This window comes from Tenrec ecaudatus, chromosome 12 (assembly GCF_050624435.1).
Source record: "Tenrec ecaudatus isolate mTenEca1 chromosome 12, mTenEca1.hap1, whole genome shotgun sequence".
NCBI lineage: Eukaryota > Metazoa > Chordata > Mammalia > Afrosoricida > Tenrecidae > Tenrec > Tenrec ecaudatus.
This window is the reverse complement of record NC_134541.1, coordinates 30,737,279-30,807,561: the sequence shown is the minus strand read 5'-3', so window position 1 is coordinate 30,807,561 and position 70,283 is coordinate 30,737,279. Positions and strand designations below refer to the sequence as shown.

Genomic DNA, 70,283 nt, shown 5'->3' with positions numbered 1-70,283 from the left:
AACCCAAGACATTTTCACATTTTGTCTAAGGCCACATGGCTAGAAAGGTACTTGAGATTCACACCCAGCTCAGTTGCTCTCGGACAGGCAAAGGCTGCTCTCTTAACTATCCAGTTGGGGAAACGGAGGCCCCCGAGACAGGACGTGAATTTCTGTGGGTCCCGTAACAAACTTTAATAATGGCAAACAGTTCCATCATCAGCGCTATTGTCAGTCCATCTCCAACATCCATTCATGAAGTCCTCAAAAGCAGTGGGCACAAGTCATGCCATGCCAGTTTCCAGCTGAAGAAACTGCCTGCCCACACAGGGCGGTCCAGTCCCGTGGTGTGAAGCAATCTTACATATGGCACCACCAGCAAGCCAGGAGCAGGCTGGCATAAAAGGGGAAGTGCCTTGGCTGCCAGGGCTGGGAAGAAGGCAGAAAACAAAACCAGCCCCATTGAGCGTGCCCACAGCCACCAGCAGGGACTTTCCACCTTGAAGGGAGGCGGCTGTTATGGAAAAAATGATAGAGCTCTGGAAAGAAGCATGTCTCTCCGGGGGCCCTCGTGGCTTCCCAGAGCGCCCCACCCCCTGACCTGTGTGAGGGAGGGGGACAAGCTGCCTGGACCAGATGAGGTCAGGGTCACCTGAAACGGACTGTCCAGATGCCCAGGGTCACTGGACGTGGGGAAAGTTCCAGCTTCTCAGCTAGGAGCAGGGTGCTTCCACGCAGAGACACCGCTTGATTCCCCAAGGAATCAAGCCCCGTCCCCTGCGCTTGGGTGGTGGGAATTCCACATCTCACAGGGGTCCAAGCTCACTCGTTTCTTCGCTCAGCAAACAGACACAGCTGTGCGCCTGGAAGAAGGTAAGGAGATACGGAGGGTCACAGCTGGTGCAAGTCCCTGTCCTGGGAGGAGAAGAGAAGGGACGATTGGGAATCGTCATGGAAAATTCGTCCACGGTGGCTTGATAAACATTGAGAATCCCTCCAGTCCGTCACGACCTTGGGCAAATTAAAATATTCCAGAGTGAAGGGGAGAGGGAAGAATTATCTAAGTCATTAGCTCTGTCACAAGAATATGTGAACATTTTAGTTCAACAGCTTGAAAAAAATATACAAGTTCAGTTTCGATGTGAGCAGTGTTCCCTTCCGTTCGGCTCAGGGTTCAACTAAAAATACTATCAGGGATGGGATGGAAGCTCTGGGGATCTGAAGCATTTTCAGATCTCTGTTTCCTATGATGGGTGTGTGCTGGGACACGTTTTCCAAGCTGCATGGATGGGACAGTGTTGGTGGCAAGTTTGGAATGCAAAAAGACCTGGGTTCAAATCCCACCATGGGCACTTGGTCTCTACGCGCCCTGGGTCCTCGCTCAACCTGCGCTTCATCGTTTTGGAACTGGGGTGACCACTCATCCTGTAGGAGTCGATGAGACCTTTCCTGGAAATGCTACTATCATGTGCCATTGGGTGAGTGACTTCACTTCTCTAGGCCTCTGTTTTGTCATCTGGACAATGGGGATGCTAGGTGTATGGTTGTGTCCAGATAGGTGTGAGGATTCAGTCAGATCAGTGCGAGTTAGTCAGATATTTTGCACACAAGAAGCTACTCAGCAAGTTGTAGCTGTTAGTGAATTCAAGTTCAATTCTTGATCCTATTTCCTGCAGACACACGTTCTCTGAGACACAATTGTGCCTGGCTTTAGACTTTCATATCATTCTCTTGCCACTTGATGCTCACGTTCGATGTTCATGGGATTCACTCGTGTTGGTATGGAGGATTTCAAAGTTTGTGGACATTTCCCTTGTCTTGTAATCCCATTTTCCAGACATTTTTGGAAGTCTTCTAGCATTCATCCTTTTCTCAAGGATGAGCTTTTGTAATCTTTCTTGTCATTACCAGCATGCTGCTATGAATATTGTACATATCTCTTTGAGCAGATGCAGTGTCAGATAACCCGTGAAGCAAAGCAAACACAGGCTGACTGGTGAAGTTCTGCGCCAACTCCTCCCAGCCCCACAGCCCCTTTCCACAGAATCCAAAGTGCTCTTCAGATTTACACAATGGAGTACCCAGTGAGCAAGGTAAGCTCTGGCTTCCTTGTGCTTATTGACTAATCTGTAGGGAACAGTTTTACGTATTCCACTACACGTGGTGAAGCCCATATGAAATTGTTCACTACAGAATTACTAAGCACAAGTAAACTCATGCTTACCTTGTGTAGTAGTTACATAATCTGTTGTCAGTTTGAGACTTAAGAGTGAAGGAGGGTGGGGGAGACACATAACCATACACCTCTCTCCAGGGGAAAACAACAGAAAACATGGGGAAAGGGAGACATTGGTCGGTGTGAGATATGAAAATAATAATAATGTACAACCAAGAGGTTATGATGGGAGGGGGGGAGAGGACCTTATACCAAGGGTTCAATAGAAAGTAAATGTCTAGAAATGAATGACGGCAACATATGTACAAATTCATCTGATGCAAGCGATATATGGATTGTGACAAGAGTTGTAAGAGCCCCCAATAAAATGAAAACTAAAATAAGATGATAAGATAGGGGAAAAGAAAAGGGTGAAGGGCGAGAGTTTAGCCTGTCAATCAGGTTGCAGCTTGATGACCTCATTTGGAGCAGCTGTGGAGGGAAATAGCTCACTGGAGGCAGGACACACACATTCATGCTGAGAAGACACATGGAGCTACACTAGCGCCCTGGAGCTGAAGGAGCCACATGGAGATCCCTTCCAGCGCTGAGATGCTTCCACTGCTACTGGATCCACAAGACTCTCCACCCACTGGCCTGTGACCTTCCTGCATTCGATGTCATTGCATGTGTTGTGTGCGTCTGAAGAGGAATTTACAGATTGGTATTGGACATATGGGCTAAAATTGGACTTTTAAACTTTGTACTGGACTGGGATGTTTTCTTAGTACACAATTACTCTTTGATATAAAACTTTCTCTTACACGTGTATTAGTGTCTCTGGATTTGTTTCTCTACTCTACCTGGGCTAACACACCTTGCTTATTGGGTGTCCCTGAGCACAGGTGTAAGAGTCTATGATTGCCTTTCTACTCTACCAGCCTCTGGGCCTCAGTTTACTCTTGGGATCCTAAGACGGGCAGTCCAGCACAAAGATCCAACTGTAAACATGGCAAGATCCCATGGAAGCAAGCAGGCTGTTTCTTTCTGAGCATCTCTCTGTCATCAGCCCGGAAACTCCTTCCCAAGAGGCCTTCGAGCAAACTTCTCTTCATTTCTCATTGGCCAGCCTCAGGTCACACCACCCCTTTTAAATCAGTCATGGGCTTAGGCTAATGAGGGTTTGCCGCAAGCTGAGAACAAAGTCCTATTTGACCCCACTAGGAAGCAAAACTACCTGGGAGAAAAATGGGTGTCAACTAAGAAGAAAGAAGCTGATTTCAAATAAGGTCCCTGTATCAGTTTCCATTGCTGCGTAACAAGCAACCCCGGAGCTCGGGGAACATAAAAACCATGCGTTATGTGATGCTTGGGGATTTTGCCAGTGTGGGCGCAGCCTGTCCCAGGGGCTTAGCTGGGAAGACCCAAGGCTGACATGGCTTGGCAACTAGTATCTTAGAGACGTGTCCTTGCTTGTGTGGCTGGAGGTTAGAGGCTGGCAGTGAGCTGGGTCCTCTGCTAAGAAAGTGGCCTTTAAAGGGCCCTCCCGGAGGCCTAGAAGATTGTCTCTCACTGCTGCCTTTACAAACTGCTTGAACTTAGTGCCTTAAAGCAACACAGACACAGTACCTTACAGACCTGCGGGATACACATTCAACCTTGGTTTCCCTGCACTAAAATCAAGGTGTTTCCAGGGCTGCTTTCCCTTCCACAGGCTCCAGGAAAAGAACCTGTTTCCTTGCCTTTTCCAGCTTTGAGGCACCACGCTGTCCTGAGCTCGTGATGCCCTTCCTCCATCTTCAAAGCCAGGAACACCTCGGCCCCCGGTTCCAAACGTATCTGGCCTAGGTTCCACCTTTTAGGCACAAGAAATTACTCAGGACCCTCCTGGCCATGTAAAACGTTTGTACTGTAGCCAACTGCAGGACTCGGTGTAGGGATCTGCTTTTATAGCACCACCCCCACCCCCACCCCCATCTCTCCAGCACACCCCAGGGACGATATCCTCCACTTGGGGAATCGCTGCTCTTGGCCCTCCACCCGGATGGTCATGGACCAGCTCCCTGCCATGGGACATAGCACATTCCCCAGCTGCAGGGACTAGGATGTGAACACTTTGTGGGGGGAGGGGGCTGAACATCATTCTGCTCCCCACATGGGGTAGATGGAAACACGGGAAGGCAGCAGCTGGCTCCTCACTCTCCCAGTCTTATTCTAATGAATATGCAGATCCAAAAAGCCAATTCTGGAGCACAAGGATCGATCATCAGGGATGCTGACTGCCACGTCGTTCTCCCACAGAGAGGTCAGGGGGTTCCACTCACCAACCTTTGGTTGGCAGCTAAGAGCTGTGAGCCCAGTGCCACCAGGTCTTCATAGGAGATCCTTAACGCAAGAGGTTCCTCCCTAGTGGCATGTTGGGGCCTTGGGGAGCTGGGACCTTGCCCCCTGAACTCAACCCCTTGTTGCTTCTCCAGGAATATAAAGTCAAAGTTAACCAACTGCCGATGAGTCCACTCTGATCGAGCAGCCCTCCCTCCGCGCGCTCCAGATCTCTGAGCACGCCTCCACCCGCCTTTCCGAAAGCCCTGCTCCTGCTCCTACATCTGAGTCTTGCCTCCAAGCTCTCCCCATCCCCCAGCAAGCTGCGTCCCCAGATCTGAGGGGTGGGAGCTGGGCAGGCACAGCACAGCCCTCCAGAACAGTCCAGAACGAAAGTGACTGTGGGTAGCTACTCCCAGTCCAGTGCTCGGCACGGTTTGCTTACCTTTGTGAATGGGAGTAGATACCACTTCACATGACCAGCTCGGGGAGTGGGGGGCGGGGGGCAACTGGTGACCATCACACAAACACACACACACTCACACACACACACAAGTACACATACAGGCATATACATGCACAAGGAGACTAATTCAGAAACTTAAACCAAGGGTCATAAACATCAATACAGTAGGGCAGAGAGTGGTACTCGGTGAAGCAGGGGTCAGGGAGCATCCAGGCCTGCGGCAAATGGAATCCCCTGCCCTGCTGGAAGACGCCTGTGCAGTGAGCTGCCAATCATTGCTGCTAGGTTACACATCCAGTGTTGACAGACATCTCCATTTCCCAAAGGAGGCGGGATACTCCGTAAAGTGCTCCAATTCTTCTCTTTTTGTAATCATTTTATTAGGGGCTCTTATGGTTATTATAACAATCCATATATCATTGGTATCTATCACATTTGTGCATACATTGCCATCATCATTTTCTTTTCTGTTCTTTTTTTATAAATCATTTTATTGGGGACTCGTACAGCTCTTATCACAATCCATCCATCCATCCATTGTGTCAAACACATTTGTACATTTGTTGTCATCATCCAGAAAACATTCGCTTTCTACTTGAGAACTTGGTATCTGTGGCAGTTACATAATCTGTCAACTTGAGCAAAGGGGTGGAGTCTAGCCTGTCAATCAGGTCACAGCTTGATGACTTCATTTAGAGGCACGAAGGAGATAGCTCGTTGGAAGCCAGACCCCATCTTTGCTGCCCTTTCGTGCTGTTGAGACAGTCAGAGAGCTGGAGGAGGCATGGGGAGGCCCTGGGTGCACCAGCCTGGAGATGCTTCCACTGCCACTGGATCCACAGGACCTTCTACCCACTGGCCTGTGATCTTCCTGCATTTGGCATCATTGCATGTGCTGCATGAGTACAAAGAAGAATTTATGGACTAGTATCAGACATATGGGCTAACATCGGACTTGTGTACTTGATCTGGACGGGTCTGAGGTGTTTTTTCAATATACAATTGCTCTTTTATATAAAGCTCTGGCTTATAGACATGAGTATCTATGAACTTGTTTCTCTAGTCAACCCAGATTAACACAGTTATCAGTTCCTCCTTTTTTCCCTCCTTCCCCCACCCTTCCACCCTTGTGAACCTTTGATAAATTATAAATTATTGTTATTTTCATATCTTACACCATCCCCTGTCTCCCTTCACCCACGTTTCTGTTGTTTGTCCCCCTGGGGGTTGGTGTTATACACTGATCATCTCTATTGGGTCCCCTTCTCCCCCACCCTCATGGTATTGCTCCCATTACTGTTCCCAGGGGATTTATCTGTCCTGGATTCTGTGTGTTGAGCGCTCTTATCTGTACCAGTGTACATGCTCTGGTCTAGCTGGGTTTGTAAGATAGAACTGGGTCATGATAGCGGGGGGGAGTAAGCATTTAAGAAATAGAGAAATGTTGTGTGTTTCCTCGGTACTACACTGCACCCTGGGTGACTAGTTCCTTCCTTGTGAACCTTCTGTGAGGGAATGTCCAGCTGTCTACAGATGGACTTTGGGTCTCCACTCCAACCCTCCTCGTTCCCATTGATATGATTGTTTTGGAACCTTTAATGCCTGATACCCGATCCCATTGACAATATAAATATATGTACATTGGCCTCTATCCCTTTCATTATAAATGAATATATTTACATATATACATGCCTATAACTTTATAAATAACTTTTGCTTCCAACTTCTTTCCTCTATTTCCTTTCACCTTCTTCCTATCCCACTATCATGCTCAACCTCCATTCAGCCCTCAGTAATTCCTCTCAGGTACATTGCACTTGATCAAACCCCCACCAGGCATTATATGCCCTCCTCACCATTAATTTTAGATGTCTTGTTGTTCACTTATCCCTACATTTGTTGGCTCCCCACTCCCCCTCCCTGCCCCCTCGTCTTCCATTGCCCCACCCACCCCACATTGTTGTCTCCTTGGGATTGTTCATCCTGCCTATCTTATAGAGATAGACATAGGGCAAAACAAACAAACAACAACAATAAAAACAAATAGATAGTTCCAGGTCTGTCTGCTGACCCTTATGTGTTTTCCAATCAAGTCTGAGGAGGTGTCAAGCCCTGCCCCTGAGTCAGAGTCCATTTTCAGGATTCCTCAGGACTTGGTGACTTTGCTCCCCTTGCTGCCCTGTGGTACTACTTTCGTGTTTCACCCCACTGTGCATGAGTCCGCAGGGCATACTTTCCGCCGTGTCTCCAGTGCTGCCCCCATAGTGCTGTGGGTCAGTGAGGGAACGCTGTGTCTCGTGGTGGGGCCAGGACGGTCCTCTCTGTGTACTGACTGCTCTGCACAGGGATGTCGTCCAGGGGGTGTGTGTCCCTCCCTCCCTCTTAGTTAGCACTCATGTGATCTGTACAAACTCGACTCTCTCCCCAGGCTGTATCTTCAGTGCTGGTCTCTGTATCACCTTCTGGGGAGGGGTCAACAGAGTTCAGCCTGGGCCCAACCCCATCATCTTCTCTGTTAGTTCGCCGCTCCATGCCAGTGTATTGCCCTCAAAGCTTGGTGCTCTGGATGGAGTCTGGTCCCTCTCTCCCTTTCCCGTGGAGACATAAACAATACCCTCCTCCCCATGGGTGTATTAGTACCCTGTACCCCCATCACCCTCATTTTTTGTCCCCCCTCTCTTTCCCCCTCCTTTTCAGTTTGATGCAATATGCTCCGCTGAGTTAGGCCAGACCCCTGCCAAAGTGGCTGGACCTCGACCCGGGATTGATGCATTAAGTAGCTTATCCTCTGTGCCCACTGTACTTTTAGAGCTTTACCTCAGTAGACCCATGTTGTACTACTAGGACAAATTTAAATGGCTCATAAGGGAGATCAAATGACAGGGGACAAAAAATTTTAATCACTTTATTGGGTCTCGTACAATTCTTATCACAATCCATACATACATCCATTGTGTCGAGCACATTTGTACATTTGTTGCCCTCATCATTCTCAAAACATTTACTTTCTACTTGAGCCCTTGGTATCAGATCCTCATTTTTCCCCTCCCTCCCCCCTCCCCCTACCTCATGAGCCCTTGATAAGTTATAAATTGTTATTATTTTGTCATGTCTTACACTGACGTCTCTCTTCACCCACTTTTCTGTTGTCCATCCCCCAGGGAGCGGGTTATACATAGATCCTTGTAATCTGTTCCCCCTTTCTACGCCACCTTCCCTCCACCCTCCCAGTATCGCCACTCTCACCACTGGTCCTGAGGGGATCATCTGCCCTAGATTCCCTGTTTCCAGTTCCTATCTGTACCAGTGTACATCCTATGGTCTAGCCGGATTTGTAAGGTAGAATTGGGATCATGATAGTGGGGGGAGGAAGCGTTTAAGAACTAGAGGAAAGTGGTGTGTTTCATTGTTGCTACACTGTACCTGACTGGCTCGTCTCCTCCCCGAGACCCTTCCGTAAGGGGATGTCCAGTTGCCTACAGATGGACTTTGGGTCCCCACTCCACACTCCCCCTCATTCATAATGATATGATTTTTTGTTTTTTGATGTCTGATACCTGATCCCTTCAACATCTTGTGATCACAGGCCACTTGTTTGACTTCAAACCTTTAAGACCCCAGATGCTATGTCTTTTGAAAGCCGGGCACCATCAGCTTTTCTTCACCACATTTGCTTATGCACCCATTTCTCTTCAGCTATCATGTCAGGAAGATGAACATCATGGAATGCCAGTTTAACAAAACAAACTGTTCTTGCATTGAGGGAGTACTTGAGTGGAAACCCACTGTCCATCTTCTACCTTAATACTAAACTTTTAAATATATGCACATAGATCTATTTCTCCATCATCCTATATATATTCACACATGTAGATGTCGGAATTAAACCTCTATAAATGCCCTTTGCCTCCTAGTTCTTTCCTCTATTTCTTTTTACTTTCCTCTTGCCCCACTGTCACGCTCTGCCTTCATTTGGGTTTCAGTAATTCCTCTCGGTTACATTGCCCTTAATCAAGCCCTACCTGGCCTCTTATACCCTCCTCGATACTGATTTTGGGTCACCTGTTGTTCCCGTGTCCCTGAGTTTGTTCACATCACTTCCTTTCCCCCACATCCCCCTCCTCCCATGTCCCCCGGAACCATTGGTCCAGTCTGTTGTTTTCTCCTCCAGATTGCTTATCTCACCTATCTTATCTAGATACACCTGCAGAGATAATAACATGCACAAAAACAAGACAGAGCAAAACAAAGCGATAAAACAACAAAAACCCAATGACAAAAAAAAACCCGCCTATAAATAGTTCAAGGTCTGTTTGTTGACCTTTAGGAGTGTTTTTCGGTTGAGTCTCATGGGTGCCACACACTGGCCCCCAAAGTCCCCCTAGGGACTTCCCTGCTCTGCTTCCCTTGCTGTTCTGTTGCATGCCCTTAGTATTTTGCCTCGGTGTGGTGGGGTCAGATCAGGCACAATTCCCACACTGTGTCTCCAGTGTTGTCCCCTGTAGGCCTATGGGTCAGTGAGGGACGGTGTGTCTCATAGTGGGGCCGGTCCTATGGTCCTCTCTGTGCACTGGCTGCTCTAAGCAGGAATAGCGTCCTCAAGGTTTGGTGGGCCGAGCTGTGCTCCACTCTCTTCTTCCCCCTTCATTTGCTCCCGTGTGCTCTGATGAGACCTCTCCCTGAGCTGTAGCTTCAGTGCTGTTCTCTGAAGTGAATTCTTCTGGAGGAGGGGTGGCTGTCTGCCTAGTTGGAATTGGGGCCAGCCCCTCAGACCTCTCTACTGGTTCCCTGAGGATAAGAAAGTTTAACCTAACTGTATTTGTATTTGAACCTAACAATCCACTTTGCAATGCATTCTGCATGTTACCAAGGTGGTTCAAATCCATGGTCCGTGGTCAGAAGAGGCTTAATTGATCTGCACTTCCCTCTTTGCTTTAAAAAAAAAAAAAGTTGATAGCCTTCAAATGGATCTAAAAGGTGATCAAGTGATCGGATATTTTGACCTAACGACAGCTGCCCTCCTTGACCTTGTAATCCTCTTGCCTGGTAGCTGGGCTGTTCACACCCACTCTGATCAGAGGGGAGTCACTAGAGGCTGAATTCACGTGTAGACCTTGCCAATGGATTTGGAACTTCCACTGTCACTCATAGCCTTTTTTTTCCCACCCCACCCACTTATAGCATTTAAGCTTTAAACCATTCCCTCCTTTAGATTTGGATTATATTATTTATCATCTCTGGATCACACAGGCTGGCGTGCTTCTTCCATGTGGACTTCAGTGATGCTTCACTTAAATGGCTGGCTGTTTGTAAACCAGCCTTTCAGACCCTGGGTACTATTCGTTCTGACGGCCAGGCACCGTCCAGTTTCTTCAGCACACTTTGTTATAACACCCATGTCTTCAGTGATCTCTTCAGGAGGTCCAGTATCAAGCAGAGCCATGTCATGAAAACTGATTGTTCTTAGATTGGAGCTAGAACTAAGTGCAAACCCAAAATCCATTCATACATCTATGGTATATAATCAGATATACAAATATCTGATTCACCTTAGAGACATCATTGTCATTTAAAGCTAGAGAACACGATCAATCACCCCCATTTGGCATCACCTCCTCTGCTATCAAATCAATGCTGACCTGTAGTGACCCCATAGGGCAGGGTAAAACTGCCTTGTGAGGCTCCGAGCCTGAAAATCTCCACAGGGGTAGAAAGCCTCATCCTTCCCCTATGGAGCTGGCTGGTGGTTTTGAACTGCTGGCTTTGCAGTTAGCAGCCCAATGCATAACCACTACACATTGATAGTGGACACAGAAACTATTCTAGCAGCTTTAGCCTGGCCAGTGGAATCCATTTCCCTGTGGGTAGGGTCCAGACTCAAGCTCTGATGGACCGAATAAACTGTTTTGTTAAAAAATGAGGAGGAGGATTGTTAATTCTTTAAAATCCTAGACAGGGCGAACAAAACATGCTCACCAGCCAATTTCTGCCCAGAGACTGACAGTTTGTAACTTCTGGGCTCAACCCAAACAAGGAGACAGATGTGTGGTCTCAGCCATTCCCCCAGCGTGCAGGTCGCCCTTCAGACCAGGTCGGCTAGTATGGGCTTCTAAAGAACAGCTTGTTCCCTTTGCTCAGCCCAGCCTCTCAACCTGCCTTCCCAAGAGAGCATCTTCAGCCTCAGTGCCAAGCGGTACACGAGAGGAAGTCAACAAGCATGGCTACAAATCATACAAGCTTTTATTACACAAAAATGCCAATGGTGAAGAGACGCCACCTTCTGCAAGTGTGTGTGGGCCCAGCGTGCTCTGGAGCGCGATTGCCTCCGGCCCTCTCCAGCCAGCCCAAGCAGGGGCAGTCCCGAGGGCTTGCCTAGATTTGTCCTTGAGGGAGGCCACCCTCCTGGGAAGCACAGGGGCTCCCATGGTCACGGCCATGCCCTATCAGTCGTGCCCTGACTGCCTCGGAGGAAGCCCTGCGTCAATCTTGAAAGCTCTTCTAGCTAACATAATGGAGGTGTCCTGATCACGGTACTGCATCTGCGAGTGTGATGTGTGGATCGGCCAAGAATCATGAATGGTGACAGTGTCCATTGTCCCTGGGCGCCGTGATGGCCTCGTGCCAGTGGCCTCCCACATCCCAATTCTGTGTGTGGCTGTGACTTAATAAACGCTCTTCTTAAATTATGAAAACAAAGGATGGCTGGGTCCAGGAGCCTGCGCTGGCGTGTGTCCTTTACCACTGAGGGCTCCCCTAGACCCCCGTTAAGTCCCTACACCACGTATGTCAGCATGATCAACAAGGCCACCCTGCAGCTTATCAACAGCCCCCCTCCCAGATGACAGGAACATGCCCGACGTACCCAGCCACCCAAAGGACCCTCAGGCCCCAACTGGGAGTGTCTGAAGACACCGTGAGCCTCTCCAAAAATGGGTCCCTTGCAACTCCCCCACTCCCCAAAAAGCCTGGAGATCAAATGTGTGTGTGCATGTATGTATTAAAACATGAAGCTGTCGTTTCTCAATACATCTTCCACCTAGACCTATGCACTTCTAGAGGCGGTGTTTCCAGGTCACCCTTCCCCAAAGAACTCTGCGCTCTTCCATTGTCACCACATCAAAGTGGCACTTCCGACATGCTCGAGGGACTCAAATCACGTTCCTTTGGAATGTCCTAGAGAGTTGCTATGAGGGCATTGACTTGATGGCAATGAGTTGGTGTTTTGGTTTGGAATCTACCCACCAATTGGTGTAAAGATGGACCACCTGACACCAAGCTCTGGCCAATAAGGTGTGAAGGAAGATTGGCTGGAGGATTCTGGCAAATGATTCTCTGGTCTTAATTTTGTTTTATTTTATTTGTTTTGTTTTTTGGTAACTGGTGTTTTATTGGTTGTTTTAAGGAATAATAAAGAGAAATTATTTTTAAATGTACATAATTCCTTTTTGAGGGGGGTCACAGGGGTTGTAGTTCTGTGTTTGGGGTTGGAAGAGGATGTGAGGGCGGGAAGTTTGTCCATCTTGCTGCCATTGGCTGAGGGTGCCCTCAGAACTTCCACAGCCGAGGGAAGACAAGAGCTCTGCTCCGGATCTCCAGCTAGGGGGTCACATTTTTATCAGGTTGGCAGGGCAACGTGGTTGAGGGAAACAGCACAGATGCAGGTAGTAATGCAAGGTCTTACAGGAGAGTGTGCGTTTCTTGACAATTGGACTGGCAAAGCTTGGAGACATCTCAGAATAGTCAATGTCTTGCTTAGAGAGCTGGGAAAGAGAAGGGGGCTAACTCGGTACCATCTTCCCGGAAGTCCCCTTGCGTTCAAGTTTTAACATAAGCTTGAGATGTGCCCCATCAGCAAATGGATATCCCAAAGGCGCCGTCCCACAGGCTTGACCCCATTCACAAGAAGGAATCATCTCTTCTTCCATTGGCCACTGGAACTCTTGTGACCCAATGAGATCTTGTGGAGGGATCTAGTCAGAAGATGGCATTCACAAACCATTGAATCCACCAGCCATGAAGCTGCTCCGTCTTTGGACTTAACTTTTCTGTAGAATAGTACGTTCTCACTGCTGAAGCCGATGGCCTCTGAGGGGTCTCTATAAGGAAGGCAAATTGGCCTGATCCATGGAGATGGGCTCGGTGATTTTCTTCTCTTCTTCATCTAAAGGGAATCACGAGTTGCATGATTTAGGGCAGAGAACACTTGCAAGAAATGAAAACCAAGAGATGGAGATGAGATAGAAGTCAGTGTCTCTCTCTCTCTCTCTCTCTCTCTCTCTCTCTCTCTCTCTCTCTCTCTCTCTCACACACACACACACACACACACACACACACACACACACACACACATCAAAGCAACCCAGGAGCAGGAGGACAGATGGCAATGGCATTCCACACTTGGATGGACGTGTCTCCTGCTGTCTGGTGTGCCCTCCACGTGGCCACCAGGCAGCAGGATGGAGGAAGAAGTCCCAAACAGGCACCGATTCTCAGAAGATGCGCCCATTACCTGTTACCCCTTTTTGGCCAGACCTGGTGACATACCCACACGTAGACCTGGGTGCCACAGAGCAGAGGAAACACACCTCTTCTCAACAGCCACGGGCAGACTCCAAAGCCTTAGTTGTCCATCCACAAAAGGAAGGGAAGAGATCACATGACCATCCAAGTTAGGTACACGTCATTCCTTGTTGGTTTCTTCCACTCAATTTCTGCTCACCTCTTAGCCACACCAGTACATAAAATTTATCTTCTTACCTTGGGTGGTGGTGGTGTATTTTAGGCTTCTTTCTCTAACTTTTTAAGGTAGAAACCTACCACATCGTTAGATTGGAGACCCTTTTCCTTTCTTAATACATGTAGTCCCTGACTTATGATCAGGTTCGGATATAAGTCCAATACCATTCCCCACCTTCCCACTCCCCATCATTATATTACTATAGTGCTTTTTAACACGTTGTAAATATGATTTTATGTGCCCTGGGGGATGGAAATAGTGTATATAGACCTGCAGCTATACTTTGTTACATGTGTTAAAAAATGGGTACATCATAAAAATTTACTGGACGAGTTGGACGACAGCTGGCATCTTGTCAGCATGGCCAGTAAACTCGCTTGTGGAAAGTTCTGGGGCCTCTGGGCTGTCCGTGGGGGTGTTTCTAGTCATAAGTGCTGTGCACACGGTCCAAACAGCCCTTCCCTTTCCCACCCAGCTGGGTGGGTGTCGCGGCAGCGTCTCCCTGCTCCCCAGCTCTGCCTGTCGACTTGAGCAGAGTGCTCAATGGGTGCATGGGCCTGTGTCTCCCAGCAACTGAAGTCCTCGATCTAGCCTAGAGAAACGAGCTCGAGAAGACAGTATTCTGAACAGCGAGTCATACAAAATGGACTCTCTATGATCGCCTTCCCAAAGTCACACCGGGAGAAGCCAGCAGAGACTCAAAATGCCAAGCTCACTGTCACTGAGTCCCTGCCGACTGGGTTAGTCTGGGTACTTTTAAAGAAACAAATCCACAGAAACTAGTATATCCATAAGAGAGAGTTTTATATAAAGGGTAAATGCAAATCAAGAAAACATCCCAACCCAGTGCTGCCCAAGCCCACAGTCCAACATTAGCCCATCTGTCCAACACCAATCCACAAAGTCCTCCTCCAACTCATAAGACACACACAATGACACCGACTGCAGGAGGAAAGCCGAGTCAGTGAGCGTGTAAACATCTCAGTGCTGGCAGGGGTCTCCACACGGATGCTCCAGCACCCAGGGCTGCATCCCCGTAGGTCCATGTGGCTTCTCCTCAGGGATGTCTTACAGGAAGTGATCCTTGCTAGCTGAATCAGGGAACTAGCTAAGGCACCTGTACCCTGGTCCGACCATCACAAAGCAAGAGACCTGAGAACTAGAAAGGTGAGGCTCACCAATCTATTTATCCGTCTACCCTTCAATTAACCCCACATGTGTTTATTAGCCAGGTTGGAACAATAAACTACCTATCTCAGCAACTCATCACAACCCCACAGGGCCTGGAAAACTGCCCCTGTGGGTTCCCAAGACTGTCCCTCTTTATGGGAGTAGAAAGCCCCCGTCTTTCTCCAGTGAGTTGGCTGGTGGTTCCGAAAAGCCAGCGGGATCAAGCAGTAACCATCTGACCCCCCGAGCCTGCATCCCAGGGGAACTCGGAACGTGAAGACCCTAACCCAGTCGGTTCTGACTCGCCGCACCCTACAGGACGGAGCAGAACTGACCCCTGGCTTTTCCAAGGCTGTCTAGCTTTACAGGGGTGACCGCCTCATCCTCCCCTCCTCAGAGCAGCCTGCGGGTCTGAAGCAGCAGGCTTTGGAGTTGGCAGCCCAAGGGTTAATCCACGATGCCACCAGGGCATCCTCACAGAGGCCCAAGGAGATGAACTAACGCGTATAAAATTAAAGCCGACCAGACATTTCCCCTCCTTCTGGGTCCGGGGTGACCAGCTGGAGAAGAGGCTCCGGAGCGTGCAGGCGGGGACAGTCACCCGGCGGAAGAATCCAGAGCATGGAAAATGTCTCTTTCAGCCAACTTTCCTGAGCACCGGCTGAGGCTGAGGCGCAGGCCTGGGAATGGAAAGTGGGCAGAGAGCAGGCTGCTCGCTGAGGCTGTTTGCAGGGGGAGGGGCGCTGCTGGGCCTGGATGGAGGAGCGGGGCTGGCCTGGGTCCAGGGCCTGTTCTCCTGGGAGGGGAGGAGCCGCTGGCTTCCCCCAGATTCCTGGCTTCTTCCTCAGGGGCCTGCCAGCTCCCACTGGGCCTGCCCACTTCCCCGGGCATCAGCCGCTCCTGGCATGGAACCTGACCTGTAGCTCTCTGGGGACAGCCCAGCTGTGGCAGGGAGCTGTGGTGACCAGGAAGAAGGTTTGATCTGTGCTCAGAGGTCCTGACCAGAGCTGCGCTGGGCTGCCAGCTTCACCGGCGGCCCTTCTGCCCAGAAAGATCCCTCCTTGCTCCTGACAGAGCCTGTAATCTCCCCGTGTGGCAGACAACCAGAGCTGTCCAGTCACTGTGCAAAGGAGTGGCCCATAGCAGTTGTTGACCTACTTTAGATACGTTCATTCATAACCCTTGTCCCAAGTACCCCCCAAGGAAGACCCTGAAGTCTAACGGCCACTCTGGACCCATTATCAACTCTCCCCATTGACAGCCACGGGAGGAGTAACACAGCAGGGCAGTGCCCACTGGCCAGTGATGGTCCCAACAGTTGCTAGTACTTTTCCAGTATCCCTTGAGACAACCCTTTGGCTTAAAGTGTGTCTCCTGTTTGAAGGCAAACTGGTTGAAGTTTAAAGGTGAAAGGGCCTCCTGCAACCTCTTTGTTCCCCATGTGAGGAAATTAAGGCCCAGAGAGGCACAGAGGTTCGTCCGAGGTCACACAGCCTGCCAGAATAAGGGATAGCACAACACACCTAGAACGATAGCCGGTCTCTAGCGCTGGACACCTCTCTGGGTGTCAATTTATCTGACCCACAAACGCCAAACTTCAGGAGGTGATGGAAGGTGGGGGGGGGGGGAAGGGAGGAGCCTGCCTCGAGGCTGGCTGATGAGAACCAATCACTGCGCTCTTGGACCTGATAAAATGGAAGTCATGGCAGCAGTCCCCTGGTCACTACTATCTCTGCAGAGATCATTACCATGGCAACCACCCCACCCCGTGCAGGGCACCAACTTCCTGACACTCAAGCCTACAAAGATGCAAGTCAGTTCCACAGCACTGGCCCAGATTCGGGTTCAGACTGGGATAGAAACTTGCCCCACATCACACAGCCAGTTGGCAGTGACGCCCAGCTGCCTGAGCACCCCCAGTCCATCAATCTACCCGTCCAAGGCTCTCGCTGCAGCCGTGCCCTTCCAGGGCTATCTCCCCCTCCCGTCAGCTTTCTGCCTGCCTCGGTGCTTCCCACATTCCCTCAGGCCGCAGCCAGGATCTCCTTCCCACGGCTTCTCACCCCTGGCTCCTGTCCACCAGCTCATCCTCCTGGGAACCGGCTGACAAGAGTTCCGCCGATGACTCATTGCAGGGGGTGTCACGAGCTGAAGCTCCCCCAAGACCAAAGAACGCCCTTTCAGCACTACTTACGCCCAAAGCAAGGGATCTCCAATGCTGGCATCTCAGACACGAGCCTTCTTCTGGGGTGGCTAAGCTCGGGTCTGGAGAAGGGGCGGCTTTCTACTCCCTTAGAGTCACTGTCTGGGAAAACCCCCTGCAGAGGTTCTACCCTGCCCTGCAGGGTCGCTAGGAGTCAGAATTGGCCCCTGGTCTTGAGTTTTGAGGCTCTGTTCACAGCAGGGCTGAAGAGCGGTCCATTCCCGTTCCACCGCAGATACACTGAATCAGAATCTACATTGTAACTAGGTCCCCCAGTGATTCTTAATTGGACATGGTATTAAAATGTAGCTGCTGATGCCTATATCTGAGTGGCAAGCCAAATTCTCAGCAGCCCAGAACCAACTAGTCTGGAGCCCTGGTTCAGAGAGCCTGGGTCGTACCAACAGTTAAAGCATTCAGCTGCCAACCTAAGGGTTAAGGGTTCCAGTCCAGCCAGAAGCAGCACACCCAAATCAGCCTGGTCCCCCCAGAAAACCCTGTGTAGCATGTCCTGCTCTGACACACACAGATTCTCTATAAATCAGAATCCATTCCCAGCATATCTGACCCTGTCCACCTTGAAAGGAGCCCTCGTGGTGTAATGGTTACAAAGTGGGCTGCTAACTGCAAGGCCAGCGGTTCGAAACCACCAGCCACTCCATAGGCAAAAGATGAGGCAAACAATGAGGCTTTCTACTCCCATGAAGAAACTCACAGGGGCAGTCCTACTCTGCCCTCTGGGGTCATTATGAGTCAGAATTGGCTTGACGGCAGTGAGTTTGGACCTTGAAATGCCAAACTGAGCTATCGAGCTGTAGAAAGAGGCCTAAGCTGGAAGCCTGGAGACCTGGATTCTAGCCCAACTCAGAATCAGATACCCTGTTTGGTCTTTATCAAGCCCCTCCTCTTGTTGGGGACTTGATCTCCCCCACAGCAAGATGAGGACAGTGGTCTACAGCCCTCCTGCACCACCGCCACGAAGCTGCTAGAGGCCAAGGATGATCCAGCGTCTAGTATTTCTAAACAAAGTAGGCTGCGATCTGAAGAACTGGGGGTCTCCAGATTGGGAGGATGCTCTGGGCAGGGGGCAGATGGAGAGCAGCAGCAGCGGGGGCTCTGAAGGGATCCGGGGACCTGTGAACAAGTAGCTCAGAAGGTGTGAGTGTAAGGCTGGGCAGGGAGGAGGCTAGAAGAAGAGGCCAGAGGTGGTTGGGAAGGGTCTGTCACAAGTCCCGGGGGGCGGTGGGAGGGGGGGTGTCGCTGCTCTGAGGAGATTCCTGCCTGAGTCTGACCCAGGCAGTTCCAATACTGTGGTTGATGCCTTCCCAGGGTGTCGTGTAAGGGTAGCGTGAGCTGGTTCATGTCAGTGGTATTGCTGTCATAGTAGGTGCACACAAGCCAGCTCCAGGTCACAGCAACTCTGTGCACAACCGACGGACACACTGCCTGTCCTTCACCAGCCTCACATCGTCACGTTTGGGCTCAGTGTCAGTTCAACCCATGAAGAGCCTTCCTCTTTGTCCTTGACCTTCCACTTTACTGAGCACAATGTCACTTTCTGGGGCTTGTTCCTCCCAACAGCAAGCCCAAAGTACATGTTTCAAAGTTGTGTCACCCTTGCCTCTCATACTCAATCAATATTACCTCCCAGCTCACTGCCAATGAGTCAATGCCCATTCATAGCGACCCTGTAAGACAGGGTAGAAACTGCCCCTGTGAGTTTCTGAGACTAACTCTTTACAGGAGTAGAAAAGAAAGAAAGAGAGAGAGAGAGAACTTGTCTTTCTCCTCTGGAGTGGATAGGATTTCAACTCATTGACCTTAGGGCTAGCAGCCCAATATTTAAGCTCTATGCCACCAGGGATCCACCCATAAATATTAGCTCCCCACAGATGAAAATCCAAGGCCAACGTGGTCAGAAAGCACACACACACACAGAGTGATGCATCAAATAGCCTGGAATATGCATGGAAGTGCTTTGTGTTCTGGGCAGACAAAGATACATAATGACCGAGATAAAGAGCAGGAAGGGCCTTGGTCCCCCAGGTGACATTTAAGCTGAGGCCCATGAGGAGGAATGCATTCAACAAAAAGCAACAAAAGAGAAGGCCAGGTTGGAGGAATAGATGAGGCAAAGGGCCTGGGGCAGAGAAAATACCTGCTGCAAAGGGGGAGGAGGTAATGGATAAGCCAGATAACCAAGCAGGCAGAGCCCCCAAGGTCTTGGGGTGGTGGGAACCATGAAATGACCTCGAGGGCACTAGGCAGCCACTGACTGAGGGGCTGCAGAGGGTGTGTGATGTGGCGGGGGACCCAGAGACAAGTTCGGAAGCTGTGGAGATGGCCTGGGAGAGATGGCGTGACCTGGGTGGGCAGCAGCCTTGGACAGAGACAGTCCCAGATTTCTGTGGCTTGGAAGCTTTCCTCAAAGTCAAAGGTGTCTCCGTGCAGGTCAGCTGCTTTTCCATACACCAAGAAGTGACATTATATCCTGCCCCCGCTCCACCCCCCCATCACCACCATTCCCCCCACTCCAACCCCACCCCCCACACACACCTCACTAACTGGGTCTTCAGTTAGCTGGTGTAGGCTGCCCTCTACTGGTAAACACAGAGCACTACCAAAGGGGAGCTGCTGCCTCCCAAAGTTCAACCAGGAGTACCGCTCTCTCCTCCGCCGGCTCAAACGTGGCCCTGTTTGTCTTTCCGCTAAGTTCAACTATGAACCTGCTAGTGGCTTCTACACTGCCCCCCCCTCCGCCCCCCAACCTCTCCTTGGGAACTGCAGATCCGCTTGAGTTATTTTACAAACTAGAATTCATTCTCTCTCTCCCCCCCCCATCAAGGCAATTCTGATTCAGAGGGACCCTATAGGACAGACTAGAACTGCCTCTGTGGGTTTCTGAGACAGTCATTCTTTACAGCGGTAGTGTCAGGCAGAAGTGGGAGTTGGCAGGGCAGGCGGATGGAGAGGTACCTGAAGCTTGTGAAAAACACTTCAAGGACACTGGGAGAGGCCAAGCCTCCCGCTCCCCTTCACTGGCCTTCCAGCCCAGGTGCAGGAGGCTAACCGTCATAGGTAACTTTGAGCACTGTTGCTTAGCCCCAGACAACAAAGTTGCGGTGGAAAATTTCCCAGCTACTCCTTTCCCCCAGACCTGGGCTATAGAACTCTCCACCTCTTGCCAGGGAGCTCTGAAATAAACCTTTGAAACTGTTTTCTCCTTTGCTTTCTTTCTTTCCTTCGCCAAATCTACCTGACATTTGGTGCACAAAACCTGGGAGGAGTAGAGGCATCCTGCCAGGCCTCCAACGGCTTAGGCGAGTGCAGTGCCCGTCTCTCCTCCATCCTTTCTTCCCTCGGACCGGGGCCCCTCAGCTGCCATCCACCCTGTCTATGAATGAGTACCTGACTGAATTTTATCTCTGCTGTTTCAGCCACTGTCGCTTGCTGCTGGGTTCTTCCACCAGAGGCTCTGTACATTGATTTCTGCTGAACCATGGGCCCACGTCAGACACTCGGGGACACCTGAGTCTCTCTGTTGCTTTTCCAAGGAGCTGGGGGGCTGCTGAGCCCCGCCTTCCTTCATCCATAGGTCAGAGGCATTCAGGAACTCCTGGGTCTCTCTGTTCCTTTTCCAAGAATCCTGCAGCATGGGAAACAAAAATTCCAAGCCAGACTCTTCCACACCTTTAGGGTGTCTCCTAGCTAACCTCTCAACCCTTGACTTAATGCCAGACCTTCGGCCCAAATGCCTTGTTTTTTACTGCAATTTGGTGTGGCCCCAATATGAACAAGACGACTGATCTCAGTAACTTTTCCCAGCGAACTGGCAAATGACCTCTGGTCCCCTATGTCCAAGCTTTCTTCCTTCTTCTACGCTCCCGTCCCTCTCTCTCTCCTACCTGTCACCCCGCTCAAGTTCTTTTAGCCGAATACTCTCCTAACCAGAAACACTCACCAGCTCAGACAGACCCACGCTCCCCAATCAGGTTTCCAACAGTACTCCCCCTTCATCTTTCTGTGCCCCCAATAAGGCCTCCTCCATATTCTGGGTGCCCCTCACCATCACCTCCCTCCACCACCCCCTCAGTTCCCAACCACCACCTCCACACTCCACTCCAGACTCCAAGCTCTCCCCTTTGTCTTCCCCTGTAAGTGATCATACCGGTTCCCACCAACCCCTCCTCTTCCCCGACGGGAAGTTGTGGGCACCAAAGGTCTCATCTGCGTTCCCTTCTCTCTCGCTGACTTTTCCCAAACTGAAAAGCTCTTAGGTTCCTTTTCCAACGATCCCACCACCTACATCAAAGAGTTTCGCTATTTGTCTCAAGCCTATGATTTATCATGGCCTGATATTTTTGTAATCCTTTTATCCACTCTCACCTCAGATAAAAGCGCGCATGTTTTTACTGCTGTCCAGAAACATGCAGACCAGGTTCATCGAACTGACCTGGCCATGCCTGTGGGTACTGAGGCAGTCCTGAGACAGAAGCCAGCCTGGTGTTACCAGACCGAGACCCAGCCAGGTAGAGATGTCCAGGCCCACCGAGAGAGAATGCTCCAGTGTGTCTTGGCTGGCCTCCTGGCAATCTCTCACAAAGCAGTCAACTTTAATAAGCTCAGGGAGATTACTCAAAGGCCAGATGAAAATCTGGCAGCATTTTTAAATTGCCTGACTGAAGCTCTTACCCAATACACCCGCCTAGACCCAATCTCACCAGCAGTGGCCGCTGTCCTTGCCACACATTTCATTACTCAGTCAGCTTCAGACATTAGAACAAAGTTTAAAAGAACTGAGGACGGCCCTCAGACTCCTGTCTGGGACCTGGTAAATATAGATTTTAAGTCTTTAATACCAGAGAAGAGCAGCAGAGGCAGACAGGGACTCCCAAAATCTCCAGAAGGCAAACTTACAAGTTCAAGCTTTGATTGCAGCCCTGAGGCCCTCAGCAGCCAAGAAGACATCGGCATCCTTCCCAAGCCCTGGAAACAGCAGTTTCAGACCACCCATAGGAGCCTGCTTCAAGTGTGGTCAGCAAGGTCACTGGGTCAAGTGCTGCCCACAACCTCATCCCCCAGAAGTGGCTATCCTTCGGTGCCCAGCCGTGGAAGGCCAGTCCCTCCAAGCCCTAACCTGCCATTGACACTACTAGACCTAGCTACTGAGGACTGATGGAGCCCGGACTTGGCCCAGATCACCCTCGCTGAGCCTGGGGTAACAATCAAGGTAGTGGGTAAGATTTTGTCCTTTCTGGTTGACACGGGGCCTACCTTCTCTGTTTTGCCTTCCTTCTCTGGTCCTCTACACACTTCCCAGGTCTCTGCCATAGGAATTGATGGCTGTCCCTCTCACCTGTTGTCCACTGGGCCCCTTACATGTCTGGTGGATAACAAGCCAGTCACCCATTCCTTTTTAGTCATGCCCTCCTGCCACACCCCACTGCTTGGTCATGATTTTTTAACCAAGCTGGGAGCCACTTTACAGATAGGTGACAAGCCACTAGTGACCTCCAAACTCCCGACTTGGCAGAATGATCCTTTCCTTTTTAGGTTTCGTGGGCTTTTTCAGGCATTGGATTCCTAATTTCCCCTAATAGCTAAACCATTACATGCAGTGGCAAAGACCACCCCTACCAGACCTCTCGATTGTCCTCAGACTTAAAAATGCTTTCCTTACCCTAAAAACCTTGTTGTTACAATCTCCACCCCTAACTCTACCTAATCCCAATAAGCCATTTTTGCCTTTCACTGACGAACGCCGGGGCATTGGGTTGGGTGTCCTCACTCAGCCTTTAGGTCCTATACACTCTCCTATAGCCTATCTTTCCAAGCAAACTAAATACCACTATACAGGATTGGTAGCCCTGTCTTTGAGCCCTGGCAACTGCAGCTGTCTTAACAAAAGAGGCCCTAAATATTTCCTTAGGACAGCCCTCTACAAGTCTTCTCTCCCCATCACCTGCAAGATCTCCTATCCAACCATTCCCTTCACTCCCCTTCATGAGTTCAAGAGCTTCATTTGCTTTTCATAGAAAATCTGTCCATTACTCTTTCTCAGTCCCCATCTCTCAACCCAGCAACCCTATTACCCCAATTGAACACAGCCCCTAGCTTTCATTCATGCACAGATGTCATTTAGACCCTAGCTTCCCCCAGACAGGATTTGAGGGACCAATCTCTCCTGGAAACTGATTTCACCCTGTTCGTAGATGAAAGCCAAGTGTAGACACTCAGGGCCACTGGCAAGCTTCATGTGCAGTAGTTTCACTCACTGACACAGTCAAGGCTGCTCGATTGCCAGAAGGAACAAGTTCCCCAAAAAGCTGAGCTCATCGCCCTGACCCGAGCCCCACTCATAGCAAAGGGAAGTCAGTCAATATATTTACTGACTCCAAGTATGCCTTTTTGATAGCTCACTCTCACGCAACAATATGGAAAGAACAGGGGTTCCTAGCTACTAAAGGCTCCCCCATAATTAATGCTAAACTAATTGCCAGTCTTCTAAAGGCCCTGAAACTCCCTGTGCAGGTGGCTATCATTCACTGCAAAGGGCATCAAACTTACGATTCCCTGGTAACACAGGGGAACAACAGAGCAGACGCGCTGCCTGCAGCCTAACTAATTCAGACCAGCCTCCCCCCTCTCCCATCCTCCTCTTACCGCTGCCCAACATCCAGCCACAGTATACAGACACGGAACTGCGCGCCTTGATGTCCAAGAGAGGAACCCTCGCCTCAGAAGGGTGGGTGATGCCGCAAGGAAAGCGAGCCTTCCCCCAGGCCCAGGCAGCCACCATGGTACAACAGGTTCCTCAGTCTACACATCGGAAATAAAAAACCTTAGCCGCACCCTTCCCCCCAGAAAAATTCACTTCAGAGGACAGCACTGAAGCTACAGCTCAGGAAGAGGGACTTGTCTGATCAGAGCACACAGGAGCCAACGAGGGGGGAAAGGGGAAAAACAGAGTGAAGCACAGCATGGGACACAGCGTTCCTCATTGACCCATAGCACCATTGTGGACAACACTAGAGACACGCGGTGGGGAACTGTGCCCACTCTGAGATCATTACGCTGAGGCCAGCCTCTGGGAGCATGCAGCAGAGCAGTGGGGGAAGCAGAGCAATGTAGTCCCCAGGGCATGGCACCCCATCAGACTCGACTGGAAAGCACTTGTGAAGGACAACAAATAGACCCTGAACTATTTATAGTTTTTTTTTAGTGTTGTTGTTGTTGTAGCTATTGCTTTACTTTCTATTGTTGCTTCATTGTACTCAGTCTTGTGATGGTACATAGCATGTCTACCTGGAAGGGATAGGCGGGATAAACAAGCCAGAAGAGAGAACAATGGGATGACAGTTCCAGGGGGACATGGGAGAAAGGGAGGTAGGGGAAAGGAAGTGGGTGTTAACAAACCCAGGGACAAGGGAACAACAAGTGATCCAAAATCGGTGGCAAGGAGGGTGTAAGAGGTCTGTCAGGACTGGATCAAGGGCAATGTAACCTAGACAAGTTCCTAAACGCAAATGAAGGCTGAACATGATAGTGGGACAAGAGGAAAGTACAAAGAAATAGCGGAAAGAACTAGGAGGCAAAGGGTAGTCATAGAGATTTAAATACAGACATATACAGATGTAAATATATTTATATACAATGAGGGGGAAATAGGTCTGTGTACATATATTTATAGGTTTAGGATTAAGCAAACAGATGTACAGTGGGCCCCTGCTCAAGTACTCCCTCAACACAAGAACACTTTGTTCTAACAATTTGGCAGTCTGAGATGCTCACCTTCCTAGCACAATAGCTGAAGACAATGGGTGCACAGGCACATGTAGTGAAGAAAGCTGATGGTGCCCGGCTATCAAAAGATACAGCATCTGGAGTTTTAAAGGCTTGAAGATAAACAAATGGCCATCTAAGAAACAACAAACCCCACATGGAAGAAGCACACCAGCCTGTGAGATCATAAGGCATTGAAGGGATCAGGTATCAGGCATCAAAGACAAAAAAAAAATCATAGCATTGTGAATGAGGGGGAGTGCAGAGGGGGGACCCAGGGCTCATCTGTGGGAAATTGATTGGACATCCCCTTGCAGAAGGGCTGCGGGGAGGAGATGAGCCAGTTAGGGTGCAGTGTAGCAATGATGAAATATACCATTTTTCTCTAGTTCTTGAATGCTTCCTCCCACTCACTATCATGATCCCAATTCTACCTTACAAATCCAGCTGGACCAGAGGATGTACACTGGCACATATAGGAACTGGAAACACAGGGAATCCAGAATAGATGAACCCCTCAGGACCAGTGGTGAGAGAGGTGATACAGAGAGGGTGGAGGGATGGTAAGGGAGAAAGGGGGAAACAGATTACAAGGATCTACATATAACCTCCTCCCTGGGGGATGGACAGCGGAGAAGTGGGAAAAGGGAGACGTTGGATAGGGTAAGATATGACAAAATAATAATAATTTATAAATTATCAAGGGTTCATGGGGGAAGGGGAAGTGGGGAAGGAAGGGGAAAATGAGGAGCTGATACCAAGGGCTCAAGTAGAAAGCAAATGTTTTGAGAATGATGATGGCAACTTATGTACAAATGTGCTTGACACAATGCGTGTATGTGTGGATTGTGATAAGAGTTGTACGAGCCCCCAATAAAGTGATTTTTACAAAACCTTGGCCATTTCCTTGGGCCTCTGTTTCATCATTGTCATTGTAAACTCTTGTGAACACTGTTTGCTCTGCCTGCTGCACTCACGCCTCTGTCAGCCCACAGGGAGGACTTAAACCAAATCCCCCGCCCATCAGATGAGAGGACATCTCTCAGGACAGGATTGGCTAGTAGACTTTACCCACCATGGCATCAAACTAAAAGCTAAAATTCCTCCTGACCATGGTTGACACCCTTACAGGGGGGGTGGAAGCCTTTCCTCCCAAACATGGAACTGCGGGGTAGTGACAGACACCCTGCTGACCCACATCTTTCCCAGATTGGGTCTCCCCACCTCCATGCAATCTGATCATGGGCCTGCTTTCATTTCCAAGATTACTCATCAGGCATGTTCAGCCCTAGACATAGAGTAAAAGCTCCACATTCCCTGCGGACCTAAGTCATCAGGAAAAACAGAAAGGGCTAATGGACTCCTCAAAGATCACTCACAAAGCTTTCTGTAAAACCCCGCCAGTCCCGGGTCACACTTTTACCAATAGCCCTTGCTCGGATTAGAGCCTCCCCTCGTAGTCCCACCTTCCTTAGCTCTTTCCAAGTCATGTATAGAAGACCATTCCTACTTAATCACCACTTACCAAAGAACCCCCGTTTAGCATCCTACCTCCCTTATCTCTCTCTTTTAAGATAGCTGCTCCTGCTCCGAAAACACACAGATAGGTATCTGCCCCTCCCCAAAGACTCAGACCAAACCTCTCAGGTGGCCACACTGCAACCAGGAGCTGGTTGCTTCTCAAGACTCTCCAACTGAAACCTCTCCAACCACAGTGGTCGGGCCCACACATCGTAATCCTTACCACTCCTGTGGCAGTAAAACTCTTAAGGGACCCCAGGTGGCACCATATTCCTGAGTCAAACACCCTTCTCTTAACCCTCATGAGACCTCCTATGTTTGCCAGGTTTTGGAACCCACTCCAATACACCTTACCCATAGCCATAATCCTGCTAATGATGGCTGACGCCCATAACTCTTATGTGTGGCACTTTGAAAAGCTAAGAAACCTACACCTCACAGTCAACTGAGATAACTCATCAGCCAAAAGACTGCTCTCTCTAAGGGTGTCAAAGTCGGCTTGTCATTCCCCTCAGTCTCAAGGCAGTCACAACTCATTTTAGATGGTTGGCCTGCTTCCTATACGACTAAAAACAGGCCCATGTCAGTTGAGGCCTGAGCAGTATGGTGGGTGTCCACACTGGACATGCACAATACATGACACATACAAGGGGCGAGTACTTGCTGATTCAACCTTTTTTATTCAGGGCGGGACATTCACCTTCATATTACTGACCCATGGAACCAGAGATGGGTCTGGAGAGTCACAGGCAAACTGTACAGCTCTCAATACAGCTCACTGCCCTCAGGCAGTCTTAGCATTTACGGGGAATACATTCTAGTTTCTCAAGCCCAGGTGCAAGTCTCCACCACCATTCTCAGGCAGAACAAACACTTCAAAATCAGATACCTGAGCAATCTACTGTCATGTCCTCGTAGGTCCAAATAATCCAACACAATCTACTCTTCTTTAATCAGACCCATGCACTCAAAAATGCCATTCATTGCTTCCTGTGAGTCTCCCTTCAAAGACCCCTGCTGGCCGCAGTCCCTGTCGACTTTGGTAAGCTCGTTCCCCCAAAAATGTACCTCCAACAGGATGTACCCCTCCACTGAGTCAGGTCCCACTGTGGGAGCCAGAGGAAGCAAATCAGACTCAGCCACAGTGAGTCTGTTCCTTCACAGATCAGAATGTAGATGGCTTTTCTCGGCACAGTGTGCAGACATAACATAACTGTGTATACTAACATTTTCTCCAGCCCTGGACAATTCTTTTGGTGCAATGGAACTTTAACTAAATGTATAAATTCCTCCACACCAGGACCTTGTTTTCCAGGTCAGTCTGAGTGAGCATGGTTACTCTCCATCCAAAGTCAAGGAGAGCGACATTCCTTCCTATAATGGTGGATATAAGCCTGGACTCTTCAGTCGCAGCATCTGGAGTGGCTGGAGGTGCACTTGGCCATTCCATCATCTCAGCTCAAGATTTTGAAGACCAATTGCAGACCATAGCCTCCTTAGCTTGGTTACAGCATCCGCTTACCTCTCTGGCCCAAGTTGCCCTACAAAACAGACAAGCCTTAGATATTCTCACCGCTGCAAGTGCTGCTATTATATCACTGAATCAGGGCTGGTAAAGCAAGACATAGAAACACTTAACCACCTAAGCGAAGACCTCCGAGGTCATGGAAGGACAAATTACTCCCCGTTTGGCTGCACGCAATCCCCCTTAGCCGCCTGGTTTCTGTCCCTACCAGAACCACTAATCCGTATCTCTTTTTTTTTTTCCTCTTAGCTCTGTACTTTCTCAGATTTATCCAGCAGCACATACAAGAACTGTCCAGCGTCACAGTAAATCACTTACTCTTCCACTGGTACACACGCTTGTCCATAGCCCCCCTTTCTGCCTGCTCCAGTGTCTAAACCCACAGCACCCCTTATGAGCAGGAAGCAGCCAGAACAAATATGACAGCCCTTATCACCAAAATTCTGGAATGTCAGGCAGAAGTGGGAATTGGCAGGGCAGGCAGATGGAGAGGTACCTGCAGTTGGTGAAAAACACTTCAAGGAGGCTGGGAGAGGCTAGGCCTCCCGCTCCCCTTCACTGGCCTTCCAGCCTAGGTGCAGTAGGTTAACAGTTAGTTACTTTGAACACTGTTGCTTAACCCCGGACAACAAAGTTGCAGTCGAAAATTCCCCAGCTACTCCCTTCCTCCAGACCCAGGCTATAAAACTCTCCACCTCTCACAGGGATGGCACAACTTCTCTGGCCCCCAATTAGGGACCCATGAACCTCACCGAGGAGCTCTGAGATAAACCTTTGAAACTGTTTTCTGCCTTTGCTTTCTTTCTTTCCGTCACCAAATCTACTTTACAGGTAGAAAGCCTCATCTTTCTCCTGTGCGACGGCTGGTGGTTTTGAACTGCTGACCTTATGGTTTGCAGCACAACTTTTTAACTAAAAAGAGAATATTTTCTTACACAGTGAAAATCAAACACAACAAAGAATGCTCATGTTACTATTACTGAAACACCAGATCCATTGTCCTGGAGTTGGTTCCCACTCACAGTGAACCTATACATGTGAGGACAGCTGCCCCACAGGGTTTCCAATGCTGGACAATCTTTATGGAAGCAGGCTCCGTTTTCCTCCTAGCTAGTCTTTCGTATAGCAGCCAAGCGTTTCACAGCTGCACCACAGGGAATTCTTAGGAATTGAGGCAGGTTAGAAAAGGTCTAACCCATGATGGTGCTGTCCAAGGCAGGGGGCAGTGTTCGCCTGAGCAGATGTCTGGGTTACAACCTCCAGTAGCTGCCTGCAATCCAGGGTGTACGCCCAGCACACTCTACCCATCCGTTCCCCAGAGACACCTACTAGTTTTGGTCTAATGCCAAGCTATGGGGGCGGAAGAGGGGGCAGAGTGGAGAGGAGACCACCACAGGAAAATCTCCTAGTGGGCCTGTGAGAGAATGTCCCTAGGATTGTGGAGATGGAAACAATGTGTCCAGCCAGACTCAAAGCAAAAGCAGCTGTGGCCTTGGAAGACATTTACCCAAATGAGAATTCCAGTTCTTGGCACAAGGAGTTAGGGGCACCAAAAGTCTTCCTCCGTGTGTCTGTGATCTTACTGTCGGGTCCACCTTGCTGAAAGTTCCCTGAGGTTCTCTGGGCTCATTCATTCATTCCCTGAAGAAATGGCATTTGACTTGTGCTCCAAGGGATGAGTAGGGGTTAACTTGCCCTGTGGATCGGGCGTGGTGGTGGGTGGGCGGGGAGGTCAAGTGGATGGAGCAATTTGACCGTCTTATATAAATGTTTGTAGAACTAGTAAAGGCCTTGTGGCCCTGGAAGGTAACAAGAGCAATGAAGATTGTATACAGTTGCACTGCTTTCCCACCTTCCCTCACTGGGATCAAGGTGGTGGAGTGGTGGGGAGGGGTGTCACATGGTGGCTGACCCTTTCATGGCTTTCAAATCTAGTCCTAACCTTTGGGGTGATCACGTGAAAAGGCCCTGAGGTAGGAATATACCTCCTTCACCTGGGGATACTATCCTACATCAGAGTATGGCTCACCTGAGTTCCTGCCAAAATGTAGGTCTTGGCTAAGGGGGTACCTATAATCCTGGGTTTCTTATAGGGTCCCAATTGCTGTTGCTGCTGCTGCTGCCGCTGCCGCTGCCGCTGCCGCTGCTGCTGCTGCTAACCTGGGGACCACACCTTGAGCAACAAAGCCCTTCCACAAAGCAAAGCTCCAACCCCATTTGCAGAGTCTCCACATGGATTACTGTGGGAAACTAACACTGAGAGAAATATGACGAGGACTAGAGTCCCTAACTTATAACAGAGGGAATCTGGAAAACTAACATTCCATGGTGGGAAAGACACCGCTTTGGTAAGTTAGAGACAAAGCCCAAGTCCATTATCCTGCTTATTCCCACAGATTCTCCCCTAACAGCTATGCTGCCTTAAAGTGAGCACGTGGTGGATTTGTATCTCCCTGTAGAAGCTGACATTCTTTGATTATCTCCTTCTGCCACGGCAGGCACCCATCCTCCCCTCGTGCCTTCCCCCAGTGCAGGTATTGGGTCTGCTCACCTGTGAGTTTAGGGACTTTACTCTGATTACCACCCACCTTGTGACAAATGTAACTCCTGAATATGCATGTTGTATGGCTAACTATAAATGCCCCAAGACAGTAAAGACTCCCTCTGTCTTCTCCCACCTCCATGTGGACCACCAAGAGAGGCTGAGGTGAGCATATTACCATGAAATGTGTCTGACTCCTTTATTTTATCCTTTCTCCTATCTCTTCTATCTTCCATGACTTTACTATAATCTTTCTATATGATAGCCATACAGTTGTGCTTGCGGACCCTGCGGTGGCCAGAGGCTGGTTTACTCTGACAGATTAGGCCTCCATTAAACTCCCACAGACCACTGACTACACATGTGCATAGTCCTGCCCGCAGACAGAGTACATTGGACAGTGGATTCCTGCCAATATGTTAAATTTTAACATATCCTTTGTGACCCATCTTTAATTTGTTCTAGCCTCTATAATCTTCTGCGTTTGGATGGAGGTTTTTCTGTGTTTTATTTTGTTGTCCTTGGTGAAGTTTTTGGTAGGATTTTCTTTATAATAAATCTAGGCTAAGGGGAGGGAGGGGGGAAAAAAAAGAGGACCTGATGCAAAGGGCTTAAGTGGAGAGCAAATGCTTTGAGAATGATTGGGGCAGGGAATGTATGGATGTGCTTTATACAATTGATGTATGTATATGTATGGATTGTGATAAGAGTTGTATGAGTCCCTAATAAAATGTAAAAAAAAAGAAGAGAGGAGAAAAAATTGATTAGGGCAAAGAATGTACAGATGTGCTTTATACAATTGATGTATGTATATGTATGGACTGTGATAAGAGTTGTATGAGCCCCTAATAAATTGTTTTAAAAAAAAAGAAATCTAGGATGGGTAAATCTATAGACGGTAACTAGACTACTAATCCCTTCAAATTGCAGCAGGTAACATTGGGCAGGAATGGGGAGCGAGTAATAATGGGTACAAGAATGAAGGAAATGTTCTAAAATTGTGGTGGTGATTGCACAACTCTTTATAAATTTAAACCATTGAATTGGACGGTGTGTGAAGTATATGCCAATAAAGCCAATTAGATGCCAAAGAAATGTTTTTTTAAAATCCAACACTGGGGGGGGGGGGGAATCCAACACTGAACACCAAACTCATAGTCATTGAGTCAATGCCAACTCATAGTGGCCCAACAGGACAGCGTAGACCTGCCCCAGTTAGGTTTCTGAGACCGACAGCCTCATCTTTCACCTGAGGAGCACATGTTGGTTATGAACTGCCAACCTTAAGGTTAGTAGCTCACTGTGAAACCCACTATCCCACCGCAACTCCTTAGCAAGGTCCTCAGCATCACTATTCTCACACCCAAGACCTTCTACCTGAATCCAATGCTACTATCTGATGAAAACTTTACATTCAAATTCAAATGTCCCTGACTTGTGTGAAATTTTTTCTTTAGAGTTTTTGTTTGTTTGTTTCCACTTTTCTTTGGTCTCTCTTCATCTAGGGTAATCCCCAACACCTGCTCGGCCGTGTGTGTGTGTGTGTGTGTGTGTGTGTGTGTGTGAGAGAGAGAGAGAGAGAGAGAGAGAGAGAGAGAGAGAGAGAGCACTGATATTTCCAGAGTCCGCCTGGTGGCTCTGTAGACTGCACAAAAGCCTGTATCTGTCTGAGGTTTCCTCATGAGTGGATGCAGGTTAAGCATGTAGGACAAGAAGGCTAAGCAGGTGACGTGTCCCCCACCTTGCATGGAGTCCTGTCATTTGGCCCCCCATTAAAAAAAATAGTATCTTATCGTGTTTTCCGTGAAAGATTACACAACACATTAGATTCCCATTGGACAATGTGGAAGTTACATAATCTGGTGCCAATTTGAGACTATTCAGAGTGAAGGGGTGGAGTTTATACTATCAATCAGGTCGTTGCTTGATGACCTCATTTGGAGGTGCTACAGAGATAAACAGCTCACTGGAGGTGGGACACAGACTCTCAGCTTGGCATTCCTGATGAAAAGATTCATTGGAGCTACACTAGAGCCCTGGAGCTGGAGGTGCCACGTGGAGACCCACACCAGCGTTGAGATGCTTCCACTGCCACTGGATCCACAAGACTTTCCACCCACTTGCCTGTGATCTTCCTGTATTTGGCATCATTGCAGGTGTTGCATGAGTCTGAAGTGGAATTTACAGACTGATATTGGACATAAGAGCTAATATCGGACTTATGAACTTGATCTGAACTGGGTTAGGAACGTTTTTCAATATACACTTGCTCTTGTATAGAAAGCTCTTTCTTATACACATGAGTGTCTATAAATTTGTTTCTCTAGTCAACCCAGACTAACCCAGGCAATTTCTACACAAATTGTTGAGTGACGAGTTACATTTTCACAGTGTGCCAGCGTTTTCTCTAAGCATGCTCAGACAGTTCCGTGTGCAGTGCTCAAGTTTCCCTGCCCCCTTACCGACTCATTGCTTTGCAAGAATGGCTGCCCTTTTCAGTTGGCCCCTTACTGATGATGCTAAATTTAATAACTTGCTTCAGAGAGGTGTATTAGTCCAGGTTGACTAGATAAGCAAATTCATAGACACTCATATGTGTACAAGAAAGAGTTTTATATAAAAGGTTTATAGATCCCTAATAAAATGTAAAAGAAGAAAAGAGAAAAAAATGATTAGGGCAAAGACTGTACAGATGTGCTTTATACAATTGATGTATGTATATGTATGAACTGTGATAAGAATTGTATGATCCCCAATAAATTGTTAAAAAAAAAAAAAGGTTTATAGAGAAACATCCCAGCCCAGTCCAGAGCAAGTCCATAAGTCCAATATTAGCCCATATGTCCGATACTAATCCATAAATTCCTCTTTTGATTCATGCGGCCATGCAAGGATGTCAAATGTAGAAAGAGCACAGGCCAGTAGGTGGAAAGTCTTGAAGATCCAGTGGCGGTGGAAACATCTCAGCTCTGGCGTGGGTCTCCACATGCTCCTCCAGCTCAGGGATCTGACTCCAACAGCGTGGCTCCATGTGGCTTGTCAACAGGAATGTGAAGCAGAGAGTGTGTCTCACCTCCAGGGAGGAAGATAGGAGATCCCAGAATCCTCAGGAGAAGGCCATGCCCACACAGAGGCCTCATTGGTTATGACCTGATTGACAGGCTAGACTCCACCCCTTCACTCAAGTTGACAGGAGATGATGTAACTGCCACAAGAGTGTTCCCTCTTTAGATCTCCTGCGAGAGAAACCTTCACCTTGTCATTAAAAAGCTATTCCGATTTCAAGACCATAATAATATTCCATTTCTCAACAACCTTTCTCTGAATGGGCTTACCATCCATTGATGATCTTTGCATGTTATTTCTGGGGTCATTTAAACACTTAATTGTGTGTGTGTGTGTGTGTGTGTGTGTGTGTGTGTGTGTGTGTACTCACATAAGTGGGGGGGGATGTGTGGCGAGGGCTGTGGCTGGGGGCACGACCCTTAAAGCCCTGGGCTGCTAACCACAGACTGGCGGCCCCATGAATGGTGACCTATCGGTCTGCTCCCATAGAGATTTCATCCTAGAAAACCCTGAGGCGTCACGGAGAGTTGAACCTAACAACCACAGCCTCTAACCAGGCTCCCATCTTGACCAGGCAGGATGCTTCCAGAGAGACAGGCTCTGGGCACCCACCCTTGGGGTGACTCTTCCTTGTCTCCCAGGGATTAGCAAGAGAGGCCAGCACCCAGAAATCTGACCCTGAAGGCAGAAACTTTGACCCTCCAGAGCTGTCTGAACTTAGGTCCACTCCTCAGTCCCCTGGGTCAAGTGCTGGGGAGTGTAAGAAGAGAGGCCCAATGCTCAGTCCAGCTGGCAGCAGGAGCGGCTCTGGTTTCCAGGCCTACCCCCTGGTTACTGGGCAGATCCTGCACTTGGATTGTTGATGGGTGGGTTCATCAGGCGCACTGTCTTCAAGTCTCTCTGATCGAGATCTGTTAGCTTTCCTTAGAGCTGGAGTACTGAAAAGAACAGAAGCACTCCAGTCCTACACAGGCCTGAGTTAAGACCAAGGTCTTCTACTGCTGTGTGGCCTCCGTAAGGCTCAGTTTCCTCATCTGTAAAATGGTAACAGTCACCTCTTATGAGTATCATTGAGATTAAAGAAATATGCATTAAAGTCCTAGTGCAATGCATGGGATGCCATGAGCAATCAACTCTATTATCCAAACATTCACAGTCTGCCCCTGCCCTTCCTCCATCATCACCCCTGAACCCTATGCTCCAACCACCACCTCCTCACTACCAACTGGGGAGGGAGGGCAACAAATGGTTTGTATTTGGCTACTAACCTTAAACTCAAACCCAACCGATGGCACCACAGAAAGAAGCCCTGATAACCTGCTTCTACAGTGTTGTTGGGTGAGGTTCAGTCAACGCTGACTCACTGCAGCCCTAGGTGAGAGAGTCCAACTGTCCCACAGAACTGCCTTACAGAAGAGTCTACAGAGAGGCAGGGGTAACAGCAGGGGGCACCAGAAATCAGAGTCAATGCAGCTGCAGAGCAAAGATAAAAAGAACTCCCTGCCATCGAGTCCATGCCGACTCATTGTGCCCCTATAAGGCAGGGACAACTGCTCCTGCGGGGTTCCCCAACTGTCGCTGTTTATGGAAGTACAGCAGCTGGTGGTTTCCAACTGCTCACCTTTCAGACAGTGGCCCAAACCACTACGCCATGGTCTGTGCCCCGAGCACCCTACAGGCTTTATCCTTTATTCTGTTCATTCTATTATCTTTCACATACTGACGCACACGCTGCACCCAAATGTAAGCTTCATGAGGACAGGGAGTCACTTCTGCCTGTGTTGTTCACCACAGTGGTCCCAGAGCCTGAGACGGTGCCTGGCATATGGTGGGACCACAGGCAAACAACATGGAAGGAGTGAGCAATGAACAATCGAAAAGTTGTCCAACGTACGGGTAACTAAACAAATTTTTCGTTGATAGCCTCAGGAGGGTTGGAGTGCAGGGCAGCCTCGGACTGAGGCCGCAGACTGAGACTGGTGGGCTGGGTAGGAGCAGGAGATTGGACCCTGGGCTCTCCCTCCAGACCGACATGCACAGCAGACTGTTATCTTTCTCCAGCACCCGCCGGTGGCTTAGAGGTCCTTGGATGATGCTAAATAACGAGGTCGGGCAATTGGAACCTACCTAAAAGTGCCGTGGAAGAAAGGCCTGAGGATCCGCTCCCACAGTGACAGCCTTGACGCTACGGGCAGCAGTGCTGCGCTGCAACGCCTGGGGTCGCCACGAGACAGTTTGGGTTTGGGTTTTAGAGTTAGCGTATAGCAGGTTGCTTAGCAACACGCACGCGCACGCACGCACGCTCTTGCCACCACTAGAGGGCGAGCGGGCGGGGGGAATGTGGGCTCCCGGGCGCGCGCGCGGGCGGGCGGACGCGCACGCCTGCGCAGAGGGGACGGGCGACGGGGCACGTCACTTCCTGTTTCTTTAGGGGAACGTGGCTTTCCCTGCAGCGCCTGTTTCCCCGCTCTGCATCGGTGCTGCGGGTCCGGGAGCTGGAGTCGTAAACCCAACACCGCCTCGCCATGGACCCAGCCCTGAGCGACCCGCTGAACAGCAGCGCCGAGACAGTCAGCCCGAGCAACGGCACGACGCGGCCGCCGTCCACACCCGAGGGCATCGCGCTGGCCTACGGCAGCCTCCTGCTCATGGCGCTCCTGCCCATCTTCTTCGGCGCCCTGCGCTCTGTGCGCTGCGCACACGGCAAGGTAGGGTCTGCGGCGAAACCACCCGCTTTCCACCCCTCATCCCGGGGCGGCCACGGACCCTCCCCTTACCGGACAGACACCTCCCTCCCGGACCCTGCCCACCCTTCCAAGTCCACATCCTGAACCGACTCTTGGTTCCCCAAGATGTGGGCACCCAGCTCCGCACTGACACCTTCCCCACCCGGACCCCGACACACCCCTCGCGCCTGTGCCCCTTACCTGCGCCTAGGATCGCTGTCAAAGGGCCCCGCCCTGGGATTCAGCCACTAATAGCTGAGAGCCTCCTGGACCCAACCAAACCTGCTCTCTCCTGGGTTCTGGGTCCCAGGTCTGTGACATGTGGAGAAACATCACCCCGTGGAGCTCCTGATTGGTACTATCTCTCGCCATCCCTGTTAGGAATCACAGGTCACTCCACCTCAGGACCAACTCTGCCATCCAGACCCACCTAAGACTCTGACTCTAGTCCACCTGGAATCTTTAACCCAGTGGGTACTGCCCCAGCTCCCTGAGGTCAGACCCGTCCCTCTGCCTGAGTAATAATAATAACCCAGGACTATCGCCCTTCAGAACCTGGTGCCTTTGTGACTCTGTTAAACCAGAGGTATCACACTTACTCTGCTGGCTTCCTCACGCCAGTTACTACCCAGTCTTGGACCTGCATTTTATCCTAGTCTGAGACGAAACAGTTATTACCCCATCCCCTGATGACCTCAAAGTGACCGGACCATTCCCCCCATCCCACCTGAGACAATCTTCTACCATATTGGGCCCAGCTACTGCTGACCTCTAAGGAGGCTGAACCAGACCCCATCACCTCCTAACTCCTGTCTTCTCTGCCTCAACCCATCAAGGAGGCCTCTCTAGGCCAATCAGCCCACCATGGCTTCCCGCTACCTGGCACCTTCTTCCCTCTTCCTCACTGCCCCTCCTCCTCCCAGCCCTGCAGACCCAAGCGGAAGCTGTTTCACCCAAAGAGGGCAGGCACACAAAGCAGCTGCCTCTTTTGAAACTGATCAAGCCCAGGTTCTCTAAACGTTAACTGTTTGAGCAAGGCTGCCGCCTGCCCCCATCCTTCCGTAAGAGCTGAGGGACTGGCAGCAGCTCCAGTGGTCAGATGCAAAGGAGGGTAGTCTAGCAGGGCTTAGGCTCAGAAATGACCCTGCCCTTCCTTGTCTGCCTCTTGTAAGCAGGGTTCAGGTGACATGAAGCCACCCTGCCATCCCTGCTGAGCAAATGCTCACAGCAGAAGTTCTGAATAGGCCAGGCCAGAGCAGGAGACAGGGCAGTGTGGCTTAAGGCCAGGCAGCTTGATCTATGTGGCTCCCAGAACGAATTCACCTTGATGCTTTCATCTACACACAGATCCATGTTCTTTTCTGGAAACACTTTCCAGACAACAGAATTTCCCAAACACCCACTGCTGGGAGGCAGGGATGTTTCTGCCAAGATGTATGTGTGGGAAGCTCTATGAACCCAGTACCCTACCAGTGACAGAACCATGACCCAGAGCCGGGTTGGGGAGGGGAGGGCAGGAGACACAGAGCGATCCATGCCCAAGTCCCAGGGTGAGGTTCAGCTGACAGTGACTCACAGCACCACCAAGTTTCCTTATATAGAGGGGTTTCTGAGCCTGTAAATCTTTATGGAAGCAGACAGCCTCATCTTTCTCTCTCAGAGCAGCTGGTGAGTTTGAACCAATGACTTTGAAGTTAGCAGTCCAGTGCCTACCCAAGTGCAGGAAGTAAGGCTAACTAAGAATTATGTACACCTGCTCCAACTTCCGTACCCATTCCACTTAAAGGCATACTTGGGGACCGCTCTTGCTTATAACCCAGGAACTGTCTGCAGTACACACTTGGGAAAAAATTGTCACAAAAGAGAGATTTCAAGGGAAAGACCCGTCAGCACCACCTCCTAGCCATTTTCCACTTCGTGTGTAGCCCTCCACAATGTCCCCATGTGCAAGCACTCTGTACGTTCCTGTCTGGATGTGTATATGCACACGGCACTGTAGAGCACATGTCCTCTGCAGCTTCATTCCACACACATCCCACGGCCCACAAGAAATCTTGGTCACCTTTCAGTGCCGATACCTATAGATCTGGCTCATTCTCTGGTGGGGGGGGGGGACATGCAAGCCCACGGTACACGATTCCGAAGGTGCTGGGAGGTGCGCACGGTGAGAGACTGCCCCACCTGTGTTCCCCGGAAGCAGCCTGCCACCTGTTTCTCAGTTCTTCATCAAGAAGCGTCTCTGCCGGTGCAGAGTCTGGCCCTGCCCCACTGCTGTCCCACATGCATCACACATCCAGCTGTGCTCCACGAGGTTAGCAATGGCCCCAGCTCTCCGAGGTGGATCTCAGGCCTTTCTTCCGTGGCACCTGCAGGTAGACTCAGACTGCTGTCCTTCCGGGCAGCAGCTGACCGTGTTCTGTTTGCACCACCCAGGCTGGGCACCTACGGATCTTTAAACATATGCTTCCCCAACCCCCCTTTGGTGCCCCACGTATTCGCTTGATACAGAGCCCTTCTTTCTTGCATCTGGGCTTGCTTATTCACATACACATTGGCAACCCAGCGCTGTCATTACATAGCTCGAGTTCTGTTCCTTGTAAGTAGATGCATGCCCTGCCATCCGACGGCGGCAGCAGCCTCGCAGGGTTAGAGACGCGAGTGCTGACTTGGAGACTGGGCCTGGTCTGAGAATTGCCAGTTAGAGAGCCCTCCCTCCGCCGGGCATTGGAGCCCTTCCATTCTTTTGCTACCACACCCCACGCTGACATGAACATCCTTCCATGTTTGTCATTGCACACTGACCTGTGTGTGTAGAGGAAATCCCTTGAGCTTGATTGGCTGAGTCAGAGGCTGTGTGCACAGTGGATCTCGATGATTTTACCGGACTACCCTCCATGGAGATGGACTCGTCCCTGCATGCTCTCCCCTCCCCAGCAGCAACCTCAATTCTTGTCTCATGGCCACATTGGAGCCCACGTTCTCCAGGGGTCCTGAAAGCAGGCAGCGGGTGCGATCGCGTACAGGCTTTTCAAGAACCGCCTGCAGGGTGGGTGATAGGCAGGTAGGAGGAGGCCAGTACAAAGGTCTGGGTGGGGGTCAGAGGACCCAGGGGAAGGGGATTTGGGTGTTCGGGAAGCAGAAGCGTGGAAAGTTGAGTGAGTGAACTTGGTGGGGAGAGGAGGAGGCCCTGGAGTCTGGAGCTGAGTGGCTTCTGAATTCCCGATCATTTCTAGGGCATGGCCTAGAAACAGGACCCAGCTGGTGGCAAAACCCTCCACAGATGCCGCAGCTCCGTCACCCGCTCAAGTCCAGGCACTTTGGCAAGAGTGAGGCCATTTTCATTGTTAAAGCTGATACAAACTGTAAACACCACTTTCCTGATGCAGTGAACAGAAAATGACAGACCTGGAATGGGAACCCATGCATGCTCCTAAGTCACGGCATCGCAGGGAGGGACACTTTGCCAGGGTACCGCCCCTCCTCAGTACAAAGCTCCCATGTGCCCTCGGGGCCACGCTCCCTGCCTTCCTGTCAGCCCCTGAAGCCCAGTCCAGTCCGCATCGAGTTCCCAGGTGGTCCCTCGGTCAGGTCCACCCCTGGTCATTGGCCTTGGGTGTGGTTCTGTCAGACCCAGAAAGCCAAGACTGACCACTGCAGAAGGGATTCCGTGTCTGTACTCAGGCCCCCACCCCTCCTCCACCCCCGAATCATTTCCCAGCCTTGCTGCCTACTCTCCCCCGACATTCACCACAATTCCTTGGGGACAGGGATCAGATCAGCACAAAGCTGGTCCCTTTGAGGTGGAGGAGGTCCGACATGTCTCCAGTCCCCGACTTCTTCACTGTGTCCTGTACCAACGGCCCCCTCTCAGCACCTTCTGCTTCTCTGCAGGGTTCGGTCATCCACTGCGGTGGCCACACAGTTCACAGGCCATCCTCACAGTTAGGTGGTTTATTGGGAGACGGGGTGGGGACTCAGGATCAACTTGGAAGAGACAGGCTGCAACTCCAAAGGCAGGCCAGCTTCATCCATCAGACAGCTCTCGGGCCCCTGTCAGCGTTCTCCGCTTCAGCTCCCCCATCAGCTTCTCTCTCCACTGCTCACAGACCCGAGCCCGTCAGCCTCCCCTGGCGGCTTCTCCCTGTTGGGCTTTTCAGATCCGGACGTGAGACTCAAAGTTGAAGGACGCCTGTGTGGGCGTGCCTCAGAGGAGCGGCCTGGGGTGCGATCTCAGCCTGGGGTGAGCCTCTGGCCACTGGAGGCAGCAGAAGTCTAGCCTGGTGTTGCCAGGGCTGTGAGCGCCGAGACAAACCGTAGAAGGCGGTGGGGGATAAATATACAAAGGGGTCAGCTTGTCCCCAGTGATATCGAGCCGGGCCCTGCGGACAGTGGGGATCCTACCCAGAACTTGATGCCCCTGAAAACTTGGCCCCCTATTTTTAAATATAGACTATGACCAGAAATGACATTCCCAGTAAGCAGGTATTTGGGACCCTGAATGTCATGGGACCATTGCACGCCTACGCTCAGTTACCTGTGCACCCCTTCTAGCCGGTCCCAGTGTGATTGCGAGTGTTGACCTCCCCGCATCTTCTTGTCCGCAGTGTCACTTGCCACTGGTCGCCCCTGCCCGTTGTGAATGCAACTGTGGCCTTTATTTTGACCGTATTCCACTTTTCCCACGCGAATGTGTGAGGTTCAGATTTTGTCTAGAATCGCTTCTCCCGTCAGCCTGTGGTCTCCCTGTGCGCCGGGTCAGCACTGTCGGTTTGTCTCCCTTCCAGATAAGATGTAGTGGTCCTTATGTGTCCCTTACGCATGTGGAAGAAACCTGGAGCCCCTTCTATCGAGGTCCCGGACCACTCTCCTCTCGGGTTTCTCTCTCCAGTGACAGAGCACCTCTCCCGCCACGATGGCTCCTGTCCGCAGCGGACCCCGGGCGCCCTCCTCAGTGGCAGTGACCCACAGCCCCTTGGTCGCTCACTCGGGGAGGGGCACTAGCGGAGCCCCCAGCCCCTGGAGGCCCGACCGCTGCCCTGCTCCAAGGGCACCCCGCATGAGAATGCCTCTCTCTCCTCTCCCCGCTCCAGAACGCCTCGGACATGCCGGAGACCATCACCAGCCGCGATGCCGCCCGCTTCCCCATCATCGCCAGCTGTACGCTCCTGGGCCTCTACCTCTTTTTCAAAGTAAGTCCCGCGTTGTAAACCAGCTGCTCTCCTTACGTTTGCTGTCGCGGGAGCTGTGCATGTTTGTTGAGAGACAGTACCGAGCAGGGGGACCCAGCCCGTCATGACCCACAAAACAGAGGCAATGTCCGCCTTCCCCGGTCTGCATCTTGCCCTGGGGGAGTGCTTGGCTCCGTTTGGTTATGCGTGCGTGTGTGCCTGCGGGTTTCATCGTGCTGTGCACATCGGGATGGGGGTAGCTTGTGTGCCTGACATCCCTTATCACACTAATGGCCTTTTTTTATTGTCGTTTGTTTTTTTTTTAATTTGTTGAGGTGTATTTTCCCAATAAAAGTTACACAGGCTCAGTGTTGAAAAGCTGGAAAACACAGAAAAGTAAAAAGGGGGAAACAGCAGTCATCCAAAACCCCTGTACCAGAGACAGTCACAGTTTCCCTCCGGAGGTGTGTCCTGCGCCCCTCCCCTCCCCTCCCCGTGCCTGCATGGCGTCCTCTCACCTGCCTCTCCTGTGCTCTGTTCACCCCACTCCCCGCCACACGTTGCTGACCTTACATTGCCTTTCCTCTCTTCTCCAAAAACTCTCCTCACACACTTAGCAAAGGGAAGCTTGCCCTTGTCCCTGACTGGGAAAGTCATGCACAGAGAGTGAGAACTTCAAGGGAGATGTATCAAAAGAGGGGAATAACAGTATTGGTAGTTCCTGCTGAAGTGTTACATTTTTATAAAAAAATAACTTTAAGGAAATACACGTGAGCCATACTCCCCTCCCCTGTGTGAATTCTTATGCCTCGTTCTGTGATGCATATCCCCCATTTGTTTTAAGATCTAAGAGCTTTTGAAGCCCGACACACCCCCACCCCCCAGCCTGGTGTGTTCCTTGCCACAGAGACACCTCTCTGGCAACCCAGTCCGGTCTGCCCGGGGTCTGTGGTTTGGCGGCAGCCCCGAGGGGCATGGGCATGTCAGTGGCCCAGCAGCGCTGCCCTGAATGTCGTGCAGACGTTGGCACACTTTCAAGCACCTCTGCATTGGCGTTCCCAGGTCTCCATTCGGCAGGCGCTGCCGAGTGGACTCAGCAGACGGTGATGTCACGGAGGCCAGAGCTGGACTGTGCCGCAGGGGGATCGCGGTGACTGATTTCAGAAGTCAGTAGATCACCACACCTTTTTCCAGAGCCCTTCCCCGCCCAGGTAGACCTGAAGGTGTAGCCCAGCCTGCTAACTGCTTGCGTCACTTGGAGACTCTGTAATGACCCTCTCTCACTACTGTGGAGTCTGGGCCAACTCCTGGGGCCCCCAGGACTTTCTGAGGCTGTCAGTCTCTATGGAGCAGATTCCATCCCTATCCCGGTGAGTGGCTGGTAGGTTTGAACCCCTAACCCTGCAGAGAGCAGCCCAAAGCTCAGCTCGGCTGCTATCGAGTCAGTGCCAACGCTTAGCAACCCTGCAGAAGAGTCTAGAACTGCCCTGGTGAGTTTCCAAGGCTGTGACTCTTTATGGGAGTAGACAGCCCCATCTTCCTCCTATGAAGCAGCTGATAGCTTTGAACTGGTGGCTTTGCGGATCACAGCCCAAAGGCCGCTCTGCCACCAGGGCCCCTTGGTGACCCCCAGGGCTCCTAGAATGCACGCATGCCACATGGCCTGCCAGGAAGGTGGTGCTGATTGATACTCCCACCCACAGAGTGTGCCAGCCTCCCTTACGCCCACCTGCACTGGGACCCCAGAACCTCCATTTTTGCCAGAGTACAAGTGCAAAGTGCATCAAAGCATCGTCTTAGTGTCCCCTTGTGATTAGCTCAGACATGCCCTTAGGAATGGTTTCAGCTTCAGCAAACTGGCAGGTGCCAGTTCACTTCCAGTGCTGCACACGTGTGAAGCAGAAAGTGTCCTGCTTTTTGCCCTTAAAAGCAAGAGCACGTCAAGAAGCCCTGGCTCTTCACTGGTGGGGTTTTCGTTTGTTTGTTTGTTTGTTTGTTTGTTTGTTTGATGCCAATTTCCCACACACACACACCACCCTCCTGGCCTCAGGGACAGAATAGAATTTATCATATGCACCCCACCATCCATCTGTGCCGGGCCCACCTCCTTGGTTTTCTCTTCCCCTGCACCCTGAACCTCCCCCTCCCGTTTCCCTCTTGCCTGGGGTCCCGCTGCTGTGCATGTCTGCCAGAAGGGAGACCCACCCGGGCCCCCCTCTCCGGGGCTTTCACGCACTCTCAGTGACTCTGTGTCTCTGTGTCTGTCCGGCCTGCTGACCCTGGCTCAGCTCCTGACAGCTATTTCTCCAGTCCCTCCTGAGCCAAGTGCCAGGCACACACACCGCGTCCCTTGGCTCAAGACCTTCTACTAGGGAAAAAACTGTGTTTAGGACTCTTAAATTAGGCCAGGGTCGTTTCCGCCCTCCCCCCCCCAAAAAAAAAAGTTTTTTCTGACAGCACTAGGGGGTGAATGTTTTTAAGACCCGGTCCATCCTCTTCTGTCTTCAGGTAAGCCCCCCCAGCCCTTCTGAGTCAAAGAGCCCCAGACCCCAGGCCCCAGGATACCTGTGCCAGGAGGGCAGGGCCGCCGCTGTTGCGATTTCTGAAAGACAGCCACCCCCAGCGAGGGAGGCTTGGTGGGTGGTTCTCGGGGCTCACACACTCAAAACCCACCAGAGGCTCAGAGGTGGGGCCAGAGAAATGTGTCCCACAGTCCAACAGAGAAAGGGCAGGTGTGAGGGTTCTACCTCAGAAGAATTCATCTGCCTGCCCCTTGTCCGTGGGTCCCCTTCTTGTAGTCGTCACAGCGTAGGCCACGGCTGTGTCCCTTCAATGATTCAGCGGACAGTGAGCATCTAGTACTTACCTGCCAGGCCTGTGCCGGGTGCTGGGGCACCACCGCCAGGAAAGCAGATGGCTCACCCGCCCTCCCAGGGCCTCCCATTCCGTGGGAGACAGAGAGCGAGCAGGTCATCCCATAAGCAGGCATGATACGCCTGCAAGGCAAGGTTCGCAGCGCCCTAGAACTCCACAGAAGAAGCACCTTCCAAGGGGTACACCCTCTTCCTGAGGAAATTCCCCCCAGCCCACCCCAGACACCAGCGTTTCACCACCCCCACCCTCACCCCACCCCCCGGCTGCTCAGCCAGACCCGAGTCCTCCTGCCCCCTGCTCTTCCTCTCAGCCCCTCAGCATACCCTCCCGCTCCCTAACCCTCCTTCCAGCCCAGGGCACCTGCTGCCTCCACTTACACCCAGCCTGGTCTCCCCGCACTGCCCCTCCTCCTGAGGCCTCCAACACAGATACACACACACCCCTCAACCTCAAACGTTCCTCCAAAGAGCCATGCAGCCCACCCTCTCCACTTCCATTGTCCTCCCAGCAAGGGGCCCTGGCTTGACCGCCTCCCCTGTGCCCTCCATCGCCACCTCCTACTCTACTCTTCTCATCAGCCCCCATCACCACCTGGCACTGTTTTGCCCATTTGGTTTTTGCTTGCTTGTTTGTTGTTTGTTCTGTGAGTCCCTGGCACATGAGCCCAAGGGGACAGGTCTGTGTCTGTCTGGGGCCCAAGCCCAGCACCTAGCAGGCAGGCAGTGTGGGGAGGCTGCATGGAGGAGGGGGCTGTGCCAAAAGCCGATGCCCGGGGTCCAGAGCAGCAGGGTACGTGGCGGGGGGTCCGGGGGAAGAAAGGAGGACAGGACAGCACAGGTCGGGGGAGGGTGGGTGTCACACCCTCAGCAGCAGAGCGAGACAGACAAGGGCTTGGGGGCCAAGGCGAGAACTGGCCCTGAGTGGAGGAGAGCAGGGGTGCTGTGGAGAAAGTCAGGGAGCAACGTGCGTGCCCTAAGAGCCCACTGCAGATTGCCACTCCCTCTGTTCAAGGCCGGCCCAGTAACGGACCGATGCAGGAGACTGTGTAGCAGGGCCTCCCCAGAGCCCAGGGTCGGCACGCAGCCATGTACCTGTGGCCTTGTGACAGCACTTTCTCGGTCCCACCTGACACTAACCAAAGACCCAGCAGCCACTGTCAGGGCCAGCTGCCATCTGATGACCCTCCCTAAGAAGAGCTTCCTGGGACAGTAAATTGGGGCACGCACATAGGTCACTTGTTGCTGGGATGCTCCGGGCCTTGGGGAAGCGGGGGTGCCACTCCCTGGATTTTTGAGCAGAGACCGGGAAGAGTGAGTCTGCTGAGGTTGAGACAGCGCCGCACTTCAGTCCAGGCCCCAGGTCCCCGAGGTCCCCACCCAGGTACAGCCCCAGAGTCACCTGTCTGCAGATACATGCAGCCCCCAAGCACAGCAGAGGTGCACCTGGGAACTGGAGACTTCCCCCTTTCTGCACACAACCTTGGAAACTAGAAACCCCCGGGACTGTCCTGAGTGTGTTCAGATGCTGCCCCCCCGCCTGCAGGGGAGAAGTGGGCACCCGCGGTCTCTCCCCGGGGCTGCCGTGCCCCTGACTTTCTGTTTCTCTTTGTGTCTCTGCCTCAGATCTTCTCCCAAGAGTACATCAACCTCCTGCTATCCATGTATTTCTTCGTGCTGGGGATCCTGGCCCTGTCCCACACCATCAGGTCAGCAGCCGATGGCGCGGCCCTGCAAGCTGCTCTCCCAGGGGCCAGCACCGGGGCTTCATTCAGAGCCAGGCTTGAATGCTGGTGGTAGCACCCAAGGGAACCTCTGCCTCCATGCCGTCGCACCGTGGGTGACCGTGGACAGAGCTGTCGGCTGACTGGGAGGGAGGAGAGAACCCAGCGGGTGGGTCAGGGACGTCGTTTGTGGACAGGCAGGGCCGAGCACGTGGTTCCCAGCCCGGTGTGAGCAGATCCTGTGGTACCCACCAGTCCCCACTGTCTGCCGGGCACCGGGCCTATGCGGTGCCCTCTGCTCATAGTCTCCGTGAGGAAGGAGAGAGGGGCAGGATCGTGAGGTGTTGGGGTGTGGGCTATGGAGTTTGACTCTGACTCTGGGCTCTGCCCCCTTAATACTCTGGTAATCACGGGCAAATCACTTCACCTCTCCGGCCTGGGTTTCCTCACTGCAGTGGGAAGAGCCTGCGTGGCTGCCTCTCGGAAAGCTGGCAGCGTGGTGTCTGTTGGTGGTGATGTGTGCAGGGGCGTGGCTGTTGTGATCAGTACAGTTGTGTGTGTTAGCCTCCGGCATCCCTGTTAGGTCAGCTTGTGCTTATAAGCCCATGGTCGGTCCAGCCCCAGAAACTGAAGCCTAGAGAGGTCCGACGATGTGCTAGTAATCGTCAGAGCCAGGATTCCCACTCCAGACGGAGGCCCCAAAGCCCAAGGTCTTCCCTGGGCCTCATCCTCCTGAAGAACCTCGTAGCTCAGTGGGGGTGCCGTCTGGACTGGGGGGTGGGGGCTGTTGAATCTTGCAGACTAGTGCTCCTTGGTGCAGTCGGTCCCATGCAGGGCATTTTGCCCCTAGCCCTGCTCACCGAATACCAGCCCTGCCCCCGAGCAGGGAAGGCTAGGAGTTGAGAGCCCTCAAGGTGGAAGAGCCAGAAGAGATAAGGAGGGGGCCCAGCCCAGCCCGGCCCTGGAGGGGCCGTGTGCACGTTGAAGGTCCAGTCGGGGTCCGTGAGGAGATGGCTGGAGCGGGGAGCAGCTCCCAGCAGCAGGTGTGGGAAGGAGTTCTGTGAGTTGTTTGGGCGTCAGTGCCCTCCCCCCGGGGGACAGGGCTGCTGGGAGCCCTTCGGCCTGGGGTTGAGGGGCAAGCAGCTGCAGGCCGAGGGAACCCAAGTGCCTCGCCAGGGGTGGACCCAGACACCCTTCCTCTCACGGCCCAGAGTGGGGAAGGGGGTTCCAGCTCCAGCCTCCCTGACTCCCACATCTGTGAGGGGCCGATAACCCTCACCTCCCCACAGCCCAACCACCAGTATGTGCTAAAAGCCGCAACCACCAAACCGGCTCTCCCCCCGGGGCCCCAGCAGACCGCCAGGGGCCTCTGCCGTGCCAACACCAAACGTTTGTCTTTCGTTTCCTTTTAGAATAATAGCTAAGGGATTCGCCAAAATACTGCTGTGTGCCCTTCAGCCTGGTCAACATTTATGCTCCTAGGAATTGGCACCAGAACATAAAACCAACAGCGTGTGGAAAAATTTTGTTTGTGAATGTAAACAAATTAACAGGAAGCACTATTTTCTGGGTAAAATGTGGAGCATCCCACTGAGCCTGGGATAGCCCTGTCCCCCTGCACTCAGCTCTCCTGGGACTCTGGCAGGACGCACGGGGCCGCCCATCCAGGGCAGGAGGGCATCCAGAGGCTGGCTCTTAAAGGGGCGAGGGGACAATTTTACAAAAAGCCAAAGACCCTCAGGCTCGTCAGCTAGTGGCCGGCAATGGGCAGAGGGATGCGCTGGTGCTCACAACTGCCCTCTGCCCAATCCAGCACGGACCGTGGGCCCAGGGCCAATGGGAGCCCTTAGGGTAAGATGTATGTGGCAAAGAACAGACTCCTATGGAGATAATTTCGGCTTAAAAAATAAACTTAACTGCCATCGAGTGAATTCTGACTCATACTGACCCTCTGGGAGGAAAACACCTCAATCTGCCTCCTGTACAACCAACGGTAGTTTCGAACTGTCGACGTTCTGGTTGGCAGAGCAGCTCGGAACCACCGTGCTGCCAGGGCTCCTAGCTTCCAAAGGAGGTGCCGTCATGTCATCACACTGTTTAGAAAGTTGGATGCCAGGCTTAAGCTGTGTGTGCCCCGAAGTATGCGGTCAATGGAAACCCCGCCGTGCTGGTGGAATTTAGGTGAACAGCTGGTTTCCACGGAGCCCTGCTGGTGGGAGGAGGGAGTGGGTAACGAGCTGGACCACGAACCGCAGGCCAGCAATTTGAAACCCCAGCCAGCCACTGTGTGGGAGGAAGATGAAACCTTCTTCTTCCGTAGAGCTTCTCCGGGACACCCATCTGCAGGGAGGCTGTGAGTCGACATTGACGTGCTGGCAGTGAGTTTGTACCCACCCACACAGGCCATCCGGTCCAGAGGTTGGGCACAGGGCAGCAGCGTGGTTGGGGGCTCTGCGCACCCCCAGGTTCCCAGTTGTGAAGGCAGAGTGAAGGAGCCCTGGGCCTTGGACTGCTCACTGCAAGGTCAGCAGTTCGAAACCACCAGCTGCTCCGGGGGAGAAAAAGGAGGCTTTCTACTCCAGGAGAGAGTTCCTGCCTCGGAAATCCCCTGGGGCACTTCTGTGAGCCGGAATGGGCTTGATGGCAGGGAGTTTGTGGTTTCTGGTTTCAGGGCCGAAGGAGGGGGCCTCTGTGGCCTGGTGGCGAAGCACTCGGCTGCTTCTGAGAACTTTGACGGCCTTGGCCACGCCTGGGGCAGTCCCGTCTGTCCCACAGGCTCTCCGGAAGATGCAGCCCACTTGTTGGGAGCGGGTTAGTTAGGTTTGGGGTTGTTTGTTAGTCTATGCTGGTAAGACAAAGCAAGGTTCTGTCTGTCCGTGCGTCCTACTCCAAGGCCAGTGTTCTGTACCCGTTTGGGCGAGAGGGTTCATGAAAGGCAGAGGCCTGCTGAGCATCGAGCCATGCCAGCCCACCGAGGCCCTCCCGCTACCAGGGCCCAGGGCGGGGTGTTAGCGGAAGGCAACTGCAGTCTTCACTTTCACTCACTTGCTGAGGCTCACTCCAGCCCAGGCCGAGAAAACCCTGTGTTAGATTTGGGAAGGGAACGTGGGCTCACCTTGGGCGCACGGAATATTTACGACCAGTTGAGATGCAAAAGAGGCAAAAGGAGTTTATTTGCTAGCTCAAGAGCTAGGGCTTCCTCCCTCCGCTGCCTGGCGCAACGGGGACCCAGTGTCCAAAAGGGAATTGGCCCCAAGTCCTTTGTTCCCTGGGCTTTTATGGGGCAGGGGGCAGTCCAGTGTTGTTGTTCTTTAAATTTATTGGAGAGAACTTCTGGCACCAGCGTTGTCCAGTGGTGTTTGGTGAGCAGTTTCGTGCGTACCTCCTCGGCTAGTCAATCGGTGGTGGGTTTTGCTTGAATTTCACTGGTAAGGTTATGCTCAGGCGCTGCACCCTACTGGTCAGTCTGGAACAGGAGATGCCTCATCTGACAGTTACCTCAGTGACCAGGAATCTGAACCTGAAACTTAGGCCTGCCCCAGACTTTGGCTTTATACAGCCTGTCATGGCGCTGGTGCTGGCAGTTGTAAACCAGGACCCCACACCTGCTTGCCTCCCTGCCAAGGGAGCCTCAGCTGACTGAGGTCACCCCCCACCCAGCTGACCTTTCTCGGGAAAGACCCAGGATGCCAGAATCGGCCACCCCAGGAAGAGGCCACGTCACCACTTCCTCCACCCCTACCCCCTTGCCTCTTGCCCCCAGGGGAGAAGGGCACCAGGATGTGGTGGTGTCTCAGTGGGAAGCAGTGACCTTTAAGGGTGACTCAGGGCCAGAGACTTCTGCTACCTGATGCTACACTGGGAGTTGAGCAAGCATTCACCAGAAGGCTCCCGGCGCCCAACCTGGCACCAGCCCATAGAGGTTTTCAGGGCCCAGCTGGCAAGCTCACAGGCATAGAGGTGGGGTTGCTTGACTCTCCCCATGTTACCCAGCAGCCCCTCTTCTCCCGGGCTAACAGCCTTGAGACTCAGGGCAAAGCTGCAACTCCAGCTTTCCACGTGCGAGCCTGCACCACTGTGGGAAAGGCACCGCTCCAGAGGAGGGGACAGTTGCACAGACGTTAAGTAACCAATTTTCCAAGGTCACACAGGCAGTATGTGGCAGAGCTGGGATTTGAACTCTGGGCATCTGATTCCAGAGTCCATGCTCTTGACCTCTGGACTTTGCTGGCTAGGAAAGTTGAGTGGCCAGCTTCTCAGGAAGAGGCCAGTCTCACTCCTCAGGGCTCTCAGCCACCCCCAATCCCAGCTCACAGTCCTGGGCTCCAGGAACAACCCCCCAAGCGGCCTGACAAACGGAGCCGGGAGCAGTCACCACATCCAGCCCATCCTCTGCCTCCTGCTTCCTCAGAACTGAGGCCCTGGAGGTGCGACCAGGTCCATTTAGAAAGCACCGCCCCACCACTACCACCCCACCACCCACCCCCGCTTTCTATACACACACCCCGCCCTGCAGGGCTCCTGGACACGTGGGGAAGTCGAGAGCCAGAGGGGCTTCCAGTATGCACACCCTCTTTTCTCCTAGCTGGCTTCTTAGGAAGAGGCCGTCCTCCCTCCCTCCCTCCCGGCTGGGCCTGGCCTGCCTCCACTGACCCACCCAGTGAATCGGACGTGCTAACAGGCTGCCCAGCCCAGGCTGTGAGCGAGAGGATCTTGGTAACAGAAGCTCACAAGCCCCTCCCACCTGCTGTGGGCCCCATGCTGGACCGGGCATGTCAGCCACCCTGCCTCCTGTCTGAACGGGGCCCCCCTTCGAGGGAGCTGGTCTTTTTTCTCCCACCTATGGGAGAGGAACCTGAGGTTCAGGGAGGGGAAGTAGTGTGTGATCAGAGCCGGGGCACTGTGGCCACTGTACAACACGGCCGCCCCTACTGCTCCTCTTGCCCAGAGAAGGGGCCCAGAAGAGCCCTGGGGCAATGCTGGCTAGTCAGAGAGCATGTCCATAGCTGAGGAGGCCAGGCTGGCCCTGGGGAAACACGGAGTGTCCGAGTCGAGCCTGTTTCCGGGCCTCTGAGTGTTCAGTCTTGGAGTGGGTATGGTCAGCGGGCCACCAGCCTTGGGGTGTGGAAAGGGGGCCCAGGAGTGTACATCTTGACAGGCAGCAAATGAGACACCGAGGTCCATAGTCCAGAGCCAGGCCTCTGCTCTCCCAAGAGTCCTAGAGTTTGGATCTGTTGCGCTCCTGGAAGCGGCTGCCCCGTGCCTGTGTTGAGGCCGAGGGGCCAACTTCCACTCAGTCAGCGGCTCCCCACGTGAGCTGCAAGACAGGAAGTGGTCCCTACCTGCTGGCTGCCAGGAGGGAGCCGGGTGGGGTGTTGGGGCTGTGATGACCTGGGGGGCTCTACCAACCTGCTCGTCTTTTCCTTCCAGCCCCTTCATGAATAAGTTTTTTCCTGCCAACTTCCCAAATCGACAGTACCAGCTACTCTTCACGCAGGGCTCGGGGGAGAACAAGGAAGGTCAGTGGCGTCTCGCCCCCCCACACGCACACATGCACACACACATGCCGCCAGGGGCCGGGGGAGGTGGGCCTGGGAATCTAGCCACTGCCTTGATATTGCTATTCCATCTATACAATGGGATGATGGCCCCTCCCTCCCAGGAGGAGGGGGGTGGTCTGACAAGCAGGCGGCACAGGACCCTGCACAGCAGGCCCTTGTGACCATTCCAATATTCTCCTGTGATTTGTGTCCGAGAAAGATTGGAATAAAATGGTATCTGTGTCTTTGAACCCAAAAAAAACCTGGGGAGCCGGGGGGAGCTTCCCTCCCATCTTCCGGGTACCTCACATGTCATCTCAGTGTCGTGACCTCATGAGTGTTCTCTCGTGCGTCTGCGCCCAGGACATGCTTGGTGAAGTCTGAAGGACCCCACCTCAGCTTGCTAAGGCAGCCAGGCCTCCAAGCCTTCAGGCTCCCAAGGTCCAGTTGTCCCATGGAGCTGACACACCCAGGGCTCCACGCTCTAGCAGGCAGGTGGGAGGAGGACCTGCATGCCTCTGCCTACAGCTGCAGGGGAAGCTGGCCGGCTGGGCCTTGAGCTCTTGTAGTTAGAACCTGTGGGGGCCTGTGGCCACTGAGGAAGGTGGGGGCAGACCCTGGGGACCAGCCACTGGCATCTGCACTCCGGGCTCTGCGCCCCTGGCCACCTCCACCACCTGGCTGGGCCTCCTTGTTGACAGGTGGCCCTCCGACCTCTGCCCCAGGCCTCGTCAGGCCTGCAGCTCACACCTCCCTCTGCCTCCTCATCCATGAGACAGGGCTGCCAGCAGCTTTTCCGATTCCTTTGATGGCAGAGTAGGGAGATTCCAGAATGATCGGGGAGCCTGCCAAAGGCCTGGGCTTGGTGGCAACCGGGAGAGCTGGCCCAGATTGGAGTCCACTGGACCCTGAGCTGAGCGCTCTGAAAAGACTGTCCTGTTGACTCCCGACCACAGCCTGTGGGGTGGGAGCTGTTGTCCCCTTTCTACAGGAGAGATGGAAACTAAAGAGGAGCTGCCTCCCACCCCCCAGGGCCACCCAGTGACAAATGGCAGAGCCCACATCCCAACCAGGCCTGTCTGCGCCCACAGCCCGACCTCCTGCCCCCGGGGCCTGCCACTGACCCATCCCAGGCCTGGTCCTCTGGAGAAAACAGGCCAAGTGACTCCAGTGAGCGCTCACAGTCTTGAAATTGCCGCCCCCACCCTTGGCCTACAGGCCTCTGAGAGCGCCCCAGCCATGCCCTGCTCTGCCAGGCCCAACGATGGGGGGTGGGAGGCAACTCCACCATGGGGAGCGGACTGACCTGGCCTCTCTGCCCAGAGATCGTCAATTACGAGTTTGACACCAAGGACCTGGTGTGCCTGGGCCTGAGCAGCATCGTCGGCGTCTGGTACCTGCTCAGGAAGGTGAGCGGCCTCGCCCTACTGGAGCAGGCAGGGGGAAGGAAGGGTGCTGAGAGCTGGCCTCACCCGCCCCCACCCCCACCCTCTCTGCAGCACTGGATCGCCAACAACCTCTTTGGCCTGGCCTTCTCCCTCAACGGAGTGGAGCTGCTGCACCTCAGCAACGTCAGCACAGGCTGCATCCTGCTGGGCGGCCTCTTCATCTACGATGTCTTCTGGGTGCGTGTTCTCCAGTTGGAGGTCCGGCCTGGGGCTCCGCAAGGAGCCTGCCTCCTCCCGTGGCTCCACGCTAGGGCCTTTCGGGCAGGAGTGGTAGAACTCGGATAAACGGGCCCTGCAAAGGGCTGCCGGGCCGGCGGGGGAGGGGGGGCTCGCTGCAAGGGAGGGGCCAAGGTCAGCATGACTCAGGCACCGTGCCGTGGCCCCGGGCACTCGGGGCTGAGGGAGAAAGAACCCTGGACAAAAGTCACTGCCTCACTTGAGCCCCTTAGAGGCCCTTTGCAGACTTTTGAACGGCCCCTCCTGGTCCCTAGAACCAGGAATCCCCTGCAGTGTCCCCAGGGCCAGGGCCAGTGGCCTCCTAACCTCAGCGTCACATCTGCCTGGGGACCCTCATCACCCCCCCATAGGACTCAGCTTGGACCCCATTGTTTCCCATTCAGCCTCTCAGCCCCCCTCTCCTCTTTGTAGGTATTTGGCACCAACGTGATGGTCACAGTGGCCAGGTCCTTTGAGGCGCCTATAAAATGTAAGTTCCATTCCCCCTGCAGGACCCTCTGCCCCCCACCTTGGCCATCCATGCTGACCTGGTCACTGCTTCTCCCTGAACCCTCGCCACACCTCTTCCTCTGCAGAGCCCCCCACGCCTCCCTCAGCTTCCTGGTCACTTTCTGTCCTGGAACTCATGAAAGGAGCCCTGCCCTGACCTCGGGCTCCTCGGTCACGGGGAGGGGCGGGGCGGGGGGGGGGAACTGGAGTGGGAACGAGCACCCAGAGGTGTGTCTGCTCCCCCCAGTCAAAGGACAGGGGCCACCAGATTGATGCCCCTCCCAGGATCCCCACAGCACTTGGTATGGGGGACCAGCCCCTCTCCCATTCAGAACCCCCAGTAAGCAGAGTGCTTGCACGGGGACCTTGGAGTCCCTCATGCGACTGCCAGCCCAGCTGCAGAGCCGCTCCAGCTTAGAAAACATATCCCTTGAGTTGGGGCCAACTCCTGGCCCCCCTGCAGCTCAGAGGTAGGGTCTTAGGGGCCTCAGCGGGATCTCCAAGAACCAAAGTCACCGCCCGCTCCCAGACCACCCTGCTCAGCAGTACTGTCCATCTCTCCTGGTCCCAAGATGCCTGCTACTAGTCCCAGCATCTGGCGACTCGGGCAGCTGTGTCCAGACACAGGAAGGGGAGGGTATCTTCCCTCCCCACTCCCCCAAGGCTCCCTGCAGCCCCCTTCAATTGGGTGTCAGGCACCAAACCCAAGCCAGTCACTGATGGGAGGATGGAAGGCCAGGATGAGCTGAGCATCACGCTTTAGACGAGTCAGAATCACCTGGGATAACTGCCGTGCTCGCCAGGTACCGGGGGTGAAATCCAGACGCAGACACAGGGAGGCCTTACCCAGGCCAGCAGGCTCCCCGAATCGGGAGCTTGAAGCCCAGATATCACCACGTGTGGCCTTTCCCTGACTTCAGGGCCTGAGACCCAGGCCAGCCCCCTCTGTGGAGATGGACGTCCTGCATGGGGCTCTCCGGGGCCTCTGAAAAGTGGGGAGGGTGAGTCACCTCTCAGAGCATCACAACCCACTGCCTGGGTGATCCCCAGGGTCCTCTTCACAGCGCGGTTCCACATGGAGACACTGCCTCTCAGCCTGTTACCCTCCATATAAGGGGTGGGAGGGGAAGTCAGCTGGGCTCCGGTGGCGGCCCCTCACCCCCGCCCCTCTCCCTTGCAGTGGTGTTCCCCCAGGATCTGCTGGAGAAAGGCCTGGAAGCCGACAACTTTGCCATGCTGGGGCTCGGAGACATCGTCATTCCAGGTGGGGGCCACAGGGGGCCGAGGCGGGGATTCTGCACCTGACAAAGCCCCTCTGCGTCAGCTCTGGTTGGTGAAAGATTCAACCTCAGCCCACATTACTGGCGTGCCGAGTCTGTGCCAAGGAGCCCTGGGGGCTGTCTGCTGCCAGGTCAGCAGTTCAACCCCCCTGGTGACTCTGAGGGAGAAAGATGAGGCTGTGTGCTCGAGGAGAGATGTACAGCCTCCGAATCCTACAAAGGGGGATTTGGCTCCATCCTGCAGGCTCACTGTGCGTCACCATGGACTCAAGTGTATTGGGTCTGGCTTGGTTTTAGTCCCGTGCCAGCCCTGAGCTGGGTATCAGGTAGGCAGCCGTGAGCATGGCCATTCCCACAGAGCCCCTGGGGGAAGACTGCATAACAACAGGCCAGACTGGGCCAGGCTCTGGGCAGAAGTGCGATCCGTGACCGGCACACGGAACCCTAAGCCCTACTGTCTGTGTACACTCACACATCTACAGGCTCTCCCAGTTGTCACAGTATTTCCAGTGTGCTGGAACTGCCAGGGCCCTCCGTCCTCCCTTCCCTTCCCAATGTGTGGACCGCGCTCCTGTGTCCGTGCCCAGGACAAGAGGCCCCTGTGTGCCTGCGAGTGAGTGCTTGCGTGTGCGCCTGCATAGCCTGCGAGTGGCACACTTGTCAGCAGACTTGTGGCTGCAGTCAAGAGACTCGAGAGTGTCCCCTAGACCCCAGGTGTGCGAATCAGGGTGTCAGAAGGGCCCCCAGTGCTTGCCTGAAAGCAGACACCACACAGCGCCTGTGCCAGTGTGGGCAGTCAGAGCACTCTGCCCCTGCGGGGCTCGGGCCAGCCCTTCTGTGGGTGGCACGTCCATTCAGGTGAGTGTTAATCAAGAGAGAAGGGAGAGCATCCCCTGTTTGCTCACCAGGAAACTGAAACTCAGGGAAGAGAAGGACCCTCCATCATTCCTACCCAAGTGAGCAACAGGACTTCGGCTGGATCTGCCCAGAAACCTGTGAAACGGGGCTGAGAGCAGCTTGCCCAGCCGGAACTCGGTGGGGCTTTTGTCGGCGCCCAGTGTGTGCCGAAGGTGGTCTCATGCTGCCCTGTGCCCGTTGAAGCAGCTGGGGGCCGGGGAACAATGCCGTCTTACAGACGAAAAGACAAGTTCAAAGAGCTGGGTGAACTGACCTGGGGCCCCAAACCGCAACTAAACTCACTGCCACCGAGTCGATTCCGACTCAGCTCTCCCTCTAAGGCCTTGAGGGCGGTTCCGAACACTTGAGGGGGTTAAAATCAGGGGCTGTGTCCTTTGTCCATGCTTCCTCACTCGTGCCCAGCAAGCTGGTCGAGTGGCCAGAGGACGGACGATTCGGTCACAGCCTGGGGTATGCAGGTGGCACACCCTTACTTGCTGAAAGCAAAGAGAACTAGAAGCGCTTCCTGATGCAGATCCGTACAGATCCCACCTCAACAGAAGGAAAACAGAAATCCTGCCACCTGGACCAGTCCGCCATGGCACGACAAACCAAAACCGGGGAAGTGTACCGAGATGGAGGAGTTCATTTCCTCGGATCCGCACTGAGCACCCAAGGAACAGCAGTCAGGAATCAGGCGCTGCGCCACGCTGGGCACCTCTGCTGTAAAATGTTGAAGAGCAGAGAGCCTCGGAGGACCAGGGTCCCCCTGACGCTGGCCGGGATAGTTCCCGTCGCCTCGTGGGTAGGGACAGCTGGCCCGTGCTGAAGGAGGGCGGAAGAGGAGCTGATGCCGGCAGAGAACACTGGCCTTAGCACAGACAGCCAGGAGAACGAGCTAGCCCTTCTCGGGAAAGGGCCAGCCAGCGTGGTCCTTAGAAGCAACAATGGTGAGATCTCATCCCATCAGATTCTGTAGCCTTATCGGGAGGAACCAGTCCCTGGAGAAGGACCCCGTGCTTGATAAAACTGAGGGCCCACAGAGAAACAGGAAGGTCCCCCTGTGAGCTGGATTGACTCCGTGGCGACTGGCCCCCAATGTAGGCAAGGTGGTGCAGATGGCGCGGGAACAGGCCTGTTCCATCTGCTGGACCTGGGGTCGCTGTGAATGGGGACCGATCCAACCGCACTTGACAACAAGCCCCTGGGAGGGTGCGAGTAAGCCTAGATCCAAGACTTTCTAGGGCCCTGAGCCTGGGAGACCCGCTCCCTGGAGGCCAGAAGAGGGCCTTTGTCGGCAGGGTCTCTGCACAGGTGCGATGTGAATCCTCCTGTGTCCCGCTCTTGGGGCAAGCACAGGACATGCCTGCAACTGCCTCAGTGCAGGTGACCCGGGCTCAGCAGAAGGCCCGCTTGAGCCTCACAGAGCCTCGGTTGTGGTTCTTCCAGCCGGAATGGGTGTTGGAAGAGTGGGAATGCCCTGCGTGGATTTCTGACCCTTGAGCTTGTTGGAGAACAGTTTATAATTCGGCCACCGGGGGGCACCAGACTCCTGGCTCTAGCCCGAAAGGGCCCATTGGTCGCCCATCTGCCCGACCCTCACACTTGGCTTCCAGGCGATTCGGACCCAGGCTACCCGCCCTTCAGGGTTTCCAGGGCAAGGTCCGTCTTTCCCAAAGCAAGCTACCACACATCTTTCTCCAGCAGAGCGGCTGGCGGGTTGAGGCCTCCAGCCTTTGGTTAGCAGCCCCTTTCTGTGCTGCGCCTACCTCACTGCCTTCCCTGAGGACAAACTCCTCTCCCTCTCTGCAAGTAACCCTGTGTTTCCAGCGGGCACTTCAGGCGAGCACGGATGTGTCAGGTCTCAGGAGCCTGCTTCAGCTGAGAGAGTCCGAGGCCAGACTAGCACAGGAGGCAGGCTCACCGGCAACGTACAGAGAAGGCACTGGCAGGTCCTGAGTGGGTGGGTGGGACGATGAATTCAAGCTGCCTCTGCCTCCTGTCCCCTTCCACCCTCCAGCCCATAGTCTGTGTAGCCGCCAGAATCTTTTTCGATGCACCCTCTCACTAGGAGATAGCAGCTCCTCCCTGTGCCTACATGGCTGGTATAGCCGCTGCTGCAGTTCCAGCTCCGCTGCACCCTGCCCGGCCGCCACAGCCCCGAGCTTCTTCCCTCAGGGCCTGTGCACAGACTCCGCCCTCTAGCGGTGTCCCTTCCTTGGGGAAGCCCACCTGGGTCACTTCCTCCTGCTTCCCACGACGATGACGATGACACAGGCGTGCCTGCGTGCTGATTCTTGGTGCTTGCTGTCTGTCCCGTTGGGCCCGGTGCCTGACTCCCCAGCAGGCACTCTGAGCTTTGGCACTCAGTGCCCAGTCCTGAGAGGCTGCTTCAGTGTGGCTCCTAGGCCAAAGGACAGGCTGGGTGTCTGCTCGCTGGAGACCAGGGCATCTCGCTGCCCAGGGGCAGGGCTCCATGTCCAGGCATTGCCCTTACCTGGGGCCCACCTCCTCTCCCCGGTGCTCACAGCTCCTTCCCTCTCTCTCAGGGATCTTCATCGCCTTGCTGCTGCGTTTTGACATCAGGTAAGCTCCCCGGACCTGGGACCCCTGCCCATAGCCCCAGCGAGTCAGAGACGGACCATCCAGGGTGGGTATGCTGGGGAGCCAGCCCCACTTGCCAGCTGTCCTCACAACCGCCGCTGCATCCCTCTGTCCGTCCGGGTGTTCCCCATGGGAAGAGAGCCCTGGGCCAGAAAAACAGCCCCAAATCACAGACCCTGAACTCTCAACCCAGAAGGCCCTCATGGCACCCGTATTGCATCCTCGCCGTTTGACCTTTCCGAGCCTCGTTAATTAACCTTAAGTTAATGGTGCACACCGTGAAAACCCGTGAAGCGGGCACTGAGCCGCACAGGCTGACCGCAGAAGTCCCCCGGGGAGTGCAGCCAATAATGTGGTCCTGGTCTGGTGAGGGCAGGTCGCTGTGTCCCTCTATCTGGGCTTTGGCTGTCCTCTGCCCACTTTGGGGCACTTCCTGCTCTCAGAGCACAGAGGTCGCTGCCTGAGCCGTGCCAGCAGGCGCCTACAGTGATCCTGGCAGCATGTGTGCAGGCCTGCCTGCCCTTGCAGCTAGCTTGCTGTGCGAGCCCTGGATTTCCAATTCTTTTATCTTCTCATGCTTAATTACACACACACACAGAGTCCCAAGAAACCGCCACCATCATTAAAACCAAGTTTACCAGGAGAATCTTAGCACACTTGCTGACCCCTGGGCCTCCTCCTGAGAGGGGCTGGCCTGTCTGTCATCGGAAGTGAGCCAGTGTGGCCAGTTCTTCCCCGGGTGGTTCTCAGGTGATAACCCGCAAGTCTCCAGTAAAGCCTCCCTCAGCCTCAGAAGCAGGGCCCCCACAGGCAGCCCCCCATGCCCCAGCCTTCACGGTAGCAGCCCAGAGCAAAGAACACCGGGGTGAAGGGCACAGTCCATCCATGGCCTGAATGGAAAGACCCCTTCCTGCTCTGCAGGCACTCGGGTGCTGGGTCTGGTGAGGGTCTGGAGCCAGTGTTCTGAAAGGCCAAATGCATGGGGTTCCTCAACGCTGAAGCTGGTCTCAGATGAACCCCAGTTAGGTTCACCTCCAGCCCGAATCCAGGCAGTCCCCACCACCGGCACTGTCCTGGCCCTTGCCTCAGACCTGTCAGATTGGCATCTTGAAGCGTCCAGGTAATTTTGATGCTGGCCAAAATCTGAGGGTCGCCGTCCCAGTTTCTACCATTTGATATCCACAGCTCTGCCCCACCCACCCCCACCGGAAGCCAGACTCAGGGTTTTCCCACTTTGCGGATGGATAAACTGAGGCAGGGAGGAGCAGGGCTTGCCCACAGCCACATCGCTCGGGACAGGTCCAGAGGGCACACCCAGGTTGGGCTCCCAGCCCAGGGTGCTCAGTCACCCCATGCAGCCTGAGCACCCACCGCAGCAGGGTGTTGCTTCCCTGGCCCCTGCCTCTCACCACCTTCCTCCCCCGCAGCCTGAAGAAGAACTCCTACACCTACTTCTACACCAGCTTCGCGGCCTATGTCTTCGGTCTGGGCCTCACCATCTTCATCATGCACATCTTCAAGCACGCCCAGGTGAGCAGGGCCAGACTCCAGGCGCCGCCAGGCCTTCTCCGGGAGGACCGGGGACTCGCCCGGTATATTTGACCCACGTGCCAGCAGTCAGGGGGCAGGGGTCTGCTCCGCGGGGTCCGAGCACGCCTGTGTGCTTTTCCCTCTTTCCTGAAAGAGGCCACACATCCACATCCGTGGCACAGAGAAGGCCGGCACATTACCAGCCTGCCTGTCCCTTTCAGCAGGAAGGCAAAAACTGCCGGCTCAGCATCTGCAGATTTTTGGCCAGTGTGTCCCTAGGCCACCTCAGCTGCCAGACCTACAGACTGGCTTCTCAGCCTGCATTGTGTGGGCAGGCAGCAAAGTCGGGGGCTATGAGAGGTTTCTATCCAGGGCCTAATATCCCCCTGGATGAGTCATGGGGTTCACTGACCATGGTGGGCGCTGAGCAGCAGCAGGCTAGAGTGGATGGTGGCCTGGGAGCCATCGGAATGTCCAAGAGTGGGGAGGGCGAGGGGAGGACAGGGAGCCAGAATGCAGAATCACTTGATGCTGGAAATAAAAGCTGCTTTGGGTCGGGGTGCCAGGGTGTGGTCTCCTCCTGCATGCTGGAGGCCTGAGTGAGTGAGTTCCCCGCCAGTGCACCGCTCCCCCAGCCACCACCTGTCTGTCCTTGGGGGTTTCAAGGTACTGGTAGCCCCCAGGTTTCAGTGGGGCTTCCAGACTAAGCTAGGCTAGAAAGAAAGGCCAGGCGATCCATTGCCCCTCATCAGCCAATGAAATCATCCAATCTTTGGTGGTCCCGGGCAGCGTTTGATGCTGTTGGGCCGCTCCCCAGCACCCCCGCCTCCGTCCAGTGCTTCCTACAGGTCCTTGTGACAGACAGAGCTCGGGTGCCCCGGGGCAAGCACTTGATTAGACTAGGAATCAAACTGGTGCCCGCCCTCACCCTGGTCCAGCTGGTTGGTGTGGCCCAGAGGCCCAGCAGGGCCAAAGCCAGGATCCCTGCAGGCAGGTGCTGACTCTGCTAGAGCAGAGCTATGTGACCCACAGCGGCTGCCTGACGGAGGCACAGTTGTCATTAATCCAAACTCGCTGCCATCAAGCCAATTCCAAGGCCATAACTCTGTACGGAGGACAGCGCTGCCCCCCTTTCGCCCTAAAGCAGCTGGTGCTAGAGTGAGTTGACGTAGATCAACTGGCCCAGTCAGTAGTAGTAGTAGTGAAGTGATTGTTAGGGGGGGCTGTTAGTCCCCCTCCCCCCCACCACCACCACAGGGGAGGGTAGAGGAGGGGCAGCCTCTGAACTGACCACAGGAGCCCTTGGTTGCTGGCTGACTGACTTGGGGCTCACGGCCCCGCGGGGTGGGGGGCACACTGCTCTTGTGCTAGATCCCAGCAGCTGCTCCACGAGAGAGGCAAGTGCTCTGCTCCCGTGAAAGGTGGACAGCCTTGGAGACCCTGTACGGGGCCGCTGAGGTGCGCGTTAGGTGGCATCACATCAGTTTTCCACTCCCCACAGCCCCCCGGGGCATCTTGGGCTGCCGTCTACAGGGGCTGACCACCAGGCCTGCCCCCTACCCCTGGAGCCCCTGAGTGGGTTCAGCCTGCCCCACTTATCCCACCAGACCACCCTTCTGTAGTCTGCTTTTGGTCAGAAAAGGGAGTCGTAAAGAGATTCAGTAACTGGACCAGGACCCCCCTCCCCGCTGGCCAGCAAATAGGGTGTCGCCTCTTTTCCACATGGGCTCAGTGAATATCAGTGCCCATCTCGGGCAGGACATGCAGAAGATGACCAGCACTTGCCCTGGGCATCACAGAGTGGGATTGGTCCCGGTAGGACTGACCGAGAGCCCACTGGAGTTCCCTCCTGCACCGCTGAGCAAACCCTGGTGGCATAGTGGTTACACAACATCGGTTCAAAACCACCAGCCGTGCCACCAGACCTGTAAAGAATTACAGTATTGGAAACCCACAGGAGCAGTTCTGCCCTGCCCTATAAGGGTCCCTATGAGTCAGAATCAACCCAATGGCAGTTAAGTTTTGAATAATCCTAGAGCTATTCCCTTGGCGGCCAGCAGGTGGCAGACTTGCCTTCAGCCTGGGCTAGACTCGGAGGCTCCTTAGACAAAGTGGAAGCCCAAGAGCTGATTTCTGCCTGGGGAATCCTAGGCCCAAGGAGAAGGCGGCATCCCTGAGTCACAGCAAGTCAAGCTGGACCCAGTCCCAGGGCAGTGCTCCTTCTCAGCAGCAGCCTGACCTCCCCTCAGCCCTCACCATCCACTGTATTGCCCTGCAGGTGCTTACAGGCAAGGGGCTGGGGACTGCTCTAAGACACAGACAGCCCCGACACCAGCCTACACCTTTCACGCTTGTCACCACTCTCAAAATCTGCCCTTTTTATGAAGTCCTGGTGGCAACGTGGTGACACACGTTGGGCTGCTAACCACAGGATCAGCTGCTCCTCAAGAGAAAGACAGGGTTTTCTACTCATAAAGAGTGACCGTCTCAGAAATGCATGGGGCAGCGCTGTCCTGCCCTACAGGGTCACTATGAATCAGCATCGACTAGATGGCAGTGAGTTTGGTTTGCGGGTTGGTTTGGTTTTATGGAATCTGGAACATCTGGGGCCCCTGAGGCCAGATGGATCTACTCCCCGTACCCCCCCACACACCCACACACACACACCTTTCCCCTTGAGACCTTAAAGCAGAGCTGTCTCCTGAACTCATCTCTGAACCAACTGATAGTTTAGCTTAAATAGAATGCTTTAAGCATTATACTCCTTTTAAGAATTATTTATATGTAATCAAGTTCACAACAGCATCTCGAAAGGACCGAGAGACAGCTTGTGTTAAGAATAGTGGGGATGGATTATTCAGGAAGGTGGCAGGACCCAGGGCCCGGAGAATGTTTCCAGAGTCACTGATTTGGACAGACAGGAGCTACTGCATTCATGTGTGTTTTCTTGTCTGTATTTTTACCAGAAATACTCTTTGCCAAGCCAGGCAGGCCAGCAGCCCCCCAGAAAGACCCATAGAAATTATCAAGTGCTGTGCACCCCAGGCTTCGCAGCACTTTCTTTGGGAAGGTCACTTGGGGCCGGGCCCTGAGAGAAGATGACAGCTTCTGATCCTCTGATAACAGGGCACTCCCTGTTAACAGCCACTCCCTCTGCCCCCTGGAGCCCCTCAGTGGCTCCCTGCCCTTGAGTTAGGTGGAGGACATGGACATTGAATGCAACCAGGGCCCAGCACAGCCTGCCTCCACAAACAGGAGCTGCTAGCGTGGCTGTCCCTCAGCATTGCCAGCTGTCCCAGGACGTTCCACCACAACCCTGGGGCTGGCCCAGCTGAGCCGAGTGACCAGCTGGGGGCCCGAAACACTGGCCACAGCAGATAGTCTCTGCAGATCCTGCGCTGTCACTAGGGCAGGGTGGCAGGCTTACCCCAGAGCAGCAGCTCCTGGAGCGTTTAAAAGCATGCTGCCAGCACCCCAGGCCAGGGAAGCAGGGGCTCCAGGCAGAGGTGGCATGTGCCCATTGTTCCAAGTGATCCAGTTGCTGCCAGCCAGACCCCCTGGAAATCAGGGCTCCCGGTTGAAAGCCCACGTGCCTGTGGTTCCTTGGGTTCCATGAAGCCCCTCCTGGTGGGAGCAGTCCTTGTGGGAATCAGGAGCCTTGGGGTGATGCCCAGCCACTGGCTGGCTCTGAACTTGGGCCAGTTGCTCACCCTGTCAGGTGGAGTGGCCACTATGTCAGGAGAGGGTTGGAGCCATGGTGTGAGGCCCCACTCAGCTCCTAACCAGCCTGTCCTCCACAGCCCGCCCTCCTGTACCTGGTCCCTGCCTGCATCGGCTTTCCGGTCCTAGTCGCACTGGTCAAGGGGGAAGTGACGGAGATGTTCAGGTAAGGGGGTAGAGGGCGGGCAGCCATTTGACAGGGCGCAGGTGCACCTTTGGGCAGCTAGTGGAGCCTGCCAGGGGTGTTTGTACATGTCTTCAGGAGAACATCGTTCCCGACACCCACCCCGCCCCTTGCCCTTTCTGCCAGCCCGTGGGTGCCTAGCCTGTGGGCACCAGTGAGAACCTTTGCCTGGGCCAGGAGCCAGGGGGAGGGCAAGGCCTCAGGGCTCTCTGGGTGGCCCTCACACCCAGATGCCAACTGGGTCTTGAGAAGGAGTAGCTGGTGGAGACAGCCTACCACAGTGTAACTTCCGGGGTGCCCCTCCCCTTCACCACAGCCCCCCCCCCCCACGTGTGAGTAATGAGCCCGGCAGGTGGAGACGACTGGTGTAAAAAGTCCAGGGTCAGTGGGCCCAGGCAGGCCACCCTCCCACCCACCCCTGCCCCCATGCAGAGAGACTATTTCCCTAGTTGGCTGCATAAGAGCCTGTCCTGGTAGCCATGACCCCCAGCTAGCTGCTACGGCAAGCATCAGGCTCCTGCCCCAGGGCCAGAGCCACACCTGCCACACCCCACGCACAACCCCACCCATCCCCCAAGGTTGCGTGACCCGACAGGTGTCTGCTCCCCAGCACCACCAACCCTCCTGCCAGGGACCCAGAAATAGCTGCCAACTGTGGCTGACGCTGCCCACTCAGGGGCCTTCCCCTCCCCCTGCCCCACCTGCCTGGCCTCCACGCTGTCCTTCACACACTCACCAGGGCTCCTGCACACCTGTGTGCCTGCGGGGGGATCCTGTGACTCACCCTCCCCCGTCCCTGCCTTTGTCCTCCCTGCCCTGCCTAGAAGCCCCAGGCTCCCTGCCTGCCCGCCTCCCTGCCACATGTCCTGGCCTGGCAGAGGTCTGATGCCTTGGAGGCAAATCGGGAGAGGTGAACTTGGGGGCAGGCCTGAGGGGCTTTGAGGGAGCAGATCCCCCTCCACTTGGCCCCTTGCTCACTTCAAGTCTCAGCCCTCTCCAAGACTCCCTGGGGTTGACCACCCAGTTCTGTTGGGTCCTCATCAGCTCATGTGTTGTTTTAAAGCCGTTCTTCGTCCTCGCTCCCAACATCCCGGGCAGAGTACTCCTTCCCCCACCTGTGCTTCCTGCCTGAAACGGGCGGCCTGCCCACCCTGAGGGCCTGGCCCCACCTGCTTGCACCCCAAGCCCAGGTCTCCTCTTTGGGTCTTCCTTCTCTTAAGCTCGACCTTTGTTTCATGCGTCTCTTTCTGTGCTGCTCTCCCTTCAAAAGTGGCCGCACGTGGCCACAGTGCCTAGGCTGGAGAGGGCAGCCCCCTGCCCCACAGCCCCGCAGGGGCAGCCTCCCTTCCAGGTGTGTCTGCGCACCCAGAGGTCACACGGCGCCCAGAGAATGGGAAGGTGGCCCCTTCACAGGGTGCTGTGTCTTAGCGATACTTCAGGGCACCCTCCCCCCAAGGGCCAGCCCCCTCCCTGCACATCTGTGCAGTCGCAGTCCTCTCTAGAGTCTGTGTAGGTGTCTCTCTTGTTCTCCCCACAAAGTCCAGAGAGCTCACAGCAGGCACCTGAGAAAGGAGACCTCACCCTCTCCCCTCCTCAGGCCTCCTCTCTGTCTCTGTCTCTGTCTCTTCTCTGTCTCTGTCTCTCACACAGCTACGAGTCCTCGGTGGAAATCTTGCCTCACACCCCGAGGCTCACCCACTTCCCCACGGTCTCGGGCTCCCCAGCCAGCCTGGCCGACTCCATGCAGCAGAAGCTAGCTGGCCCTCGCCGCCGGCGCCCACAGAATCCCAGCGCCATGTAATGCCCAGTGGGTACCCACCTGCCCGCTTCCCCCCACCTGCCCCGGGGCCCCAGGTAGGGCAAACCCTCCGACCCCAGTGTGCAGGGCAGGGAGCAGGGGGTGTTGGGGGAGTTGGCAGGACTTGGGAGACAGCTCTTCAGCCCGTGTACCCAGCCATGGGGCAGAAGGCAGAGCAACCCAGGAGCTGGCCTGCTCAATGGTCTGGGCTTGCTGGAAGGAACTGTGGTGGGCTCTTCCTGGACAATACTAGTTACTGCTCGCTGTGCACATACACACCACCTTGAAGAAGTCACCTTCCTCTTTCTGAGCTTCTCTTTCTTCATCAAAGGGGGCACGTTCCTGCCTCCTAGGGCCGAGCTGATGAGGAAATGTATTGTCCTTGGCAGCACTTTGGTTGCCCGTTAAGCCAGGAGACTGCCATCTACAGTGGTGCCTTGCCATGTGTCAACGAGCATTGCCCCTGCCCCCAGGGCTGAGCTCGATGGTCCTGCCATGGACCCTAGGAGGCAGCTCCTCTCCGCCCCCTGGCAGAAGGTTCCAGACTCATAAAGTTGGGCCGCACACACTTGGGCCCAACCTCTCCTCCACTTGCCGCTGCCCCTAATGCCTCTTGACACTACTGGGCACCAGGGAAGCCCGCCTGCCTGTCATTGGCACGGGCATGGGGGCGGGGCCGAGCCAGGGGCGGGGCGGGTGCAGATCCTCCTTGCCCCTCCTTTAAGCGGCCAGTTTTTATCCTGTCTTTCAACCAGCTATGAGGAGTCGAATGCCAAGGATCCAGCAGCAGGGACAGAATCCAAAGGCGCAGAGGAGACAGAGAAGAAGGAGAAGTGACCTGCTGCCACTGGGGCCGGCCTGTGAGGACCGACATCTGGGGATGGGGACGCCTGCCCGCAGCACCGAAGGCGCAGGGGGCAGAGCCGTCCAGGACCGGGGAAGGGCCCCTGGTTCGCTCTCAGGCCCTCCTCTGCCCCTCCCCATCTCCTGCCGACCAAGCAAGCCCTGCGCCCCCCACCCCACCCCAGCCCTGGGCGTCAGGTGCAGTGGAGAGGGGCAGGTGGGTCGACTTTTTAGATTTTTGTATGTGGACTGACTGCCTCACAATAAAACTCCCGTTGCCAGGGAAGCGCTGCGCTCCCGGAGGCGACACCGCTGAACCCCACAACATCTTGCCAGCCCTCACCTTCCCAGCCAGAACCTTTTCCGCTAGACCCTTCCAGTGGCGGTCGGCATGGGGCCAGCCAAACCTCTGGGCCCATTTCCCCTGGGTTGCCCACCCCTGGCCAGCTTGCCTGCTCAAAGCCTCAGACACGCCCGTGGGCCAGCAGGGGGTGCCCACGAGACTGCTTCTCTCCACGAAGCTAGGTTTCCACCACGTGGGGACAGTGGCATCTTGGGCAGGCAGGCGTCCCCCTGGCCTGCTGACCAGACTCAGTAAGGAGCCAATAGCAGTAAATCCAGAGAAGTGGGTGGGCCGTAGGCCCCAGGGAAGAGTTCACACTACTCTCAGGCAGGCAGGAGCCAGCTAGCCCAGTTTTCATGTCCCTTTGGCTTCCCTAGGGGGACCTGATTCCAAGTTGCCCTGGAGATGAAGGCCCCATTCCCTCTGCTTGCAGCCTTCCCCAAATGACTGTCCGGAGCGCCAGAGGCCACCCAATTCTGAGAGCCCCTTCTTCTCCCCACCAGGCTACAGGGACACTTGCACTGCACAGTGACTCAGAGGCAGTCCCTGGTCCAGGGGCTGGGGCCCCAGGGCCACAGCTTCTCCCCTGGACCAGCTGAGGAGTGGGCATAGCTTGCACCCACCTTCTGGTTGTGTGGCCACTGGGGAAACTGAGGCAGAGGGAGACTCAAGTCTCCAGCACCTGCCCTGGGCTCTTACCTCTAGCATAAGCTTCAGGTGCGTGGCTGAGAGCAAACAATGGCCTCCAGGCAATTTGGAGGTGGCCGAGGTACCAAGACAAGCTGAAGTGTGGGGCTGTCACCTGGACTGGGCACCTCAGTATGGATTTTTCTGCTGTACCTGCTATGGCTAACCCTATTCTGCAAAGAAGGGAATTGAACTAGTTTACCCAGGGGCATCAACTTGACCCCAGGCCAGCCAGAGCCCCCAAGTACTCTGCAGGAGCCCTGGTTGCCTAGCGGTTACATGTTGCTAACTGCTAGGCTGCTCACTGCAAGGTCAGCAGTTTGAAGCCACCAGCTGCTGCCCAGCACATGAGATGGCGTGTTCCTGTGTAATTACAGCCGCTCTCCCCAGCCGTGCCTGGTCCCATGAGTGGGCAGGCTGCAGTGAGTGAAGGACGGGGCCACCATACCCCCTCAACCCCTAACCCAGAGTCGCTGGGTCTGCTGTGCTGGGAGCTTGTGAGCCAGGCATTCAACCGCTCTGAGCCCTGGCACGTATAGAAAGAGTAAATCTCATAGACCTTTTTCACAACCAGGGGTCCCTCCCAAAGGCTTCTCGGGGTTTTGCCACCTCCAGAGAGGAGGCCTTGTGGTCCTGGAACAAGGCCCCTCTGAGGGAGGCAGAACGGGAGACGGGCGGGTGGCGCACAGCACAGCACCCCGTTGGCCGGCCCTGCGGCCCAGGGCCCACAAAGACCTCATTGAGTCACCACTGGGCCCCGGCTGAGGTGACGGTGGCGCCGGGCGCCTGCCACCTAATGACCATCCTGGCCCTGCCAGATGTTCCACAGACCTCGGCAGGGGCCGGCCAGGGCCCACCCGGCCAGCCGGCACCGCAGAGGCCGCTCTAATTCCAATTAACCAGCTTCAGCTGAGCAAACAGCAGGCAGCGGTGGCCCGGCCCGGGCGGTCGGCCCGGCCCGCAGAGCCTCCGAGTCTAGACTCCAGATGTGAACCGCCACCGCCAGAGTCCCATGGAAAAATGGCACCAGGCCGGGCACGGAGTAAGCCCGCGTGCCGACGGAGAGGCGGGGGTGGCCGGGCAGGGCCTGGCCCGGGGTGGGGGTGGATTTGAAGTTAACTGCCCCTAAGGTCCCGAGTTCTGCCTACAGTCTGTTAGGCATCCCTCTAGGTGCCTCAGTCTCCCCTAACAGGAGGGGAAGGGGCAGGCACGTTTGTGCTTGATGTGTGTATCGGTTATTAAGGTGCTTGATAAATGATCGCTATTTGTAATAACCCCAAGCGGTAAATGCAATGATTTCAGATAGGGAAACTGAGCCCGGGGGCGTTGAGTGCTTGCAGAGATGGGGCGGTGAGCCACATTGGAAGCCCCTGGCTTGGTCTTCCAAGTTGGGGGACCGGTGTGGGGAGTGAACGGAGAGCAGGGGGACTGGGCACAGCCTCGGTCCTTGTGTCTCAGCCTCAGCTGTAAAATGGGCAAGAGACTCAGTCCTGAACAGGCAACTTTGGGAAGGGCCTTAGAGCCTTGGGGCGCCCTATCCGAGCCCCAGTCCCACCACCGAGTTACGGTAGGTAGGCACCAATCAAGCCACCATAGCCCGCACTGCCCTGCCTCCAGGGACCGCACGAGGGCCGGGGGCGGTCCTTCCCACGTGGAGAGTCAAATGGGGACATCGGATTTGAAATGGGCGTCACAGTCGGCAGCTCCAACATAAGCTAATAACAGGGCCTCCCCAGGGGCCCTGGGGAGAATGGCACGTGAGGTCGGTCCAGGTCAGCTGTCCTTGGGCAGAAGGGGAGACTGAGTCCCTATTCCTTAAAACGAGGGAACTTGCCGAGGGTGCTTCCACACGGGAGCATGGCGTCCACGGCGGAATCTGCCCCCTCGTTCCCGGGCTGCAACAGGGAGGCCAGGGCCCGGGAGGAGGCTGCATCCTGCCCGGTGCTGCAGGAAGGGCCAAGCGCGCGGGAAGGAAAGCACCACGCCCCCACCCCCGCCGCGGCCACACCTGGGCTCTCCGGGCGGGCAGGGGGCCCGAGCCGGCGCCTGGCTCCAGCGAGTCTGGGCCGCCTCCCCGCGCCGCCCCTTGGGGGCCGCCAGATGGGCCGCCCGCCCAGCGGCTGGGGCAGGAAACGGCCGCCGCTGGTGCCAGGAATGCGGACGCGCGGGGGAGGGGAGGAGGGGGAGCGGCCACTGGGCGGGGCGACGTTCGGTCACGCCCACTCAGCGCCACGCCCCTGTCCAGCCTAGTGCCCCGCGGGGAGGGACGGGCATGAAAGCGGTCCCGTGCTCGGCTGGGCCAATTACTAGCCAGGTTTCCCTGGACAGGTAGCATCAAACCGCTGTGCCCCCAGCTTCCTTCCAGTGAAAGGGGGCTGAGTCCCATGGCTGTGTGACCTCAGCCTAGACACTTTCCCCTTGCAAACAGTAGCCCCTCTCTAGCAGCAGGCTGGGCCCACAGGAATGCCAGGTCCGAACCTTTGTGACCCGCCCCTCCAAGGTAACCCCAGCACCGGCCCGCGTTCGCGATGGCAGAATGAACGAATATCAAGGGTAGAATACATACAGGACCCCCAGGCACCATAGTAAGCACTTGATAAATAGCTTACAAGTTGGGCTGTTAGCCCCAGGTCGGCAGTTTGAAACCTCCAGCAGCTCCAAAGACGGGGCTTTCTACTCCTGCAAGGGGCAGTTCTACCCTGTCCCCTAGGGTCGCCATGAGTCGGC

At 54.2% G+C, this 70,283-nt stretch overlaps 1 protein-coding gene across 5 annotated transcripts; it reads left to right on the top strand.

Moving 5' to 3' along the window:
- The first annotated feature begins 35,872 nt into the window (after nt 1–35,872).
- On the top strand, nt 35,873–66,851 carry HM13 (histocompatibility minor 13). Of its 5 annotated transcripts, XM_075563826.1 has the most exons (14): nt 35,873–36,176; nt 41,285–41,383; nt 41,698–41,826; nt 45,859–45,941; nt 51,387–51,475; nt 52,820–52,905; nt 52,996–53,121; nt 53,593–53,650; nt 54,851–54,934; nt 58,397–58,433; nt 59,879–59,981; nt 63,782–63,867; nt 65,536–65,692; nt 66,439–66,851. In XM_075563826.1, exons 1-13 carry the CDS (start codon nt 35,994–35,996, stop codon nt 65,684–65,686), a joined length of 1,314 nt encoding a protein of 437 aa, XP_075419941.1. In that variant the 5' UTR covers nt 35,873–35,993; the 3' UTR covers nt 65,687–65,692; nt 66,439–66,851. The 5 variants fall into 5 exon arrangements, with proteins under 5 accessions (XP_075419941.1, XP_075419945.1, XP_075419943.1 ...); XM_075563830.1 differs by lacking the exon at nt 41,698–41,826 and having other exon boundaries at nt 35,874–36,176; nt 65,536–65,682; XM_075563828.1 differs by lacking the exon at nt 41,698–41,826 and having other exon boundaries at nt 35,874–36,176.
- Nucleotides 66,852–70,283: the final 3,432 nt, after the last annotated feature.

Bases quoted from the DNA above. Each gene is read 5' to 3' on its own strand.
- HM13 (XM_075563826.1), top strand. From the start codon at position 35,994: ATGGACCCAGCCCTGAGCGACCCGCTGAACAGCAGCGCCGAGACAGTC. The intron at 52,906-52,995 runs GTGAGCGGCCTC...CCCTCTCTGCAG, and splicing joins TCTGGTACCTGCTCAGGAAG to CACTGGATCGCCAACAACCT. The intron at 63,868-65,535 runs GTAAGGGGGTAG...TCTCTCACACAG, and splicing joins GAAGTGACGGAGATGTTCAG to CTACGAGTCCTCGGTGGAAA.